Below are 72,089 nucleotides of genomic sequence, written 5' to 3' on the forward strand. Positions count from 1 at the left end.
GAGCGAAGTAGTGATGAAGAAGTAGTCAGATTTGCAAAAAAGGTTAGAAATAAAATTTCATCTTTATATCTTTATATTTCTCTCTGATGACGAAGATGCATATGAAAGTGAAGATCTTAAAGGAATGTTAGAAGAATTAGTTCTAGCGGAAGATAGAAGAAGAAGAGGAACAGACCAATACTGTTGGTTCATTGGACAATATTCAGTGGAACGAATTTACCAGCGAATAAAAATCATTTACATTCACCGGGAAAAGTGAACTTTTAATGGAATTACCTATCGATATTAAACCGGGTGAAGTTCTTTCATTATTTCTGAATGAAAAAATGATAAGCCTTCTAGCCACGGAAAAGAACAAAAATGCAGACTAAAAATTACTTCATCATTCAAATGTCGGACACGCGACAAACGAAGAGATGAAAACATTTATTGGATCGTTGATTTGGATGGATCTAATACTGACATCGCTAACTAAACGTTGATCAACGGAACCTATTTGTAATTATTCTTAGCAAATTTGCACTTGGAGAACAACGAAACCATAGAACGTAATGATAGATTTGGAAAAGTTTTATCACTTGTACATATACCGATACACAGTATCAAAAAATCATTCCACCATGCCCAAATATTGTAGTCGACGAAACAATGATTCTTTGGAGGGGAAGACCGCTATTCTGGCAGTACATACCGACTAAATCACATATGTGAGTATAAAAAGTATTCGAACATTGATCGACTTGAAATAAGACTTCGTGAGATTATAGTTTATTAACTAATTTTTTATAAACAAAAAATTCGTACATATTTTCACAAATCTTTAGAATGGATATAGTCCAAAAAAAATTAGTTGATTGTATAATTTACAAAATTAGCAAGGAAAAACAAAAAATCAGTAGAAATATGAAAGCAAGTAAGTATTCGTACAAATGCTGAATTTTTAAAAATTCGTCGAAAACTTAAACTAATCTGATGGTAAAATTTAAGGTAAGCGGGTAATTAATACTTCGTAGAATTTTCTTTTGATTTTAAAATTACAGTAATTCTTCTAGGCAACGAATTAACTAAATTAGATGTAACGCTTTTGGATTTTATTATTAATTCTTTTTACAAGAAATTTTGTATTTTCTAATTTTACGTTCTAAGTAATCTCTAAGTAATCTGAAAACTGAGGAGAAGTTTTTATATACGTTGATGTATTATGTAATATCCACATTCTCGTATTTTATCTGATATGCTTCGGATCATTGTTTTGCATAAAAATAAAATTATTCTTTATGCCCATTTTTTCTACACTAGAAATAAGAGTGCATTTTAAAATATCAATGTAAACTTTGTGATTTACTAGACCATGAATAGATTTTAATGAACCAACTCCAATAGCACTCATCCAACCCCAAACAAGTACAGAAGCTCCACCGTGTTTTACTATATAGGTCGTAATTTTCCTAGTTCTTCGTTTTTTCCCCTCGAATAGTACCATATCGATCAGACACGAAAATATTAAATTTACTTTCGTCTCTAAAAATCGCTCTATTCTACTATTGGTATACTAATATTATTACTTGCGAATTGCAATCTTTTCTTTCTATTCTATTTATTTACAAAATATTTTTTACGAGCCACTCGACTGCGATAATTGATTTGACCTTGACTTTCCATAAAGTTATGCACAGTGCTAAAAGATATATCAATATTTAAATTATTTTCAAGATGTTCAATTATTTTAGTCCAACTTTTATAGCACTTATTTTTGAATTTTGTTTTATCATTCTAATAACGACTCGTCCAGAATACTAATTGATTATTTACGGTCGTCCATTTCTCGAATTATTTTGCAGCGTCTTTCTCAATCCTAAGTACCTACCAATTATATCTTGTGTAGTAGATAGAAATCTTTTTATAATTTGTGTGGACAACAACCACACAAAATGATTCATCCAAATGAATTTTGGAATATTCTGAAAACATTTTGTAAAAATAAAACAAAAAAGGCAAGATCTAAAAATCTAGGTGTCAGAAGAATAAAACAAGAATAAACAAAAGACAAATAAACAAATTAATCAATAAAGCAAAGCAAAGCAAAGCAAGATATACAAGATACCTAGAATACCAGGATAAGCACAAGAACGCAGAAAAGATATTCTTTGAAAGATATCAGCTGAACGAAAACTCGTCAGCTCGTGGGCACGAAATACAAAAGACCAAGTAGAAATATTCACTGATCGCGTAGACAATATCTTCACAATGCATAACTTTATCCCGATAGCCAATGATATTTATAAATGTGAAGATACATCTTGCGAAGGCTCGAAAAAATAAATTCCAAAGACTTGCTAAAAAATTAAACAATACGAATATATTAGATCGATTGATCTTGCCACTAGAGACATCTCGATAAACACAATCCACATGATACTTTTCATCAATACTTAATACTTAATGTCTATTACTGACAAATTATAACGAATATGGAAGATACATAAAAAAAAGAAAAAGAAAATTCTACGCGTTGTTCTGAATTACAAAGAGACTGCCAGTGAAATCGCCAAAGATGTGGAAGTATAAACAAATTTAAGACAAATGCATTGCATTCTGCAAAAAAGCAGGCACATTAAACACAAGATATTAAAGTATTAACCTCCCTAACTGAGAAGCATAAAGTCGTACGTTTGAAGTTCGCCCGTGAGTTCATGCTCATTGCATGAAAAAGTGCCAACAAGACAACGAAATCGCACATCAAGAATCCTGAACTTTTTGATAATAATTCAACAGCGAGTTGAATTGTATGTGTAATGCCTCGCATCAACCGTGGTCATCACGATCGATTGTACGACTCCCTCCGCGCTGATAACAGTCATTCGTATCATTACATGAGAGTACAAGAGCTTATCCAGCTGATTATAAAAAACGATTGGTATTCTGTCATTGCACTATACATGCAACAAGATAATTTGTTTTCATCGAAAATATTGTGGACTGATGAATCGACGTTTACGAGAGGAGGAATTTTTAATGTGCGTAATAATCACATATGGGCAAGAAGAAATTCACATATGACACGAACAGTTGCTTTTCAATATCAATGCAAATGCAATGTATGGACAGACCTGTAAAACGATATGATAATAGGACCGTATTTTTGCCGGATCGGGTGATTTCAACTGAATTTTTGAATTTTCTAAAAAATTAATTATCATATTTTTTTGCAAGATCGATGCCATTGTATTATGTAAAAAAGATGTGGATGCAATTGGATGATTGTGTGATCGGTTTTTTCACAGATGGATAGGTCGAGGTAGAGCAATCTCTTAGTCACCAAGGTCATCCTATCTTACGACACTCGACTTCTATCCGTGGAGAATTTTGAAAGATAAAGTGTATCAAACGCGAATATTCACATAACGAATTAATACAAAAGATTAATAATGCATTCTATCGCTGTCAATTATGCATTGTCAAGAATGACAAACATTTTGAAATGGAGTATTAATTAATTAACTCAGGATATCGAGTAGTGAATACATCGACCTATTCGAGCCAATGCTCGTATTAACAGCTAGTCGATTACTTGTACTCTGTATTTTTGTTACAACTTTTTAATAAAGCTTTATGCGACTTATGTTTACATAACATTTTTTTCTTATTTAATACCATAGAATATACTGACAAAGTTCGAATATTAAAATCTGGAATACCCTATATATCTCTCACTTATTTTTTTTTCTTAACGCAACCTACCCGAAATTGCCGATATAAATATGTAAATTTGCTATGTACTTTTTACTGGCTTAATGGAAAGAAAACACGTTTTTATCTCCGCTATGAGTTATGATTTTCGTAAGTTTATGTGTTGCAAAATTTAAAAGTCTCTCTTGGTGATCAAATTTGGGTATCCTATTTGCGGGCTCTCGACGTAATATGTAAATCTTCATTCTTGTTAATTTCGCCATCTATAATAATAATAATGCTTCATGCAAGAATTTTTTATAGAAAATTTTCTTTCCAATCAATGCGGTACATACTTTATATACATTAAAAAGTGCGGAATTTCATTAGAAACCTTATAACTCGAATTGTCTACGTTTTGTCTTTCTAAAAATCGAATAATAAGACAAACACTGATTTATGCGATTTGTCCTTTTCATGTATTCATTATAATCTATTATCCATTCATGCTTTTGAACTGGCACTGCAGATTTTCTATTTATACTGCTCGGTTTTAGTAGTCGTGTTGAGTGTATTGTCATTATCGAAATCATATCGTTATTTCGTTTCTTATAATTCCATATCTGCAATATAATATCGTCTTTTCTATGAAATATGGTTTAACCAAAAGTTGTATTTTTTTGAGACCTTCTACTTGTTCATATAATTCCATACAGTCGCATTTTATTCTTCTGTATTTACACTATTATAATAGTTGTCTTGATAAATATGTAATGCCATATATTTTCGTAAGGCTCGATAAGGATAGTATCTTCTTTCTTTCTTGGATCCATACATTTCGAAATTACGGATGTATCTAGTGTGATCTTCACAAAACTGTCTTTCTATGCCATATTTTGTGATTTTTGCAGTTATTTTTGCAGTACATTTTAAATAAAAGTTTGCCTCGTTGAGAAATGATACTTTCACCTAATGATAGTTGTACACGTCATTATATCTCTTTTTCGGATAGTTAATAACTGAATTCTTACGAGTCTGTTTGTAGAGTAAGAAGGAATGTTCTTATTGCTGCAAAAGTACCAGCTTCGCATTATCTACGTAAATGTATTTCTGCTCGTTATTTTTGAAAAGAATGGAATTTCCATACTAGCCTCGGTCGACCAAGAATCGGAGAGAACGTCTTTTTTCACTTATCCCATCAAAAGGATTAGACTCAAAAATTTCTTTATTTCCGGGAGTATAATATTCTTCCATTTCTTTGCCTTCAATAACCCTTTATACTTATTTATTATTTGATAGTGATATCTATTTAATTCCTTCAACATATGCTCGAAGAAATCATTTCTGAAAAATAAATGTATATGATAATCCTTATGCTTTCCTTATATCAGGACATACAAATTAGGATAAAAAAATAAGCTAATAAAAATAGGTGTGCACAATATAAGAAAATAAAAAAGAACAAAAAAAGCAATTGGAAATGTACTACTTGTGAGTAAATTATAAAGTGGAATTACTAATGTTCATGGTCGTTAATAATTTATTGAAAAAATTATAATCAGTAATTTGTATCAATTCGAACTCTTCGTTGCTGGCATAATGTAGAATTAGAAACATGTTCATGTGTGTTTAAATGCCGAAAGAATGCTATATATAAGATAGGAACGTAATCCTAAGAGTAGTGAGCGATAAAAATGAATGTTTATTCACGTGTGAAAATTAGCACTAACCGTACCGGCGTTTCGCTATAACGATTCTTACCATAACCGATCGTGTGATCGGTGTACAAATTTTACCTAATAAATGTTGTTTTTTTAGCTGGAATTGTCAATTTATTATAGGAAGTAATGTTTACAACGTAAACTTTTAAATAATAATAAAATAACCATTCATACATAACACAAACAGTGGCATTTTTCGCAAATGATAGGATTCTCCTTCACATATTTACCGCAAACATATTTTTTACTTATTATACAAGATTCAGTTATTTTGTTTTCTTTGCGCAATCGTATCTGGCATATTTTTCGCGAAATATTCTCTTGGTCATTTGATATTCCTTGTAAGTTTTCTTTTTTTTCTCGAAGAAATTCGTGATATTCTTCGACTAGCTCTTCTGCTATTTGTAGTAGAAATTGTTGTCTGAATATATTTTGTCCACCTATTTCTTTATAAAGATTCCATGCATTGATACTATCGAATCAAGGATATTGAACAAAAATTGCACAAATTATTTATAGGATTTTGATTTCACGCTGTACGTTCTTGCCATTTGATCAGTGACATCGATGCCGAATTTGGTTTTATTATAATATGCAACTGTCTCAGGTTCACTTTCTGTCGTTATCGATTTCTACAATTTTATGATTCGAAGTTAGTATTGTAACGTTTTTGCTTGGTTTTGATTTATACATTGTTAGAGTACAATTATTTGATTTATAAAGTACTGTTGAGAAACGTTCCATTTTGTCTTTTGCTGATTTCGCCAACTTGAGCAATTCTCTTCTGTTACCCCGAATAGTCCCAAGTAATGTTATTCGTTTTGCTAATAATTTTGTTGCCAGTGATGCGCTGATGAAAAAGTTATCCTCCGTCGTAACATGTCTCCAACATCGAGTAAGTGGTTCAACTATTTTGAGAACGACAAATTCACCGAATGATATTGACAACGATCGGGATTCTTCTTTTCCCAAATATGGAAAATTCTTTATAATGTATTTATTGTCGGCATCCGATGCTAATAAAAACCTGATGCCAAATTTATCAGGCTTACTTATATATACTATGTAATGTGTAAATTTACATCTTACTTTTGTAGGGAATAATTGCTCATCAACAGTCAGATTCATATCGGGCTTGTAATTATTTTGATTATTCCCAATAAATCTGTTCATTACATGTAAAATTAGAGCAAAATCATGTTAAGATGTATGCAACTATCCATAGATGTGATACTTAAGTCCAGAGATAAGGTTTCAGGAAGAAAAATTTAGAAAATGATAAAAAATTTGTACACCGGTCAAATGACCGGCTATGGTAAGAAATGGGGGTAACAGAATGTTCTCAGAAGAAACAAGAGAAAGAAAAAAGGTAAGAAATTAAGTAATAAGAGAATCTAAAATTTTACAGATAGTTGATGATTGGAAAAATAACATATATGTATAAATTCAAGATGAAATCGTAAATCGGTCAAATGACTGGGCTTGATACGTTTAGTGTTAGGTGATCTCTAAGCATTTTGTCTGAACGAGCTTTATCAGAATGTAGTTCGTAAATGACCTAGTATGTATTTGTTCCGTTTGTCTTTTGTTTACACAGATAGCAGTTATAATAAATTTATTAAGTTATATTCCTAAGTTAGCCAGTCGGAAAGTAAGCTGACATAAGCAATTTTTCATATTATAAACAAAAATCTATAATTAAAAATATATTTAACAACTCAGCATGCTTTGTTGCTTATAAAACGTTTTCCAATCGTTTTTAAGAATTAATTATTTATAATATGCTGAAAACACAAAAGTTGAACACAACAGAGCGATTGTTAATTTATAGGGAGATAATCTAAGAGAGGATGAACGAGAAAGTTTTGCAATAACTTGCACACAATTTGGATTAACGAAGGAAGGAGTACGAAAAATTTGCCAAAAAATAGGGAATCCTGAAAATTCAAATAGAATAGGTAAAGAAAAGGAAAACGTCGTCGCGTCAAGATCGTGAAATTCATAAACTTGCAAAAAAAAACCATTTTTAAGTGCTAGAGAAATAAAAGGAGAATTATAAATCCCCATAGAGGGAGAACTCCCCATAGACAAATGAAATCGCAATTATACGAAGCTAGATTACATGGTAGAATATACTCAGGAAGAAACCATACATTTTGGATAAAAATACTCAAAAACGTTTAAATTTTGTAAAGCAATATTATAATAAACCAATTGAATCCGTAATTTGAAATAACGAGTCAAAATTTGAATTACAATCGAATAGACGAAGGAAGTACGTATGGAGAAAGGAAGGAGAAACTTTGAAAAAAATATTATTACTTCGACAGCAAAACATGGCGGAGGAATTATAATGGTATGGGTATGTTTTAATAATGAACAAATGGGAAAGTTAGCAATTATTGATGGAATCTTAATAGCTATAAAATATACAAATATATCGCAACAATATTTATTTCCATCAATTGGATAATTCAGAGAAAGCAGGACGTATACGTTTCAACACGACAACGGCCCAAAACATACCGTAAAGATAGTTAATAAATTTTTAACGAAAAATAACATATCGCTGCTCTTTTAGCCATCCCTGATTTAAATCCGATCGAGTATTTGTGGTACGAACTCGATCAAAAAATATTTGTAAAGGAGCGGTACTCTAAATTAAAATTGATAACGATTCTAAAAAAAACATGGAGTGAAATATCGTCGGACGTATTAAAAAAATACATATTAAGTATGCTGAATCACTTATCAGAAGTAACAAAAGCTATATGTTATCATACTTCTTATTAATTATTGTATTATTGTAATTAAAAAATAATAAATTTGATAACAGATTAAAAACTCAATTTAATTTCTGACAGACAGCAGTTAGAAAATGTTCAACAATTTTGTCATTAAGCCAACATACAATGTATAAAATATTTGCTATAATATTATTTTAAGAGATTATTAAATATATTCTGGTTACTATTTGGAACGTTTTTTTATTTTTATTATATCTTTTCATCGTTATAATATCATAATGATAGGTAACTTAAATACCAACGCGACTGTGCACGAATGAAGGAAAGCGATAATGAGAAAGCGAAAGAAAGAAACGTAACCGATATAAAGACAATATAAAGACTAAGCATCGGAGTATAACAGAACCTAGTAGAGCAGAAAGTATAAGATAGCAGAGCAGAGCAGAGCAGAGCAGAGCAGAGCAGAGCAGAGCAGAGCAGAGCAGAGCAGAGCAGAGCAGAGCAGAGCAGAGCAGAGCAGAGCAGAGCAGAGCAGAGCAGAGCAGAGCAGAGCAGAGCAGAGCGGAGTAGTTGAGTTTTATCGAGCATCGAGGTTCATCGAGCGAATGTACAGACGAGAGATTTGTGTATCTCAGGAGATAGTAGAGAATCTGTTTATATTTTTATTTTAATAAAAGGATTTGTTGTTTTCCAGATACTTGGAGCTAAAGCCACCTACAATAATGAATAATAAAATGGACTTGTATTTGTTCGCTTACCATTTAAGAAGTTCTACGGTGGTTCCAAAATACTCGTTTGTGCTGTAGATCAAAATCGACTTGAGAAGGTTGTGATTATCTGAAAAAGGATTAAACAAAAATTTATATTCGTTACACGAGGTAGATGTTTCGCGTTTAAATGGAGATGATCTGTATGGTTAGGTTGAGATAACGAGAAAATGTCGCGTGCTCTCACATATACGTTTACAATAAATGAATTGTTCTAATCTAGCAACTTGAGCAAAAACACAATTACTCATTTCAGTATTTTAGAATCGATATATCGGCTATGCGAGTTTTTTAATAATTTAAACATATATAATGATATTATATTTTATTTACGAAAATAAATTTTTTTCTCTTTTCCATGTAAAACTACATACATTTTACAATAAAATACAAAATACGTGAAAATGTGTTCATTTTTAAAAGAAATGCATTCATTTTAACAAATAACAGATGCGATAAAAATCACCTATGAACAGTATTCGGAAAATTTACAAGGGTCAATATTATAAGGGTTAAGCAATCAATAGCGCGATATCTCCGACTGAGGTACCGATTCGTAGTTTCCCGTTTTTTTGTATCTCAACATCCTTGTTAAAAGCATACATTTATCATCAGTGATAAATCTTTTTGTGTTATTTTACAACGCAGTGAAAAATTAATTATCTTTGTCAGTGTTAAATTTATTATAATTGAAAGAATTGTAAAATTACATTGGCTATAAAATTTCAACATTTACTTACCAATATTCTTCTATAAAAGAAGTGTATCAGGATCTTGATCATCTTCCGTGATGCACTGACTCTAATACGCGATAATTATTTATTAATTAAGAAGCGTACAATGAATTGAATTCGCCAATACCTAATTTTTATTTTATATATGTAAATACAGGTAACCGACGTAACAGTATCCGTTCCATAGAAATGACATGTTATATAAATTCTGATACGCGAGATTCAGATCTAGTAGAAAAGGCGAAGTAAATTTCCAAATCTTTTTTTAAATCGTCTTAATTTTTTTCTATATCATATAAACAACACCGACGTAACTAACGGGAATACATTTGCATCTAATTCATATAAGTTAATGTACAAAGAAGATTTATACTTCATATGCATAAATGTTTTGGAGCAAATAAAATAAGTGAGAAGATAAAAATCTAACGATTTCAGGATCGCATTATATCGTAACCGCGTTATATGGTGGTTACCTGTATAGTTTATGTGACTATAAAAAAGAAGTTAAATAAAACTTTTATACGAACGAACACCGACTCTAAGACTACTTTGCGCGCAATCTATTCAAATAAACATGCTCCTAATTGAAATTGCAAAACGCAAACAAATTTAAATTAACGTAAAAACACAATCTGCTTCGTGATTCCTCTTTTACTTTATTGGAACAAGAGTCGACTCATTCATGGCTACACGGACGACGACACAATAAAATCTGAAATAAAACAAACGATATTATTAGTATCATTATTATGAAAGAAACTTCTTGAAAGAAAGAAGAACTCCTTAAAAGTATATAAATACAAGTATATAAGAAAATAAAAAGAGGTTACTTAAATTTCTATTAAAAAGTAACAAATGAAACAAACAAAAACATTACGAAATAAAAGAATTAGTAAACTTAAATTAGATTTTATATAAGATTATATAAAATATGATTTTAATCGCGTTCATGGCGCTCATTATTTTATAATAAAAGTACACTAATTAATACAATTATGTGGTTTGTTTATATTTAATTGCGGTTTATTTAATAATTATGATAATTATGGATAATTATTCTAAAATAAAATGAAATTTTCGATGGAACAATTAACAAGAAAATAATATTATTTATATACCTACGTATATTTGTAGCAGAACACCGAAATATTATGGCAAGCAGAGATCATATTACTGAGATAGTGAGAGGGAAGTCACCTTCCCTAACACTGTCTATCATACGACGACAACAAAAAATTCCTAAAAAATACCAAGCAAAATGAAACAATAGAAAGTTCGTCCTTCTTAACGTATATTTTTTACTAGAGTTTACTTGAAACTTTTTAAACCATACATTTAACTTATCTTCGGCTACGCATGAAGGGCAATGAAAAATAAAACTCGACCTTGACTATACTGTGTATCTTCGTCGATTCGTAGATTATTATGTATTATAATCTGTAAAATGAAAGAATTTTATTAATATAAATCAAGAATATGTATATACATGTAGACTCAGAATTTAGAGAAAATGATCGAAATAATCTATCTTGCGAAATAATTTTTAAAAATAACAGATGTATAATAGCGCTACTAACGATCCGTTCGATAACACAAATTCTTACGGAATGTCCTCTTTTTGTCTTTCAAATTTTCTTTCAATCGTATATCAAGTATTCGGTCACTTTCTTATACCGTTTATACCACGCGCTTGGCAATAACAATCCGGATATACGTACGGATGTATAATTCTATTTATGAGCATATGGATACGTAAATGTGCATATTATATGTGTACGTGTACCCGTATACGTACGATTTAAACGAAAGTCGAATATAATATATAATTCAATCGATTATGATTAAATGACTTAAAAATAATTGCACTAATCCCTATAAAAATCCACACAAAGAATACACATTGCGAAAGTAAGAGCTGAAAATCCTATAAAAAGTATAATGAAATAAGTTCCTCGGTAGACACGTCCAGATGACAATTTTATTTTCACGAATATTTTTCAAACGCACCATTTTACCGACTTGCAAATGCTACACCATAGAAATCATACGTTTGACTATCGATTAGTGTATTGAAAAAATCTGTAATTTAGAAAAAAAAAAAATATATCAATTACCGGTAATCAGGAGAACAACAAAATTTCGTGGCAACCTACCACCAGCACTCGCAAATTCTAAATAGCCTTGACAATACACCAATAAGACGAACAAGTCCCACGTATAGAGCGCAACCTTGTGGACATTTTATACAATAGACCAGGGACGCAATTGATGATTTGCGAATCGAGTCCGAGAAAAAAATAGTACACTCTGTAAATTTTATAATACTTTTAGAAGATTACATGTAGCTTTTCATCCATATACGTTTTCAATGTGATTATATGCCAATTACATTGACTTAAACATGTCATTTATCCGACTTGCTTCGACTTCCCACTCGAAAATGTTATAATATCTAAAAGTGTGAATACGCTCCTGACTCATCACATCCTTATCACGTACATTTGTTTACGTCTCCTGACTCGTCTCATTATTGAACGAATCATCATGCTAATGGCGCGGAATCGATAGACTAATAATAAGACAATAATAGCGAGGAAAATGTTGGACAGCTCCGCAAGATGAATAAATAAGAGCGAACAATAAATCGAATAATAAATAAATTTTAACTATGTCATAAATTTCAATCTTTTTTATAAATACTCTGAAGAAACAATATTTATCTTTATCTATTCATTCTTATTTAAAAACGTCTAATATTATAGAATTTATATCTAAAATAAAATATTACGAGTAGATAGAAATCATACGAAATGTTACTAAGAAGAAAGTGAAGCGAAAAATTCGCGGCTTAGTAATCATTTTGAAGAAATTTTTGTCTGAAAAATAATCGGACAATGAAGACTTTTATACAGAACCTTCGTTACATATGTTATCTCTACGTTTAATTATATTATCCTTTTTAAACAAATTAGATCCTTTAAAACCCAGTTCTGTTTAAGTGTCTACTAACGAAATAATACATTGTATATAAGTTATATAACTTCTACTAATACAATTATACTAATTGCAAGTATTACTTATATTTACATTTTCATATTACATATAAAAACAAAACTAAACAGTAATAAAAAAAAAGAAAAAAGTAAAAACTGGTTGCGCGTCTATCACATAATAAAAGTGAAACTTCTTTAGTTAATTTAGTTTAATTTAATTTAGTTTCTCAATTTTAATTCTCCTTCTTATTCCAGTGTTCAGTCGCTCTATCGGCAAACTTTTAAAATAAAAAGAGAGAGAGAGAGAGATTTCGAATATTTATAAATTATATTAAAAATATCGAAAATAACTTATTTATATAAAAATATTGTTTTATTCTATTGCCGTATGATGTGACCGGCAGCGGGATTGGAGAAAGGATAAGGAGAATTCGAGAAACAAAGGATGAATTAAAATGACATTAAGAAGGAAAGAGAGATAGAGAGAGTGAGAAAGTTATAAGAGCGAGAGAGACGAATGAGTAAAAAAGTGGAAAAGGTATTGTGTAAGGTTTATTTTTTCTCTCCTATATATTCAAGAAAAACAATAACATGCAACTTATGCTTCATTTCACTTTCTATCTCTCCTTTTCTCCTCATATTTCCATATGCTTTTCTCTTGTTATACTCCATTTCATTCTTGATAGTAACTACTCGATATCTCGCATATATCAACAGTTCTTTGGTGTTGAAACACGAATAACCTCGACATTGTTACAACGTGTTTTAACACCTCTTTCTAATTATTGCTACGTGTTTTATTCATTAACATTCTTTTTCTATTCCACGCGTCGCAAAAAAAAAACTGTTAATCTTATAAAATATTTTTATTTAATTACTCGAGTCTATAATGTCTATAAGAATATTTTCTTTTTCATAAAAAAACCATTTTCAATGAAATAAACACTTTCTTGATGTTAAGAAACTTTTGAATCCTTTTCTGTCAAATAGAGTATTGTTTTTTAATTGAATATAATATGTACTCGTTTTAAGTTATCTTCTAGCGAAGATGATGAGAAACCTTTTTACATAAATTAGTTGATTTCTGAACACGCTTAATAAAATTTACGCCTAAGCTTGTTCATCTTTTGATTTGAAGGTATTCTGATTGTTTTATTCCATTTGTATACAGCCACAACTCGTCGCAAATGAGGAAACTTTTTATCTGCAGCTACCAGATTTATAATTTGTGTCTGGAGTCCATGGCTTTTTAATTTAATGCTTTGAAGCATAGCACAATGTTCTTTGAACTCTTTTTATTTCAGAATGTAAAATATATCGCGTTTTTATGCGTTTCTTCTCTTTATTTTAATTCGACCGTGCGTTTGAGTCCATAATTTATCAGGTTATGACATTTAATTCGTCATCGATTGTATGCGATAGAATAACATCTAAAAACTTATATTAATCCGAAAAAAAATATATAGCTTAACGATATATATAGCTAACTTAGATGACTTCGTTGCCAACAAACTAAAAGCTCAGGTAATCACTCGTGTGTGAACATTAGGACGTATATGATATATGTATACTAGAGAGTGCCTTGATCGATTCATCTTAAATTGATTTCCAATCGAGTTCGTACTAGTCGCGCCGCTGGAGTCTTGTCTGGTCACTCTGGCCGCGAATTATTTTTAGAGATTCTTGGCAGGAAGTATAAGCAATACTTAACAGTATAAAAACATGAAAAATATAGATATATTAAAAACCTACAGTTTTATATATATATATATATATATATATATATATATATATATATATACTTTTTAATAATATAGTTATATACATTTATGATTGTAATTATAGTTAATTTAAATATATTTACATAAGAATATAGTTCAAACTGTAAGATTGGAAACAACTCAATTATCTCCTTGTAATAGACTCTAAGCCTAAGGTACAAATAAATAAATGAATTAATTAATTAAATAAAATAAAATAAAACAAATATTATTCTTTTAATATGAATATTTAAATAAAAGAATTTAATAAATAATAGAATAATAATTAATTAATAAATAAAAGAATTTAATATTTTAGGTGATCTAAAATTACTCTATGACAAAGCAAATGGTGTAGAATAATGTAGGATATTCAATACCTAATATAACTGAACGTCCAATACTGTCACCTTAGAGTCAATTAATTTGTTTCTTTTTACTTTTCTGACTCCACCTGCATTTGGCATTGTTTTTTCTATTTCCTTAGATATGAAAAATTAATATTTAATCTTAACATAGCTTTATTATTGCTGTTTTTTATAGATTCTTCAAACATCTAAGGATTGGAAAAAATATTCACAGTTATTTGACGAGTATTGGAATTTTTCTTATTGTGTAAAAGAATTAAATGAAAAACATATATAAGCCAATAAGAGCACCTCCAAGTACTTCCAACTACCATTACAATTACAAAGTCAATAATATTCAATGATATTTCTTAATGTAACATATAAATTTCTATATGTGGACATTGGATCTAATGGGAGTTTCAGATGAAGATATATTTAAGAATTGTACTTTATTGAATACTTTGTTGAATGATTCACTAAATTTTCCTGCTGGATATATCGAAATTATCCAGATATATGGAATCTCTACTCTACATTATTGTTGATGATGATGTGTTTATCATGAAAATTTATGTATTAAAACCGTACCCTTTTTGTGGATAACCAGCACTGAATTATATATTTGATTATCATTTCTCAAGAACTGGATGAATTATAGAATCTTATTATTTATCATTTACTAATCTTATTACTAATCCTATTACTAATCTATTTTGCATATCAAGAAAACCACTAGAACTTTTTGCAAAAGTAACTGCTCTTAATATTAGTATCATACGTACTACATAATTTTTTTCTGATACAAGGAAATAAATTATATGCGTTACGAAGTGCTTTTGATACAGACAAGGAGCGTAAAGAATAAAGAATTCTTGTAATGTTGATATCAAACTTTTTAGAATTACAACGAGAACAAGCTTATAACTATTACAATTGTATAAAACAAATATAAAAACTACTATGTTTCCTCACAGGGGAAGGTATATTAATTAAATTAATAACAATATAAACATATTTGAAAATATTGAGTAAACTTTATAAATGTTGTATGTGTAAATAAAAATTCTCATATTATTATTCATATGTTTATGTATGCTTTATTTACCAAGTTAATAAAGTTCTTTCATCTAAATCTTTTTCATGAATAAACATCATGGTATGGAAATATTCCTAATTATTTTGATACGTATCTTTTATTGCATTACCATTGTGCTTCATTTATATTTTTCTTAGTTCCAAGTGGAATTGTGTAATTTCATTTTCACTGCTTTTAAATTCACTCGAAAGATTATTTAAGGCATTCAGTTTTTATATTTTATTCCGACAATTTTTGCTTTTTATATCCCAAAATTCGTAAAAATCTATCCATTAGGAAATCTATCTAAATATCTTTTCCTTCGCTCAATATTTGTTAGCGCAAAAACTCTTCTAAAATATTTCAGATGTCATTGGAAATAACTGTTTGAAAGAAAAAAAAAGAGTTTACACTACACATTGTTTTGCTATTTAAAAGCAATTACAGCAATCAGTTCAACTTGCTAATCATTACTTCAGACGTGTTTATATATGGCACAAAAATTACTCTCGCAAGAAATGTCACAAATTACTTGCTAATGTATCCATGACTTATCCGTTGCTGTAATAAGAGGAAAAAAGAAAAAAAACTGAAGGTAGTCTAGTAATCGAGGAAAGTACAATAGTAGTAGTAATTGTTGTTAAGACTAAGTTAGGTTAGAAATGCGACAACATATCATAATTCATAATTAATCTAACGTGACGCAAGTAACGGTTGTGGAGTGCAGTGAAAGATGCAGGAGATAATATGGTGTATGTATTTCATCGAGAAGGAATTCTCTCGATAATGATGATCCAAAACCTACAATTTCAACGATTGTTTTTCGAGTATCAATTTTGATAACTAGTTATACAATAACTAGTATCTAAATTTAGCTGATAAAAGAAGTATGTTAGACAGTTAAATTGAATAACTTTATTAAAATTGCCTCTAAGCTTGAAAATGTATTTACTAAAAGGTTTTTATTTTATATAACTATTCTCTTTTGCAATAACAAACATTCATTGCAAAGTAGTTTTATTAAATGTATAAGAATAACAAAACTTTATACATTATATGTGTATATGCACTTTTGTTGTATTTGAAGAATTTATAATTGATATTATTTTTATCTCTTGAAAAATTAATGCAGATTCGTTTTATCTGCTGTAAAACTTTATGAATATTTTAATATTTGTAAAGATATTAGAATATATTTTATTAACGTGTTCCAAACATATATAAATGCGATAGTACTGTATTACCAGTTCCGATAAATGAAAGGATTGCCAATGAAGTGGGACAAGAATTTATTTTGTCAGTTGTGTGCAAAATGTTATATGTAAGAGATTTAATATAAAATTGATATACAAGTATTGTAGACACACCTAAGAATAGAATAGAATAGAATATACAATATACATAAAATTATCAGCTGTACTTATTCATAAATGTTTTTATATAATTACATAAATTATTAAATATTAGAAAGTATATTGAATTAGTCTTAAAAATAATTTCTTAATAATTTCATAATAAAGGAGTAATAGTAAAGCAATTTAATAAAAATAGGTAAATAATATTCACAAAATATAAAATATAAAATTAAAAATAAGAATTGAGTTTATAAAATTATATTTTTTTATAAAAATATGTTATGCAGATATTAACTATAGATATAGCAATAATAAAAAATAACAATAATGAGATTACGAAATATAATTGATATTTTGTTTATTACTTCTTATGATGTAATTTAAGATAGTTTTTAGTAAGATCTTGAAGTATTTACAAGAGATCTTAAAGAACCTAAATTCGAATATGAGTGAATAGATTAGAAAACATAGATCAATAAAATAAAATAGGAGAAGATCTAGATAAATGGATTAGGAAAAGAATCAGGCGATAGATAGAGTATTAGAATGAAGATTCCAAGATGTTTACCTTTTCTATAAGTAGTATACAAAAGTAAGTTCTCATCTCAATGTTTGACTCAATGTTCTCTAACAATGTTCAATAAAAATTGTAAAAGAATACAGATCTGGTTGTAGTTATCGATTTTTTGATAAAATCTTATAAATTTATTAGTGTCTTTATCAAATGCAAAATACACACATGAATTGATTATCAGTCTTACAAAATGCAGAATAAGGACATATTACTTACTTAGCAATTTTACAGAATATAAAATATTGAATTATTACTTAATGATTGCTGATTATACTTACTAGTTGCTGATCTTACAGATTGCAACATACGAATTTATTGCCTAATTATCGACTTGCCTAATCACAGGATACAGAACATAGATTGAAGAACTAATCATCGACTTACTAGCTATTTAATGACGGGTTTTACAGAATCACAAATAATAGACTGACTATCCAAATTTATTCTAATTAATTCTTTCTAATTTCCACTCCTTCAGATACACCTACGAAACTTATCAAGAATAAAAAGTTTGCTTCCTATTGGATGATAATATTACCTTTATGATTCAGATTGGTCCATATTTTAACAAGAAGTCTATAATATAACAAAAGACAAAGCTGACTAATGCCAAGATTCAGCCAAGAATTTGTCAAAATGCACATTCACAAGGAAAGATTGGAGACCTAAACTGCTTTATATCTCAGAAGGTGATAGTTGGGTTTATGAATACATAAAGGTACAACAGTTATATAAGGGTATAACAGTTACAAGTGTTCACAACAGCATAATAGAGTAACGAGAATCGTTGAAAACATTATAAGACATTGATTTATTTCCTATTCTAAATAAATCTTTAAGTTATGCATTTTAAATTCTCAGCGAGGAGAATATCGTGGCTGAGTGAAAAAAAACTATATGCAGGCCATAAAATATTAATGAGATTAAATGTAATTGACACATTATTAATATATATGTATAATACATAATAGTACATAATATATAAGTATACATAAAAAGGAATATTATTAAAATCACCAATTAACTATGCTATTATTTGTCTCATCAATTCCGAAATCTGATAAATATTTTGATTATAATTGAAAAGATATAGATTAATTGTTATACAATATATATCTACAATGAAAAAAGATAAATTCCTATGAAAATTTTTGTTATAATCAGTAATTCGCAGTATTCGTACTATAAATTGGTATAACAGAGAACAAAGTTTACTAAGGAAACATAAACTTTCTTCAGTAATAACTTATTAGCCATAGTCATCTTATAAAAAATTTTCTCTTTAAATATTAAGCAATAATTCTGGTGATATAATGTAAGATGTGTTGATCATATTATTATAACTAATATTTAATAAGGAATTAAAAGATGTTCTGGATTCTGGCGAGTTTTTGATATTAAAACTAAAATAATGACAATTAAATTAAAATCATTTTAGATAATTTAAGACAAGTTTTCCTTATAAAATTTTATATTATTAATTAATAAAATGTGCCATTTAAATGTTTCAGAAAATTTTAATTCTCTAACTAAATTAATTGGATATATAATTACAGATGGCCTAATCAACAGATCAACAACTTATATTTACTGTTCATGCTTACGATATAATATCGAAACTAAAAGCTAACATCAAAATCAAAAGCTCAAAGAGATATATGTAAAGTTTGTAAATGACACAATGATAACCAGAAATTCTGCTAGAAAATTTGGAAAAAAAAAACAATAATAAAATAACATTATTTTTTTAATAAAAATTGATTATTCATTCTTTTACCTTCTTAAAAAGTCTCTGCTACCAAATAATTGAATCCATGAATACCTGCATTACTCACAAATTTGACAGAATACTTTCCCATAAATGATCTTAAATTCATTTTGGCTATACTAATGTGTTTTGTTGATTCTTTTAGAATAGATAAACATTTTTCATAATCAATTATTTATTTTTGAAAATTCAGAAGAATTGCGTGTAATTACTATATAATATTATTATTATTATTTTCTTTTTCGACATTTTCAAGTTTATTTGATAAGTCGATGAAGACTGATGTAAAAAAGAAAAAGATGTTTGATAAATAATTCAACTAATATCGTGTGTAATTATCAATGATTGACGTTGATTATATTGAACAGTTTTATAGTCATCAGTTATGCCTGTTATGTTTCACTCCACGTCAATCTCCCGTTTTTTACTAGTATCATCACTGGCATGATGATGATGGTGATTATTATTATTATTATTATTATTATTATTATTATTATTATTATCACCAACATACCATTATTATTATTAACATATTATTATCACTATCATATTATTATTATTATTATTATTATCATTATTATATTATTTTTATTTTATAATTGTTCGGATAAAGTCACCATCAAATAAACTGCAAAGCTCCATATAGATATGAAAAGCTAGATCATAAGAGAAAAGACTGTAAAACTAGCTTTATTTATACGAGGCAAAACCTTGCTTAAGACCAAACAAAACATGTTCCAGCAGTAAGAAGCTACCAAGTATATAGACAAAAAAGGGCCAAAAAGAACTCTAAACCATAAAATAGATGATTTATCTATGCAATTTGTATCGGACTTGGAAGTCAATTTGCTATGGATCCAATAACATTCGATAATATCGTCAGAAAGATACTAGCTAAACAAAAAATGCTAGGAAAATATCGCGGGATTCATTGAAAGTGTGCTGCAATAGAATTGACAGAATCTGATAAGCAATAATAAGCAGGCAAAGAAAAAGCAATAGCGAAGTAAAAGCGTGGTTCTTAAAAAAGTTTTTAATGGGTGAGAATTTTTAAATTCTGCTCCTCAAGAAAAAAACTTACTTTTTATTATCATCTTTATCATCGTTATCATTATCATCATTATCATGATTATGACCATTATCATCATGATGATACTATAATGATGGGACAATACTATTTTTCAAATATGATTGTCCTGTATATCTTCTTATAGTTGAATTATTAAATTCATGTTAATTTTACCAAGTAGTAAATTTTTTATAGTTTTCAAAAATATAGGTTTTTTTTATTTAATTAACATAATTATCTATACTAGTGTTGCAAAAATATTTAAACAAAATAATATTTTTATATGCTTTATTAACAAAAATAATATAGATTCTCTGTTTTTTAATAACACGTTACAATCGCTTTGACATGTTCAAAAGAATTTTCTTTAAATAATTTGCTGAAATACTTGCATTCTTTTGTTAAATGTATTTTTAATTCTTGTTTTGACAATGGCTTAATGATGGGATATCTAAAAATTTTGGACAATTATATAGCAAGCACTTTTGAACAATACTTGATTTATCTTTAGGATCATTGTTCTGATAAAATTTAAAATTAGTACGAACTTTCATTTGTACACTAATTTTAAACCTATATTTTAGCATATTCTTAACTTCTTTTGTCTTGTTTAAATTCTTTGATCTTATTAGTTACTTATTAATATTGTTATTACATTATAGAAACATTGTTGTTCATGTCTGAATTTACACTTAAATTAATCGCACTTTTCTTAAAATGTATAACTATAAAATGATTATCAAATATTTATTTAGTAAAAATCTAGGTACTATTCAATATCTATCTGTTTTAATCTAGTGATCTATTTAACTTACAGATTTTTTCTTCTTGAGAAATTTCTTCAAAGTTTTTTTTTCAGTCATGTATATATTGTTAAATAAATAATTTTGAACATATATTTGATACACGTATATTCGTTTCTCAATATAACATGTTGGGAAGTTCCTAAAGTTTTCGTATCTACCAACTTTTGTAAAAAGCTCCGATCGATTTCTTTTCTTTATTGATTTCCATATGCAACCAATCTTGTCCCAAATTATTCCAATGATCTGTCCTATTTTCTCCCATTTATTCATTAAACCTTTTTATCTCTTGGTTTAATCATCAGGATACATGTATTTATTTTTACAAAGTTGTCATATTCTACTCTTATCGTTTATAATTAGAATTTTTTGTTGTAATATCCATTGCTTTTTGCAAACCGGTTGATATAGTGCATCGTCTTGTATTTCCTCTGTTGTTTTGTATAACTTTTTTCGCCTGTATAGTTTTCAAGTTCTTTTAATTTTTAGTCGTTCAGAGCATTTTTCCACATTCTGGATTTCTTCATTTTCTTGTTGCATCAAATTATTCAAAGGTACTTCAAAAATTATATTTTCATATTCTTGGATGTTTTTGGATATGTTTTCTTATCTTTCAGGACTTCTACATCTCTTTATTTGACTATGAATTTAGTTTCTTCTTGTTTATATGCCATGAATTTTACCGAGTATCTAATTAGAACATTTTATATGAACATTTTATTCCCACTTGGTACAAACTTACCCTTTAAAGGTCTCTTATCAAGAGCAATAGCACTACATCCCAAAGTCCTTAGAAAGCCAATATAGAATTTATTGCCAATCAATACTTCATAGGGTGACATTATTTGGAACTTGTGTCAGATAGCGATTTCAAGTACACCTTGCTGTGTTTATTGTGTTTGTTCATAAGTTCATAAGTTGTATTTATTTTGTAAAAGCATACATTTTGCCACTTCTACTAGAATATGATTTCTCAGCAATACCATTTTGCTGTGATATATATATTTTATGGACAATTCCTTAGTAATACCTTCCTTTGCATTGTTAGTACATGATTTATTTATGGAACACCCGGTGGTATTTTATGCTCTAATTTTATGATTTTTTAATGCTTTAAAGACGTCATATTTTATTATTAGTATTGCTACATCTATATATTTATTTTTATTATCAATAAAAGTTGCAAAATATTTTGCTCCTTTCAAGGATATCCCTTGTTCGACAATAAAAATAAATTTTTTACCATTGCCCTCTTGCAGTCCTTCATTTTCCTTTTTTCTTGTGTCTTCCTCCATTATAAGCAAAATCTTCAAATATAGGCATCTTTTCTCTGGATTATATATAGCTATACAGAATGTTTCATATTTCCTATGCAAGGATTATTATTATTATATAGTATTACATAGTAACATTATAGTATTATTATAGTATTTTTATAGTATTGTTGATAATAATTTGGTAATGTTGTGCCTGACTTTTTGTAATTGTTTTAATTTATGAGTAAATTCGTTTATATATATTGTGCCAGATTTTGATCCTTTTAATTTGTATATGTTTTTAAGTGCTTCCCATGTTTGTAGAGATGTCTCAGTTTGTTTAACGTACTTATATCGAGTTTTACTTAAATTGAAAATAATTAGATCGAGAATTTTCTCATCTTTTATCATCCGTATGACCGCAGTCTATATTTTTCAAAAACATTACGTATCCTCATAATTCATTAAAACATAAAATGCTTCTCATTTGTAATTTCCATGACTCGTAACTTTTTCGCGTTTTTTAATTTTTCGATCTGTTGCATGCTTCCGGTACTAACGACTACTTTATTCGTTCAGTGCGCGACTTGTAATTAAAATTAACTTTACTTTCTTTTTGGTATTTTTCGAATATGCTATGTAAAAATGGAAAAAATCGAACCAAGAGGTTGTAGAACAAGACGTTGGTTTTGTTCTTTTGTTAGTTCTTTGCTTTCTTCAAGGAAAGACACACGATCAAACAGGCAGCCTCGTGTTCCGTCTATACGTCCTATACCGTCTCTATTGTCTAATGATCCTACATATATACACTTTTTTTTATTGCCATTTGATTGTACATAATTCGTTTGTATTTTGTGCTCGTTATAAATAATCTGATACATTAATTTGGATATTCAAGATTAACATAAATCGCAGTTTAATGATAAATATTAAAAAATAATGGAAGAGTTGTACGTGTTTTGTACAAGTTCTGCAATATATGCAAATTAATCTTTTTAATACAATTAATGAAAAAATTTCGACCGTTTGTAACTCTTTTAGATATTTATAATTTTTTTTTTTTTAATTGTATTAGCAACAAATGGATAAAAGAAAAATGTATTTTTAACATTAAGAATAATACCATCATTAAGAGGAGGAAAAAATATATTTTCTATATTTTTTATATTGTCAAAATAATTTTGTTCCATCGTGTCTTTTATTCATGAATATATTTTGCAATATACGAATTATCAATAAAACTGATACTGTTGTATTTTAGGAAATCCCTATTTTACAATCACTGTTTCAGATTATTAGAACGAAGTCTTTCTTGACAAATGGATAAGCAAAGGTTTGGAAAGAATGCGGTTAGCACGCTCACACGATTTTATCACTCATTTAAAGATTTATCAAATCCAAAGTTTATCGGATGAAAATTAATAATCTTTAAGATCTTAGAGATGAGTTTCGAACTGTCGTTGACAGCATTATACTAGTTATGTTATAGACAGTTTTTCAAACTTCAAGAGAACGTTGGAAATAGTGTTTCGAAATGCAAAATAGTCATGTCGAATTATATAAAAAATTTGTTAATAAAATATAACTTTTTCTAGCAATTTCATTTTATTTCATCAAAATGGATCGAAATATTATGCGCGCTTTATGCTAAGAAGCAAAATAAAAGTTGATTCAATATTTTTTAGGCAAATTTTAGTTTGCAACAAAATTTCTTGTCTAGTCACATTGAGTACCGTTAAGATGTATTTTATAGATTACCATGGTGTTAAATTATTTTATTTTCAAATATATATCCCCGAACATCATACACATACAAGTACCTGTATAATATATAAATATCTAGAAATAATATATATGGTTGGGATATTTCGAGAGTACATCAGCAAAGCAATCGCGTGATCGTGGGTTTTCCTTTGGAAAGGTTAATACATCATTTTTCGAGCTCAGCTTGACGATTCTCTTTCGTCCTCAGTAAGGTAATTGAATCGGGAATTGGAGTTGGAGAAGAAATCAGCATCACAGTTATAACGATACAGTCATTTCTTTATTTCTTAAATAAATGATTCTAAGAGCTGCGATATTTTTTCACTAATTTGAATTACAATTTATTTATCTAGTACAAGTGTAGATATAAATTATGTACACGTAAATTTTACGAATTTTATATCGCAAATCGCAATCCCTGCAAAAAATAACATATAATTCTAGCGAAAACAGAAAAAAAGAAAAATTAAAGCTAACTATAATGTATATTTAATTATATATTAAAACACGATATGTTTTATAATTGTCATCGCAGACTCTAGTCTAAAAAATTTAAGTAAAACGAATATATATCATAGGTGCGGATCGATCTTTTTAATCCATTCTTTTAAAAATTTCTTAGCAATAGTATTCGTTTTTTTAATTTCTTTCTATTATTATAGGAGCGATTGTTGTTCTTCTATCACCTTATATAAACTTGCGAATATCCCACCTCGGTTGTATTTCATTCCTGCATAGGCATCGGTGAGACCGCAAACCTCTGCAAGTGAAGAGACACCCAAAAAGCAATCTGTAAAGAATAACGATGTATCACGATATGTTAGTGAAGTGGGATGTGAGTTGTGTTTTGTACTTTTTCTTTCGTATTTCGTAAATATTATATATTTAATAACGGTGACATCATCATTAAGCTTTTTTCTACATTATCATGTAACAAGTAGAATATTTTTATTGTATGACAATTGTAAATTTAATGGTGATCTATTCTAATTATGTTATTTACTTTAATATTTCTCATAATATTTTGTTTTTCACTCTATTTCTATAATTTACATCCTTCTTATTTCATAATATTGAATTTATTTCACATGTTATTAGTAATTCAAAGATCTCATCTTTCCTTCATTCTTTTTTTACTCTTATTTCCATGTTACTACTTTCCAATAGCTATTTCCAAAATATAAAACTGATTTGTATTTCCGAGGGAGCTTTCCCATAATATAATAATATTTTCTTCCATTACAACGCGATCACACTCTAAAAGTAGGACTATGTTTTTAAATAGTGACTTTCAATAGTGTACTCTAAATAGTGTACTATCCACTAAAAAAAAATATTCTCGAGAGCAATTGGAAAGTAAATGTTTAAATTTTATATAGCTAATATAATTTAACACAGTAGTCACCAATCTTAATAATCGATTTCAGCCAATTGGTACATACTTTTAATTCTCCAGTTAGACGTTTTTATTAAACGTTTTTGAGCTATAGCGTCAGTGATGTTCCAGTATACATTAGTATAGGCTTTTGATGGCATGTCTTGAAATGAATGTTATGTTATTTTTTAAACATAGGGATAAGTAAACAGATGACATACTTCTCTGTACGAATCATATGTTTAATTCTAAATAAGCGGTAGGGCTAGATGTAACATAAGAGTAGAAATTCCAGTTTTCAGGTATTTGTAAAATATTAGAGTTTTTTAATATGTTTGTTTTTCCCATATTTTGCTGATACCATAAATTGTGATATACAATGCCTCATGAAAGTATTCGAATGCTCGCTATTGAAACTGTAAAAATATGCATGTTAGATCTAAGTTTTGAAAGTAATGTTGAAACTACTACAAGGCAGAACTATTGAGATTATGTATACGAAATTTAAAGTGAATCGAATAATACTTATAGATGTTATGAAACATTTATTACAAAGATATATTGAAACAGGGTTATAAAAGTATTCGAATGCCTAAAGATCTACCGGTCAAACAATGTTTATATAGAGAAACTGTAAACATTTAGTAGATTCGATTGATGTAGTAACATCGTGTAGTAAGTTTCGTGCTTCTTTGTAAGTAACATTAGTTTATATAGTTACAATGAATTAAAAAAAAAGCGCAGATATACGAGAGAGAATTAATATTAAAATTACATAAAATAGAGAAATCGTATAGGCAGATTGCAGAATTAATAGGGAGATATGTATCTATAATACATTATATCATTAGAAAATCAAAAATTGAAGAAACAGTTAAGAACAAGCATCGTACATATCGTTCAAAGAAACTAACTTGTAGAGAAAAGAAAATTATAATACGAAAAATAAAAAAAGATCCAAATATTTCGGATCTCGGATTTTATAAATCTCATTCGAATGGTTTCGTCAAAGTCTAAAAAAGATATTTATCCTGAATTATATCGTAAGATTTTACGCAACAATGATTTTCATGGTAGAATTCCAAGAAAGAAATCATTTATTAATAAGATAAATCGAACCAAGCGTTTGAAATTTGCATAAGAATACATAAATAAAGATGATACTTTCTGGGATAAAGTTATTTTTTATGATGAAAGCAAATTTAATATATTTGGATTGGATAGATCTCGATTTGTTTGGAGACAACCCAATTCAGAAATAAATGTAGAAAATTTACGTCCGTAAAATACGGTGGCGGATGTTGTGGGGATGTATGGCTGCAAACAATATTGGGAATATTTTCTTTATAGATGATATTTTTAGATAAATATAAATATTTAAATATTCTAAAAAATAATTTAAAAGAAAGTACTACGAAATAAGATTTATTGGAAAATTTTTATTTCCAGCAAGACAATGATTCCAAGCATATGGCCATAATTTGTAAAAGAATGGTTATTGTATAATACACCACATGTACTACACTAATACATCTCCACAAAGTTTGGATATTAATCCCATTGAAAATTTGTGAACGGAAATTAGCAAAAGATTAAAAAATTTTGAAATAACTTCGAAAGATGTATTAAAATAAAATATTATGAAACTATGGAATTCTATTGAATCTACAACAACGGAAAAGTTAGTGCACAGCATGCAACATTGTTTCAAAGCCATAATTGAAGTCAAAGGAAGTCCAACTAAATATTAAATAAAACAAAGTAAATATAATTCTAAAAAAATATAATTAATAGCGTTCGAATACTTTTGTGACCCTGTTCCAATACATCTTTGTAATAATTGTTTCATAACTTCTATAAATATTATTCGATTTGCTTTAAATTTCGAGTTCTTATTATTAGTTCGAGCCTTATTATTAGTAGTTGCAACATTACTTTCAGAACTTAAGTTTAACATGCATATTTTTATTATCTACAATTTGAATAGCCAGTGTTCGAATACTTTCGTAAAGCACTATATGTCCGTATCAATTAGTTTAAAAGTTTTTGGATTTGTTTTTATTTACTAAATCTATTTTTATTAAATCTAAAAGAATTTTTGATATATATATATATATCGGATACTTAGTATTAACTAACAAGTTGCACAATCACGTTTTTCTAAATATGTTATCATTTATATTATATCTAGTAATGCAAAAGTACTGAAGTAAAATATTGTAATCATGAAATAAATGTTCTAGTTTTGTTTGATGTTTTCTAATCATCGAAGTGCGAAGAGTTTGTTATAAATTCATCGATTAGATTGAAAATTTGCTAAAGTATTCGAGTAAATGTACATATTTAAATGCGATTGGTGGATTCTTTCGATTTATTGATGATCCACAGGTTATTAATATTTTAGAAGATATTTATAACAGCTTTTTATTTTTAGATTTTATTTTTATTAATATTAAAAAAGATAAAAAATTCCATGTTTGGATTTTAAAAATATGGATGTTTTCATTTTATGTTATAAGCCGAAGATACTATGCTAATCTTTTTCATTATACAGTTCGCGCGATATATATTTCTTTTGACACATCCCTATGTTGCATTTATTGTTAGAGAATAACCTATTCGGCAAGAAGTTGAAATTCTTCGTATACATTTACGCAAGTTTTAAGTCCGCGCATCGCGTAATCAATGCTCGCGTGAATATACGCCCTGATTTAATTTTTTTATTCATTTATATATTACAATATAAATATTTTACTTAGGACATACATATTCCTTAATAGTACTGGTTCGATTACAATCTGTCGGACTATAACATTCCTCCTTCGATGGAAAAAGAAACAAACAGGTACAATTATAAGTGTACAATTATAGGTATAATACAGTAGGTACAGAGAAAGTTTTTCTTCACAAAATTCTTCTTTATAATATTGTTTCTGATTTTCTAGATAATGTAGTGGTTGTTCTTTTATTCATGTTCTTTACAATTATATATATAGTTAATTATATGATAGTTATTCTAATAATGGTAAAATATTCTACTCATTGGCATAAGATACATGAATTGTTTCTTTATAAAAAAATTTTGGTCATTTTCTTATAAATTATTGCCCATTTTTTCTAATGTAGCTTTTATTTTTACTAATTTTGTTGTCATTTAACATATCGTTAGATGTAGCGTAAGTTGGTTGCGTGAGATATTTAACTCTGTTAAATAGGTTTCAATGTCAATTTCGTGATATGTTTCTGCTAATTGTATCCTCATGTCTGGGATCATTAATTAATTAAATGTAATAAATATAATTAATTAATTAATTATTAATATTTAGCATAATTTATGTAACAATAAATGTAATACATACACACACACACACACAAAATAATGTAATAAATAACATTTGCATTTTAACGTTAGTTTCCCCTTATTTCTAATTGCTATTTTGTTTTCGCATTGTATACGGCTATTGTAATACGATCTAGATTGTATTTTTTGAGATAACGCGTTTTATCTTACAATCACGGTGTTATATTTTATATCATTTTCTTTTATTTTTAAGCAGATTAATTTTTCCTGATCATCCGTATTAATGAATCATTAATTTCCAATAGTGTTCATTTCTTTCTCATCGCGATGATCTTTATGATATTATAATTTCATTCTGCATTAACGGGAAATACAAAATAATGAAAATAGAATCGTTATTGTAAATTACGTTTGTGCTTGTGTGTTTTTCTATAGTTAACTAATCATCGATTACGAGTTAATCATTATAGTAGTTGTTGCATTGCTTCTTTTAAGTGCTCAATAATGATATTTATTTGTATTAATCTAAAGTATATTATTCTCCTAACTTTATATGTTAAATAGTTTATTATATTCTCAAATTTGTCATAATTATCGTTACTATTAGAATATTTATTTCGCTATCTTCAATATATTACAAAATTCGTCCCTATAGCAGTTTCTCATTCCTTTCGATTGTATTTTCTAAATTATCTATGCTATCATTGTATTTATTACTTTTAATTTATTACATAATGCATACTGTACGACATTATGGTTATTCTCTAACCGAGTTAACTGTTCTTTAATATGTTCTTCATCGTTCGTATCCATGGTACTAAATAGTTATTTTGCTATCGAAACTATTCCATCTATCAGGTCACTAATTAATTAGCTATGGCTTTTATTACAATTTCGTTGCAGAATTTTTAAGTTATTTTGTCATACGGATAAAAATAGGAAACACCGAACTGTAAAATGTTAAATTACAATTCCTTCTTTATCTATTATTTATTAGCTAATTCGTAATCACAAGAAACTAAATGTTTGTGGAAAAAATCAATCCCTAAGATTCCCTCGTGGTCGATCGTAATATCGTCTTTCACAATATAAAATATGTTTTATTTTATATTCGTCTATTTCAATCATAATGTAAGTTTTTCCGATGACATGTACTTTGTGAACGCAATTTTTTTCTTCATATACCGAAGTATCGACTTCTTACTTTAGCTTTATTCTTGAAATGGTTAATCCAGAATCATATACAATTTTTATCTTTTGTTTTGGACATTTGTTTCAACAGCAATTCTTTTTTCGTTTGTTTGTGCTGCGTATTCTTGATGTTGATAACATGATATTAAAGTGTAGGACCCGAATGTTTTCTTTGCGCCTCTGGCTGGTCACCATTATTATTGCTATTAATAGAGTCGGCTTTATTTTCTTTTACTCGCGAGTTTTTCAATTACAAGTATTTTTTTCGTGCAGTCTTCTTCGGTTGTTATTAATTGAATTTGTTCTCGGCTTTCAGTTCAAACTCCAGCGTTCTTCACGCCTGTGTTCTAATTTTTTGCAATATTTGTTTATTGTGTTTACCCGAGATGTTCTCTCTGGTATAACAAGTGCAGCTACTCCTACTTTTACGTACGTTATGTCAAATTTTTCTATATTTATGGTATCGTGGGATCGCGGGTGATCGGCATTGCTTTTATATTTACTCGAGAAGCTATGCGTTTAAGTTAAGCAATTGTTCCCATGAGTTTCTCTTTCGCGCTCGCATCATTTATCACTTCTCGAAGCATCGTGCATTTTTAAGTACGTATTTTTTATTCATCTTCAATGCGTAATTCAAATTGGAAATTTATCAAAGCCTGCTTTTGGATTTTTTGTTGAATTGTTCGTTTAGCTTGGGGAGAGTATTTCCCTTCACCATAAAATCATCGAATCATATAATTTTATGGTTAGTAGGTCATTCGCACAGTCCAAAAGCAAGCGTAGTTTCGTTTGTTTCTACTTTTAACAAATCGATGTTGATTCTTGGACGTTGCTGTTCTTATTCTAGTTTCAGCTACTTGGCCGTGACTCTTGTATTGCTGGTATTATTGGTGCATGTTGACTCTCTCGTCGTTACCTCTACTTATATCTGTTAGCTTCAAATTATCGACTGACATATCTGTAGGATATTTTTTGTAATCCTACCTGGAAGATACAGACTAGTGTAACTCGAATCACTTATTCCTATGATTAACAAGAATTGTATTAGTTAATATATTGTATCGATACACCATTTCCTTTTTACTCTTTACTCTTTGCTTAATCTACTCAAGATCGTCTTCTCCTTTCTTATCTCCACTCATATCCGTGCACACGCATTCGTAAATCGCCCTTTGTCCTATTTGTTGCTTATCTCACTTACGCTGCACTTCCATCTAATTCTCACTTTCAATATTTCAGCTCCCTATCTTCCTTCCATAAATACATGCAAAAAATCATATTCTCCTTCGACTATTAATTGACTTATCTCTCTTTCTCTCTCACATACACGTACGCGGGCGCGCCTACTAACTAACGCTAGAACCTTTCATCTCACATATCTATTTTTTATTCTATTAGCATTACATATAGGTGCAAGTGAAAAAGATTTCGCGAAGAGATCAAAATTATTCATATATTATTTGCAAGTTCCGAGTTCGCGCGTTGTTGTGTCAGCGCTTCGCGTAGTCAACGGTTATGCGAATATGCATTGTGGTTTAACTTTATTCATTGAGATATACATTTTAATTAGGACTTATTTAACTTATTCAATAGTAGTAGTTCGATTATAACCTGTCGGGCTATAACAACGTATATCATTTACATAAACAGCCATGTAAGATGTCTAATGGAACGATTGTAAATCTTCGAAACTTTCGCTCTAATTTCGAAAATTCCCTCCAATTAGTTGCGTGAATCTTGTTTGGTAGTTTGTAAGATTTACATTATTCGATTTATTATTCGTACAATAAAATAAATAATACATACTCTGTTTGCATGTGTCGAAATCTCTTAATGTATCACCAATCCTAATGTTATTATTCTTGAACAGAATCTAAAAGTCGAATATCGTTCTTTCGGACAACAATGGTTATCTTGAAATTTGGGAATGATGGAATTGGATCCATTTCGATAATAAATGAATAATCCATCAGATTTAAAAATTGTTGAAACTTTGTGTCACATTCAATTTGTTTGATCAGTCTTTATTTAAAAAACGAAGTCGGATTTTCCTCTCCTGCTTCTTCTTAAGAAGTTCTGAATGGCTTTTTTGTCATACCTGCATCTGTTTAACGCATTTGCTACGTCTTTAAAAACAAATACCTTCGCTGAGTGCAGTTTATAAGATTCATTTGATATAGTTGATGATGCCAAACGGCGCCACACGTAACTTAGTAAAGTAAATAATTTCGCCAGTTGGTATTATCCTCAGCGAATGTCTTAAGATCATATATTTGATTGTAAAACTCGTCAAAAATATTCTTCATTATTACGAAATAAATAAAGCCTCTTCACTAGGATTGTCTGAGAATAGTTTTAATAGCAATTAATATAAATATGAATATTTTTAATAAGAACGGCAAATCCCGATTTTGTAATGATTTTTACAACGTAAATGAAATTAGAAGTAAAGGAAAGCGGATATTAGATTTATAAATAAATAATAAGTTAATGAGAGGAAAAATTCCTCTTATTAGCTTATTACTTTAAATCACCATATTATATAATCTGGACCATTCGAGTCGTTCAATGGCTCGATTAAAATAGGACAGGATATCCTAGCAGTGAACTTCTCGTTCGAGAGTATTAACATCTCTTCGAGGTGTAACTTCATCTTTGCACTTTATATTAAAAATATTAATTGTGTTAATAATGCAGTTTACGATTTTTACAACATCTAGTGCAGAGGTGCTTGACGTATTGTCTTCCTTTCGCGCTTTCGTTTGATGGCCCGTAGTGATTATTTCTATTATTTTCAAATGTACGATTGTTAAGATATTTCATATTATCTGCTGTTATATTTTGCAGTAAAATAAATAATTAAAAGAAATACAAAAGATGGTGAGAATGATGTTGCTAATTGATCATTAAATGTATTTGTAATAATCAAGAGAAAATGCATAGTATTATGAGTCTAAGAATCACAGACTATTACTAATTAGAAACTACTAATAAAATAGACTTCCATAAAGAAGTAACTTTCTAATTTAAAAATGAAATCATGTAAATGTTGTAGAAGCATTTACAATTAGTTTCTCATCCATATCCATGAATTTAATCATTGCTAACTTACCACGTATCATAGTAATAATATCTTCCATTTGTCATTTGAAAACATTTCCGGTTTAATTATCAGAGTAAAATTCAACGCACTGGATAAAACCAACTCTTGATTTCGATAAATATACAGTTTCTGTTCTTTTGAATCTATTGGTCAAAGAGACCACTTTCCATGCATTAGTCTTATACAGATATATTAATTTAAAGCATAAATCATAAAAGGCATGATTTCATCAAATAGATGCTACTTTTATATTATTCGTCCATATTTATATATCGTTACGCCTACACTAGCGCAACTACTCGTTACATAAACGCGACCATTTAACGAACAGTACTTTATTAACAAAATCATAACAATTATGTACAAATCTAAAGAGATTTCGATTCAATAATAATAGATGCCCCCGTTCTACACGTTTTCATAGATCGAGCTCCTTTCGAAGTATTTACGATACATCCCGTTGTATTTATCTGTTACGGCCTATTAGATCGACGTTTACATCGAACACCTTTAGGCTGACTCGTAACAATATATATCGAATACTTTTACCCCTAATCGTATGTACATAGGTCATATCTAAGGATTGCTTAAAATATCAACAAACTTAACATTTGAATATGTTTTCCAAAAGAATGACATAAATATGTTGTTAGGTTAGTACTGAATAATAAGGAAATATTTAATTGCATATACAGTTAAATAAAAATTCCCTTTTCTAGAAGACAATCCCAAGTTTATTTTTTTCTTAAATATCTTAATCAAATTTTTGACTTTTCAATACTTAATCACACGAACACAACGAGCATAAAAACATTCTTCTTAAAAAAAATAAAATTCATGTTGATCGATTGCTTCACAGTATTTTTTTATTTTAACGATACTGATAATGATGATTGAACCAGAAGAAAGATATGGTAGAATTTATATTGAGTATATACCAATATAAAATAAATTGAATCATATTTAAATTCAATCGTGTAAAAAAGATTGCATTCTTCGAAATATAAAATATTCCAAAAAAGTCATCCCGATTGTCTTATATTTTTACTTAGATCCAAAATTTAAATGAATTACTTAATTTAAAGAAAAAAATATCCAAAGACCTAATTAAATATTTTGTTTCGATATATGTATAAAACTAACGTGACTTTAATATATATTTCAAAATATGCGTATGTAGAAAGACAGTACGAAGTTTTTAAACAACCTCATATTATGTTACGTATTGATTTACATTGAAGTGTTTGTATATATTATATTATGTTTATCGGTCATATGAAATATGTATACGATTATAAGAAAGTAAGATTTATTAAAATAAACAGAATTTTGTACATTTCATAAATAAGTGTGTCAAAAAAGTTCTAAAGAAAAAGCTTCCGACATTAGAAAATTTTTCATTTCTTTCATTCATGTTTTTATATTTACTTTATATGCAATGCTTTTTTTCGTATTATATTATATTCATCGATCATATTTCGATAATATGAAAACAAAATCTATTTAAGAGAACTTAATTTTTGAAGTTTTATCAAAAAATCACAAAAGAAAAGAATTTTTCGCGCAGAATTTTTTCACCAAATTTTTTCGTTAGTTTTTTTTATTGTCTATTTCTTTTCTTTCTGAAAAATATGCATTCGATTTGAATCGTTTCTCTCTCTCTCTCTCTCTCTCTCTCTCTCTCTCTCTCTCTCTCTCTCTCTCTCTCTCTCTCTCTCTCTCTCTCTCTCTGTTTCTCTCCTCACTCCACCTTCTCTCTCTTCCTCGGTGGATATAAAATGTATCGTAGATTTTTTATATATCAATAAACACTTTTTACCAGTGCAACAGTATTGCGCAAATACTTCCTGTCTTTATAGATATACGAGATGTGAACTCAAACTTCGAACACTACATGCTCGAATGCCTATTGAATGATTCTTCTGGACGGATGAAAATAATTTTGTTTGTACAATATATGGACAATGTAGTGAACATAAGGGTGATGGACGTAATTGGAAATTATATTTTTCGTGTCTACATGTATGCTACATACTTATAAATATCGATAAACTGTATTTTTAGAAAGACGATTTGAATATTTTTAATTACTTTATTAGATAAGAAGAAGTTTATTTTCGAAGTATATAATATGTTATATATTCGTAATTTTCTAATTATATTATTTCGTGGAAGAGTTTTTGTTATTAAGTTTCTTAAAATTGTATACAAATCTTAGTTATTAGAAATTTTGAAAATTGTTTTACATTTGTATTATTGATGAATACTTAAAATTAATATTATAATATTATTAGTTACGCAAACAAACATGACATCTAGATTTTTCTCTATTTATAATACGCTTATATTGGGAAAAAAGAAGAAAATATATTCAATGAAAATGTAGTATAATTTCCCAGTTGTATTATCCTTAATTGTTGTACATTTTCTTTATCTTTCAAGATAAGAGTATATGAAATTAATATTATTAATTCAATATATACATATATTTTTCTTTAGCAAATGCATGTTTATCCACATATACAAGACAAAGAAAAAAAAAAGAAAAGAAAATATTTAAAATAACACTATTTGTCATTTTGTCAAATATTGTTTTACATTTCCTTATTAGCTTGTACGTAAAATTAATTTTATTGTTGATTTAATGCATATGTATTCTCTCTTACATTACTCTCTCTTTCCAGTTACTACCAGCGCTCTTTGTTAGTGCGGAGGTGTAGATAAAGAGGAAGATTCAAGCCCTTAATACATAATGAATGAATGACAGATCGGACGCGAAGGTAATGTAACTACGTCATCACTACACAGCTAAATACGCATGACTGCATCGATAGAGTCGGATTCTCGAAAGAGGCCTATTAACAGTCCGATAATGAATGAACGAACCATTCTGTTTTTCTGGAGAATTGGTTGCTAGCTATACTGATACTTTTTGCGGGAATACAGAATGGAGTTCGCATCCGCAAATCCGTGGTTCAAAAGATAAGGGAAGTTCGAAGAATATTCTTCATAACAATGTAGGCCTGTAAATCTCACAGGAGAGATTGTTTGAATGATTGTGGAAGTTTTGAAGGATAAGAATTCCAGACTAATCCGGCTCCTAATCGTAATTAGTTGGGATATTTGTCTGAAAATTTCATTCCACATGAAAGGACAAACATATTCCTATATATTCACATTTTGGTAAGAAAAGGAAACAAGAGGGCATTTTTAATAAAACTGTCTAGTATCATCTCTACAGCTTAACTTTTCCTTATCGGCAAATATATAATTAAAGTAATAATAATATCAATTTTAATATGTACATATATTTTTTCCATTAGTAAATACATTGTATCAATATTAATATTCGAGAAAAAAAGAAAATATTTTCAATGAATCTATCTAGTATCACTGCGAAAAATTTTTAATTTTTCTTATCGAGTAATATTTAATTAAACTAATAATATTAATTGTAAGCCGTATGGCTAAAGATAAATTTATGTGTGATAAATTTATTTTTAGTAAGTATATTTGTATCAATATTTAACAAAAGAGAAAGAATATTTTGAATAAAACTGCTTAGTATAATTTTGAAAATTGTTTTGCTTTTCTTATATAATAAAGTTAATTTATATTAAAAAATGGTAAATTTCGGAAAAACGATTACAAAAGTTAATCTCTTGACTATAAAAGAGAAAAAATGACCATAGCAGTAGATTGCTCGAATTCTATCTCTCTCTCTCTCTCTCTCCCCCTTCTCCCTCTCTCTCTCTCTGATACATGCATTACTCTCTTCAAATATAAAATTAAAAAGCATTTTTAAAAAAGCAATCTAGCATTTCTTTATAAAACTATATTCTTCCATGAAATTAAAGATTTTTATTAATTAATCGATTTAATGTGACTTGAAAAAGAAAAGTGGGAGATCGAATGAATGGTAAATTATCGTTTATGGATATATGTGGAAAAAAAAGGTAAAGATTATAAAAACATGTCAAGTAAACTGAAATGGATTGTAGAGTGAAGAGTGTTATTTGTTTTCTTCCTTTGTATTTGTTATTTTCATATCTATAGTTAGTAGTGATGTTAAACTTTAACATGGCAGAGAATCTCCATGTGAATACATTAAAAAATTTTGATATAATATTCCTAGTAGATATTAATCATCAACTGAATTAACGTACTCCAAATATGTATTTTCTCTATGAAATTCTAGCGTATTTTCATTAATTTTAATGTGATAAAATGAACATTTCTGCGTCTTTCTTTTTTTTTTAATGATTATAGCATGATTTTGAACACCATTTTGAACACAACTGGATCTTTTTGAAAAACGTGGAAAACTAAGAATTCCATTAGTTTATAGGAAAATTATCTTTGACTAGAATAAATATATTAAACGTCCTGTAGTCTAATCAAAAATGGTCAATTTTTGAAACCTTTACCAGAAATTGACTTTAAGGAACGTGAATTTGAAGACGAGTAATTGGTTAAGGAGACAGATCGATAGGATGAAATAAAAAATTTGATAAATATAGACTGGGAAAAAAATGAGGTAGTAAACAGAGTATTAAAATAAAAATTCCAAATTTTTTACCTTCTCCATAAGTTACATTAGATTTTACCTCCGCTATAATTACAAGACTGACTTTTCGTCTCAATGAGTTAGTTGGATAACATTTAAGAATTGTGAGAAAATACAGATCGTTTAATTGATTGTATATTCACAAATTTTTAGATAAAGTCTTATAAATTTATTAGCATCTTTACAAAATGCGGAACACAAATTTATTAACCAATTATCGGTTTTAACTGATAAACACAAAACATGAAACATACGAAATATAAATGAGGTTTGTCTTCAAACGTGTTAGAAAACGTTACAATTTTTCTAGTACTATTTCTTGCTATTATTCAAATGAATGAGTATATATTTGTATTGTAACCTGTAAATATAGTACGTGATAATATACATTGTAAATATAAACGTAGCAACGTATACCGCTTTATCGAAAACTAAATCTTTTGTTTCTAATAATCATGCTTAATCTTGTTTATTTACCAATCCAACATAAAAATTGGTTTTTCAATAATGTTTTTAAATAATTGTTAAAATTATAATAGATGGTACTTAATTTATGTGTACTTAATTATGTAGTACTAAATTTAGCCTCGAAATTTAATATAGATTTGCCTCCGATTTGTTTTCGTAGATGGAAAATTGTTAACAATGTAGGTGTGTAAAAATCATTTAATTTCGACGTAATGTCGCTAATTTGTGATCATGTCGAAAGCCGTAAGTCCGATAAAATGTACTAAATTAAGCGCTTTGTCTTCTATTATCTTGAAAATTGTCGCGTCTTCAAAACGTTATAACCATCTTTCCCAATTTGTAACAGCCGAATTAAATCTGTATTTCGATGCTGAACACTGACTCTGGCATTATTTATGCTGTACTTAGTATTTTTAGCTGCATTGTACGAAATCCTTTGTCTGTTTTACGACAAAGAACATTCTTTGTCTCATATTCACTATAAATGCACTCTGTATGTATATATAACAAATTTTGAACTTGAAATTTATTTTAGCATTTTTATCCCATCTTCATTGCCAATTTGATATATAAGGTCAAATAAAGATAAAAACAGGTCGTAAAAGGTTCGTTATTTTCTGCATTTTTTCTGCGATATCTTGTATTTTACTATACAGGACCAATAGAACCAATAGGTTCAGTAGCTAATGCGAAACTGCATGAATGACTAAAAGAAACAACGGATATCTTATCGCTCATACTGTTTATTTATTATTGGATGTATGCATTTTAGCATTGACCTGACTCTTAAGTCAACCCATAAAACAGTAAATATTGCTAATATTTCAGCATTGGCTGATCCAAAATTGATAAAATCATCTCCCACGTGTTTAATCATTGATTCAAATACCGCCTTGAGCATGTCTTCGTTCAGACAAGGCAATCCATTAATCAGTGTCAGTAATATCTTCAGGCCAGATTACTTAATAGGACTGGGCGTTCGCTGAGAACGTTATGTGTTCCATTAGCTCACGAATTTCTTTTTCTGTGTAGTTTCTGCTCGATGCTAACTGGCCTGGTTTAGATAGCACCAAATGGATTGAACCATTAGCTTCAGTTGCTATGGTTACACAGTTTCTGCTGGTTTTAGCAATAATTGTATTTACGAATGCTCGACGTAATAGAGAACAAGTATTACGCTATGCCTCTTTTTGTCGAATATACTGCTTATCCTTGAATTGGACATAAGAAAGAGCAATTCATTATTCTTGGCGAACGGAAGTTCATTGCTACACATTGTCGTTCTTCTCAATGTCAGATCTACCAAAATATACAATATTTGATTATATGAACGACTTCTCTGGCCGTATTCTTCTCATTCATGAGTATCAATATGAATTCCTCTTGATTGAGTGAGGTGACAATGCGTTTTTGAGTACCTGTTTTTTCAGTTGACAACGGCGCAATAGGATAGCAAGACTGGTTTGAAAATGCTAAAAGGCATCGGTTTACTTCCTATTCTAATTGGTTTTTTCTGGGCAAAGGTTAATAGTGCCATCTTTATTTATGTCAAAACTGTCATTGCCTGATTCGACTACCTGGTTTAATGAACTATTATCTTCTGATAATGGCAATCGTAATACTCGATAATGTGGACTTTTGGACGCTACAAGATATTTCACTATTATAAAAATAGTATCTTTATCTCTTTTCTTCTCAACATTTTTAGTTTTATAGGCAGCAAATATCGTTGAAAATAATTAATAAATTACTCAACTTTGTAAAACACAACTTTGTATAAGACTTCCACGAAACGAACGAAAATTCTCTATTCTGAAATGATGTATTCACTCTTGAATAGTTTTGACCAACTGATCGGTTCTTGGTGGTTGCCTTTTTACCTTTCCCAATCTCGCTATCTTTTATTTATATCCTCTTATAACTTATACATTCACTTGAACCCACTCTATGCTCCAGAAAATAAAATTAATACCGCGTCAAGCGCATTTCTTTAAAAAAATTTTTTTTTTCTATCGCATCTAACATTATTTTTTGGTTGTTGATATTGTTCCAGTGATACTTCAATTTATATAACTTATTAGCTAAAATATAGCTGGTATAATAGCGGTCTTTAAATATATAATGTCCCTCCTCATCAAAAAATTTATTCTATTGAAATTTTATTGTATAAATATAATAGAATTCTGGTTGATATCGAAAAGTCAGGTTCTATCAATTTTTGTGTTGTAAAATTATTATAATAAGACAGTATTCCACAAATATTACCCGGTTTGAAATCTACCAACGCGTAAATCTCAATACCCCATTTGATTGATTTTTTTTCGGATTATAATAACGGTAATAAACGAAACTTGATCTTTGAAATTTACAACATACTTATCTAAACAAATTTGCTCAGGCAATATAAAATAATTCAAAAATTATGAATTTACGTAATCAAGATTACCACTTATAAACTACGATTGTGTTGCTGGGTTATTACTTTTTATCAAAAATGTTGTTACACGTAACATCCAAAAAAATTGAGTAAATCTATCTCTTGTAAACGTGTTGGGATAAAATGAAATGTAATTTGTTTTATTTGTTGACCAATATTGTTGTATATTGATCAACGCCATTTTATGATAACTGTAAAAAATGTCCCAAATTCTTCCTTGGTCACATTATGCCATATTAAATTTGATGATCTTTTCCTCTAACTTTTTTGCAGCATAATCGTTTGTTTCAATTCTTATTTCATTTATTAAATCTTCGATAAAAAATATCTATAAAAATCCAATGATTCTTTAACATTTGAAGATACTTGTGGTCATGTAGATTTTTCGCTGAGCATGAATCTTACTCTCGCTGATATTTCTCCAGATTTTTTACAGAATTTTATCAGAATTTTGTGCGACATCATTGCCAATGATTCAGATTCACTGTTCATTATTCTAATTTTTCTATTTCTTACACCTAATATTATGTCACTATCTCCATTATTGCTTTCATTTCCTTTGTTATTAAATTTTTTAGGAATATAATTCGCTTTGTCTTGTAACAGGATAAAATTAAACCCATCTTCGTTTGAACTGATTACACTTCTAAAATCTATTTTTGTAAGGTCATAGGACTATTCAGTAATATTTCTACCACAATTATCGAATCGGAGACGTTGTTAGAACAATAGTCGTGGAGGAACTTGAAATAAAACATCTTATCTCCGTTTGAATCATATCATTTTATATTTCCTGAAAAGTACATAAAAAGCTAAGGAACCTATTCATGAACCGGTCTCGCTCTTAACTCTTAGAAGTTCAACAAAATTTAGCATAAAAATTGCCAATAAACTCATTATACTTTAAAAAAAAAAAAGTACAAACGGAGACTCCTATATTCAAATCAAAATGCAACTCTTGAAATACTATTGAAGCAATTGATACATACTTGATACTAGTTATGATCTACTCATTCGAAATAGAGAGTTATGTGTAGTAAATAACGCGTGGCCGGGAGCACTCGCTTTAACGTTGTTTACATTTTTTGCATAAAACCCCAACACTATCTTTGTTTCGCATAGATGTTCTGTTCAGTTCGTTGTAGTACTCAGTAGTATTTATACCTTTACATCATGTTCGCGAATAGTCATCGTAATCTTCATCCAAAATTGAAAAATTTTTCAATTTTTAATTTAAAAAAAAATTCCACAAATGAAGCCACGCAAAATTTTCACGAAGAACTGAAAGTAATTCCTTCTCGTACTTCAGTACCGTTCAATTGATGATTGAGCGTGACTTATCAATGAAGGTCGAAAAATTGAGTGGTTCAAAATTAGGCTGGATATGGCAGTGCTCAACAAAGACAACAAAAAAGAAAACTGCAAAATGTTGTTGTAAAAGCATAAATCCGGCAGAAAAAACGTTTTTTGAAGGAAGAACGTGTAGAATTAGTGTGCAAGATATCGTTGCGATTGTAATTTGTTTTATTTTACAAATGAAAGTTACCAAAGTGATTGGAAATCTACGTTCGTGGTGTCATCAACGTGGTGAGCGAGTGAATGAGTTGTGAGACTATAGTAGACTATTTTTCATGTTGTCATTAAATAGCTGAGATTATTAGTTCTCACCATCTATGAACGTTTGGTGGCGAGGGAAAAACTGTACAAATTGATGAGACATCTTTAACAAAGTGGAAATATCATCGAAGTCGGGCTACAGAACAAATGTCCATCGTTATTCCTTGTATATTATTGTAAGGAAGATAAGAAAGGGATTTTTTTTTTAAGTAGATGGAAAGAGCAAATGAGATTTATGGCCGTATATTAAAAAATTCGTTAATCCTACAACTTTTAGAATTTGTATTGATAACGCGAAACGATGTTACGGGGTTGAGAAAATTATTTCATTTAGCTGCACACATCATATTACGAATCATAGCATCGCCGAATTTGTGGCTGCAGATGATCGTATGAGCACAATTAACTAAATCTTGAAGTTCAAAATAAACTCCTAAAAAGAACAATCGTTTCTCGAAAAAAAGCAGCAACGTTGTATTAATATATGACATTATATTATCACCAAAAAAATAGATTTAAAAAATTATATCGATATGACCGTGGGTAACAAATTATGCAATTTTTTGAAGACATGGATAGAGTTTACCTTGGCTGGATCGATGGACAAAAAAGATATACTGAATTTGAAAAATCTTGAATTTTTTTACGGAAGATGTTAATAGTATTGAGGATTATTTGCTACCATTCAAACGTCAACGTGAAATGCCAATCGATGAGGAGTTTGATTTTAAGAGTTTTGAGGATGATGTCGATAATCCATTATTTGATTCATTATGATTGATGATACTATGCTACAGTTTTTTTTTTTTATACTTACTGCAACTCAATATTTGCTTTTTTTTTCCATTAAAATTGAGATGTTTTATTTCGTTTAAATAGTTTTCTAGCAAAAAAGATTATAATAAAGAATATTTATAATGTGTTCAATGAATCAAACCACGATCTCAATCGACGAGTCGCGCACGTCATTTTTAATTCCGCAACAACTGCCTACTGTGACATGTACAACACGTCGTTGGCAATTTTGAAACGAAAACATGTTGACGTGCGTGCCACGTCCTTCTAACACAAGTGCTAAAGATTGTTTATCATCCCTGATTTTATAATGGTTCTTTCCATCAAGAGAACAGGCGTAATTCTTAACCGATTTTGATAAACAAGGTCTCATTTTAAAAACGAAGGTTTAATTTAGAACATCGCTTTTTCGAATTTTTGAAAAAGCTTTATTTTCGTTAAAAAATATGCGTTAGAAATGGTATATTTTATTTATGTACAAATAAAATAAAAGCCTTTCGGAAAATTCGGAAAAGAGGGGTTCTAAATTGTTTTCGAGAAATAGCGACTGCTTGCTTGTTTACGTGCGTAAATAGCTGATGCTCAAATTTTGTGAACATTTCTAAACTTAAAGAAATGCGTTTCACCGAGAAGCTACAGTAACTTACTCGGTCATTTAATGAGCAAAAATAAAGAAATACATGTCCAACCGTTCATGCCAATGGATTTGAATTTCTAAAATATGGCTCAATTTTTATAAAATTTGTAGTTCCAGCAATGTGTCGCACATGGTAAGTATTTAGATTCATAATGTAAGAATCGTATGTTCGAGGCTAAAATGACTCCGGCGGTTCTTTTTTATTGTATCGATGTAAATGAAAATAATGAATTTATTCTTTTTTTCAACATGGTTAAATTTTTATTATTATATATAGGTGCACCCAACTTGATCGAAATCCCACTATTTTCATCGCAGCAACGAGATTTACAATCATTTCTCCACTTCTCTGCTTTTAATTTACCCGAACTTTCGAGTTACGAAACAGAATTCTCGAAAAAGATTTATGATTAAATAAGATTATGTTCTTATTGATGGTATGATTATGCACTTGTGACTTTACAATAAAAGGCATGAATAACTCGTTAATTAACTTTTCGTCGATTAACTCTTTCGATATGACAGTTTTCGGTATGAAAATTATATGAAATTACAGAAAATAGTAACAACGTACTGTAAGGACCGCGATAGTAAGTCTTACTTTCGTTTTCACTATTTTGATGCAATTCATTAGAAAATTTATTTTTTGTTAAATATTACGTTTCTTAGTTTTTAAATCTACCAAAGCGATTAAACTGATATTAGAAATAATAATTTACGTGTACGTATTATAAATATATTCATATAAATTTTCTTTATTCATAGTTCTATTATCCTATTTGTTAACGAAAACGAACATTATTAATAACAATTTTTAATTATTGCCTACGTTTCTTACTTTACACTATTATCTAGTCATTTTAGTTATTGACACGTTTTTATTTAATAAAATTCGACATATAATAATTAATTTATAAATTTGGTAACTTTTTGCCGTAATTGATTAATATGATTATAGAGAGAGAATAATTGATGGTTATTAGTAATCACATTGACTGTCAACATATTAAAGGCGAATTTATGATATACTAGATGTTCAATATATGTAAAGCGTTATAAATTTTTATCTCGATAATATGATATTTTGGAGAAAAGTTATTCCGATAAAAGTTATCTGATTTCAAGGAAGAAATATATTTCTATAGTTATAAATATTCCATAATAATGGGTTTTACGTACTACTCCGACTTACATTGTTGTTGTTGTTATTATTATTATTATTATCTCTGCTTTTAATTTTTCCGAACTTTCGAGTTACGAAACAGGATTCTCGAAGAAGATTTCAAAATCTACTCTCAACAGTTAAAGAAACCTTTTCAAACTTATAACATCTTTAAACTCACACACAGTGTAGATATTCTTTATATCTTCTTATAAAAAATTTCCTTTCTCTTGGGAAAATTAATCACAAACCAAAAGCGGTAACGTACCAAGCAAGATGCGATATCTTTAGGTAAAAAAAAAGACAACAATGCCCGTAGGTACACTGTGACATCGTAAATCGTATCGTCACTGAACACGGATAGTGGAAGTCAATCATAACAAAGCAAAGCTTGTCTTGATGTTGTTCAATTTTTTAGAAATGAAACAAGGAGAAAAGGATGAAGAAATGATATGTTACAAAATTTTAGAGTAACCGGACTGAATTAGATAAAGTTTTGAAATTTTAACAATTTCACCTCAATTTCGAATATATCCATGTGTTATGCTATATTTTTGAAAATTTAACTGTATTTTGGAAAATTAGTGAATATTTTTGTATAAAATACGAATATTTATATAAATACAAGTAAAAAGCCTATATGAGTGTGAGTTTCATAGATACCAAATAGTTAAATGGTCATACACACTTTAAAAAACATAGCATCAACATCACAAGACAAAAAAAGTCGCTTAAAATTCAACCGTTAATAAACATATCCAATATAGTACACAGATAATACATAACAGAATCTCTCCACCAACCGCTACCATTGAGTCAAACAATAAATACCAATACAATCAACTAATATTTCAAAAAAGATTTCTCGGATAGTTAGGTAGTTACTCAGTCCAAAAGAAAAAAAGAAACAACAATGTTATCGGACAAACCAACCTCGCTAAAAATGATCCTGAAGAAAAACAAATGTGTACAATCCCGGTCCCAATTCGTTACCGTTAGTCAATAATACAGGTAATTATAATAACAGCACCTTTATTTACAATAAATTGGAGATTTTAGAAAATGTAATACCTGACAAGTCAATGGAAATAGAACTGAAATCTAGAAAACCGATCATAATACACAACATTAGCAACATTCAAAAATTATATAAATACTAGCAAAAGTAGCAGTTAATTATATATACAAAATTGAAGGAAACAGCACAATTAGAATCCAGCCTGAATCCATAAGCGAAAAGTAAAAGGAGAATTAGAACATTTAGGTGTAGAGTACAACACATTCCAACTAAAAGAGGATAAACCATTCAGAGTATTAATCAGAAACCTATACCCAATGACAGATCCGAAGGAAATTGCAGAAGAATTAAAAACAATGGGACATGAAACATCAAAATTACCATATAATGCTAAACAGAGCCACAAAACAGCCTCTACCAATCTTCTTCGCCGAAACTTAATATCGAAACCCAACAATAAGGAAATTTACTCACTAGATAGACTTCTAAATATCAAAATGATAATATAATTCTCCATAAAAGCAGTAGTACAATGCAAAAAATGCCAAAGATACGGATACATTCAAAAATATTGCACCAGAACTCCTAGATGCATGAAATATACCAAAGATCATCTTTCAACCGAACGTATAAGGAAAATTATAGACGGAAACATTAAATGCGTAAATTGCGATGAAAAACAAAGCTGAGTAGCATATATCACTGTCTGGAAATATAAATCAAATAACATTTACCAACCTTATGACACGAGTGTTAAAACTCAACAATAAGGAAGTGAAGGTTCATCCTGTACAAGCGTCATCAAGCAACGAACAAGGGGTACAACAGAAGAAGAGAATGTCAACGAACAAATGGACAACTATATGCAACACAAGAACGAAGAGATTGCTATAATGATGAGAATGATGACAGAAATAAAAAATCTCATAAGCGAACAAACAAAACAAGTAAATCTACTGCCACATTCTACAGAAAATATAAATGAACTGTTGTAAAATAATAAACCCTGTAGAACATCAACGAGCTATCTCAACATATTCTGTAGGTCCAGGCTTATCTAAATTTTGCTAAAATAGAGATACCGTGTTAATCTCCGAAATAGACTTTAGAGACTGTAGTTACTGCAAAACACCGGATTACATAATATACATCACAAATCATGTCAGTGGAAATGTCCACGCAGGGAGTGCAATTATTATTAAAAATATCATCGACCGCTACAATCTTTAACCCTTTAAGGAGGAATATCTGCAAGCAACAAGTCTAATCATAGAGGACCGAAATGAACCACTAACTGTTTCAGCAGTTTAAAAACCATCAAATGCCATCAAATGTAAATTAGAGAGATACATTAATTTTATCAAAACGCTTGACAATAGATTTATTGTAGGCATTGACTACAACGCCAAACAAGGGAGCATGGGTAACAAACCCTTAAGGAATCAGCTTAATGGATATTATTCTCAGATTGAATTTTCAAATTTTCGCAACTGAGGAACCCGCTTATTGGTCTACACATGTTAATCGTAGGCCGAACTTATTAGATTTCTTCGTTAGAAAAGGAATAAATTGGGAAAGTTTCGCCATTCAGACATGCTTAGATTTCGAATTAGACCACACTGCAGTAGCAGGAATCGTCTCACATTAAAACATCGCCTATAAGGAAAGACCACCTACGCTTCACAATGCCGCTACGAATTGGAACAAATTTAGAGAAATCCTTGAAAATGCAATTCAAATAAAAAGAGCATTGAAAAGAGAAAAGGAAATAGATAAAGCAGTCGATCGCTTCACTTGCTGAATACAAACATCGGGATGGGAACCTACTCCTCCAACGAAAAACAATAAAATATCTTATAGATGCTATTTTAACGAAATAAAAGAAATAATAATGTAAAAGAACATTGCGAAGAAGATGGCAGCAGGCAAAATACCCTCATGATAAAACAAGAACCAAGTAACCAAGCAAACAAAAAACTGAAAGATCTATTGCAAAAAAGACGAAATGATACCTTCAAAGAATTTTTAGAAAATCTTTATTTAAATAAAGATACGGAATACTTGTTGTAGGAATTTACAAGAAATTTAAAATAACCAGTAAAACTTTTTTCATTTCTCTCACAAAAGGTGAAACGTTTGTCACACATCTATCCAAAGTATTCCAACCGATAGCAAATCAAATAAGCGACTAAGAAAACGTTAGACTAACGGAGCGTGCAGAAGCACCATCATATCTAATCAAATACTTTTCCCTAGGCGAAATTCAAAAACGAAATTCGCAAACACGTTAGCATAAAAAAACACCCGGCATCGTTCTAATAACGGATAAAATCCTAAAAGAACACTTTGAAAAAGCAATCCTACTACTGACTGCGATCTACAATGCGATAAGTATAGGCTACTTCCTAATCTACTAGAAAATAGCATAGACCATATTAATCCTCAAGCCAGAGAAACCACCAGAGGAAGTAATCTCTTATAGACTAATAAATCTACTACCAATTACTTCCAAGTTGTTTGAAAAATTGCTTTTTCGTAAATTGAAACCCGTAATTAACGATCATAAGTTGATACCAAAGCATTAATTCGGCTTTCAATAACGACACACCACAACTAAGCAAATCCATAGACTGACCAATAAAATTAGGAGGGATTTAAATGACAAAAAATAATGCTTCGCAACATTCCTGAACGTATTACATGCTTTCGAGAAAGGCTTACTAATCAAGATCAAAGAACTTTTACCAATGTCGCTCTATTCCATATTCGAGAACAGATTTTTTCAAGTTAAAACAGAACAGACCGTATCTGCTCTTTACCCGATTAAATGAGTCCCACAGGGTAGCATTCTAGGGGCACTATTACATACTCTCTATACAATCAGATTTTCCAACAACAAACATCTTCATTGCCATCTTTGCCGACGACACGGCAATACTAGCCTCTGATCAGGATCCATACGAAGCTTCAAATAGACTACAACATCTTAATGAAATAGAATATTGATTCAAAATATGGAGGATCAAATCAACTCTACAAAATCCACCCACGTTATCTATACTACCAGAAAGCAAACGTGTACCTTTGTAAAACTAAACAACGACTTACTGCCGTAACAAGAAACAATTAAATATCTTCGAGTATACTTAGACTGAAAACTCCTATGGAAAATGCACATCAATAAAACATAGAGTAATTAAACGAGAGACATAAACTTTCTTCGGCAAAAAAATCGCAACTAACAATTTATAACAAATTGCTAATATACAAAACTATCCTCAAATTAATATAGACGTACGCCTGTCAATTATGGGGCACAACTTCGAATTCAAACATAAAATCAATTAAGAGAATCAATTAAGGCAAAACAAAAAACTACGATCCATCTTGATATATCCCGAACAAGCAAATAAATAAAGAAACCTTACTTACGGTGAAAGAGGAAATCGCTAAATATAACAGATCATATCAACAACGACTGAAAATCATCCCAATAACTCGGCCACAAAACTTGGTCAAAAATTGGACATCACAGATAAACGAGAAAGACTGGAGAGACATCGCTTCCTACGTCTACCATAGATTTAATGACAAATTAAATTTAGCTGTAGTGATACACTACTGAGTGTATTCACATTTGTATCAATACAATTGTAATCCTCACAATCAGTATTGAATATCATTGCATGACAGATAGCACCCACGCAGAATACAAAAAAATGTTTTACGAGAGATATCACAGAAATTAAAAAAGAATAAAATATAATTGATTTTCGGGCGACTGCCATCTAATCATTTGTTGATTAGTTATTGAGGAATTTCCATCAAAGATTTTCTTACTATTACAAAGTTATCGATAATTGATCATATACAGCAGTCCAAAATGAAAGGATTTTTGTTTCAATTTCAACTCTCACCATTCTTCTCGGCAATGTATAATACATATTGACAAAATCGAAATTTCGTACATACGGCATAAAAGATGATTAAAAAAATATGGCTTTTCCCTATACCATATTTCTCGAAACGCAACCAGTTATTTTGCGTTTATGTCGTATTACATGTACATTCGTTCTGGATAGCGACTGATAACAATTGTATTTATAATTCGAGGCTAACCTCAACTGTTACACTTTTACTAAGTTTAAAATTAATTGTACAGTATATTTACATCACAGTTTGGAAGAAACTGTATTTACAATAGAGGAAGTATAGAAAGTGAGAGAACAAGAATAGGAATCGTAGCTGTTGACTTTCATTCAATAATAGATCCATAAAAAACTTTGAAAATTGATTGGGGAGACTCCAACCCGGGATCTTTTCGTTTTCCAAATGAATGATCTATTACATGAGCCACGAAGACTTAAATTTAAACCTATATGTAAATAGGTTTATATTAAATACAGAATTTTTTAATGCTTTTAATGTTATTATAGAAATGTATTCAGATAAAATACGTGTGATATATGTACATAGTTTTATCGTTGAAAGCATAGCAAACCTATACAGAAGTTTTACTCTGGATAAAATGTTCAAAAAAGTATGAGACTAAAAACAGAGGCAATTTTTTTTTTTTTTTAATAAAAAAAGTCGGGTCAACTTTCAAACAAGATGTTTGTAAAAAAGAATTGTTGTCAAGCAAAAGAAGGAAAAGGAAATTGTATTATTTTTCATTACCTTGATAGAACGTATAATGGCATTTGAAGCTCCAATATTTTATTAAATTTACAAGAATTTTAAATAATTAAGATCACTCTTACCATTAATTTTAAATATAAAACGATAGATTTTTAATATTATTTATTAAGAGAGAATACAATATTATAATTAGTTGAATGTATGAATCGTTTTCAGTAATTTTTAATTTTAAGATTGACTACCAGTACCATATATATACTGACCTATTAGGTTTGATACTATTCGTTTAGGTCCTGTTGACGCGTAATTTCCAGTACTTACTTTTAAGGGCCATATATTATTATCTTGAATATCTTCCCTTGGGAACTCGTTGGATACTCGCTAAGAAAACACATTGCCAACTTTGTCCAAGATTAGACGTTTTTAACCAAGCACGTAGTATTTAATAATGTGTCAAGCCGAGTAATAAATAAACAGCGAAAGTAAACTCCTAAACAAAACGAGCCATGGATGTTCGGTGCCTACTTTTGAGATATTGATGCAATACTCATGGGTGGTTTATACATGGGTTTATCGCCAGGATAGGAACGGAGACTTGGAATAAGCGCGATGGGGTTCCATCTTACAGTGTCCATAGCCCGATGATTGTCAATTACCAATGATTGACAGGCACCCGAGCCTCTACCAAGCCAGCCAACCGGGCATCATCTGCTCGTAGTGGCTTTACGCCTACAGAATTGTAGAAAGTAAAACCCGGTAGTTGATTCAGTCCTCCAGATCCATTGAACCTCGATACGGGAGCTGAGGGCGTATTCGTTTTTAACACTTAGTCAACCAAACGGGGAGATCTCCCCACTTCAAAATAGGTCACTGCATGTCCGATCGAAAAGATCTCTCATTTTGATCTTAGCAACGTCGTTTTTTTCTGTTTGTTTGTCATTATCAGTTATTTTTGATCTGGAGTTGTTCGCAACTAATTGCGAACTTTTTCTGCTTTTATAAAATACGATATATAATAAAATCTACCGATTTAGTGGTGTTAAAATTACTTAAAAAGTTACACCATCAATTGGGACTAAATAAAGTTATAATGGTATAAGGTATAAGATGTAAAAAATGAATATTCAAAAATAAAATATAAGATATAGAAAAATATCGGAAACAATGAAAATTTAAGTGAATTGTTCATGGACGTATCATCAGACTGTTCTAAAGACAGCGTACTAATGCAGGTACGTAATTATGAGTTTAGCAAAGATGATATTATTGTTCCCATATATCAAGATAATCGTCGAATACTTTCGAGCGATTCGGAGGATGATATAGTTAGTTCCGATTATGACACGAATGAAAACATTATTGTTAATGGTGTCGATGATCGGTCAGAAAATAATATGGAACTAATATATAAGCTAGAAGCATATGATCGAACTTCAAGCGTGAACGCGATATCTCATGATTAGAAAAACGTATTGGAATAATGCAGTTGTTCCTTGGCGATAATTTATTTGAATTATTGATAATAAAAACAAATAAATGTCGTTCTCAGCTTTTGAACAAATATAAAGAATATAAATCAGTGAGATTAGTTGACGTTACAGTGAGAGAAATGAAAAAGTTTCTGGGATTAATTATCTTTATGGGGTAAACACATAAAGATAATATAGATGAATACTGGTTAACTCTTTTATTATATATTCAATCTTTTCCAAAACAATGACTCGCGATAGATTTATGCAAATATGAAAAATATAGCAGTTTTGCGATAATGATTTAATGCATGATAAGTTGGACAAATTATTCCAAATTAGAAATGTTTTAAATTAGGTACAACACATATTTCACATTGTATATACGCCAAAGCAAGAATTGTCACTAGATAAAAGTATAATACCTTGGTGAGGCAGATTATCTTTCCGCACCTATAATTTTGCAAAACTAATAAAATACGGAATTCTAGTGCAGAAAATTACAAGATACAGTTTTATCGATTCTAGATCCTTTTGATTCTTGATCTCTTCCATCATCACATTTATATGGATAATTATTACAATAGTGTAAATATAGCGGAATTATTTCTACAAAGGAATACGAGAGTTTATGGAACAATTAGGGCAAATAGGGAATTTCCGCCGAATTTAAAGAACATGATATTAAAAGAACATGAAACAAAATTTGCGGGAAAGGGACAAGTTCTTTTACAACTTTGGCAAGCGAAGAGAGACCGACTAGTAAGAAACATTTCAATCATTCATTTCACAGAAATAGTAAAGGTTACACATTGATCAGGAGAGAAAATAAAATCCAAGTCTGTTGTAGAATACGAGAAATATATGTACGAAAGGTATTGATCGTGCAAATCAATATGTCTTATTACAGTATTCTTCGAAAAAGCGCCAAATGGACAAAAAAAGCAGTGCTTTGTTTTTGTAATGCTGCTCTTTTTAATTCATTTCTAGTCCAAAGAAAAATAAATAATAATAAAATGACGTATACAAAATTTTTGCTTGTAGTTGCAATAGCGCTGATAGAAGGACACGAAGTTCAATGTTTAGGCGCCAAAGAGACAGAATGCAATAGAAAGAACAAGACCAGCACTGAGATATGAGCCATCAGAAAGGCTATCTCAAGATTTAAAAAAGAAAACACCAATTAGTACCAATTGTAAAGTGTACCACTACGTAAACTGACTTGTTTCGAACGATACCACACTAAAAGAGATATTAAAATGTATCACGTTTGAGTCGTGTTATTTATCTTTAGTCATCTTTAATGTTTTTAATTTTCAAAATCTATTAGCTATATTTTTTGTATAAGCTACAAAAAATAATTGTTATATAATTTTAATTTCATGTTTTGTATAAATAATGTGAAATAAATATGTGAAATCGTTAAACAAAATTGTTACCGCAAAATTGACTACTTAAATAATTTTTAGACTTCTTTGTTTTTCAAGTAGTGAATATTAATCCGCGTTACTTGCGAAAAATGTACGGTTGACAGCGTACAATTTGGCTTGTTCAAGCGCGGTGGAAAACGTATAGTTCGCTATGGCACGTACTGTTGGCTAAGTGTTAATGTCCACGATTCTTGTGAGCCATGAATCATAAAAATAACATACATAGTTCGAAATTTTATAATTTATTTGAATATTTCGAAAGCTTGTGACTCAGTAACATAAGAGCTTAGGCATTACTCTTTCGAACATGAGTCACGAACGATATATTGGACCGTCGCTAGACGATGTACCTCCATGTGGTTCCCCGTGGGCACATGCCTTCACGGGACATGACGAGATCATCCTCCCGGACACCTTCAGACGTCTGACGTTTTTCCAGGCCCTGCACCGGAAGCAGTGGATTCTTCCCGAAGTGTAGAAGTGCGCTTCTCTAGGTATCGACTCGGTACCATCGAACGCATTACGAGACTAGAAGGAGGTACAATTGTAGCGTATGCCAGTTTTGGCGAGGAATCATAGGAGTCAGCACCCTACGGATGTCCTCTTTCACAATAGTTGTTATCAGGATAAAGGATCACACATGAGATTGTTTATGCATTTTGAACGAACCATTCTGACGCCCACGACTAATAAGGTACATAATTATTTTCCCTTTCCAAGTACTTCTTATTTAAACCCCCCTCTTTCTATTTTCCTTCCCTAGTTTATTATTGCCTTCGCGAATAATTCGAAAGAAATTAAAAGTCAGTCGCATCAAAGTATTAGCACTCGCCAGTAAGACCACCGAGTCTTACTAGCTTCAAAAGTTATATCTCAGAGGTATCCAGCACAATCTAAATCAAGACATCCGAGTTTTGATAAACATTATGCACCATCCTTTTTTCAGAGGCCGCCGATACAATTAACAATGTACAACGAAATACAAAACTTACAACAATTGTATCCCTTTAATTAGAAATATATTGTTATAATTTCAATTTGCGAAATATTCTTTAACGTACATTTACCTCACGAGCTCCATGAGATCCTTTAATGTAGTTGCATTCTCTCATTCATTTGCGGGAACGGAGCAATTGATATTTTGGCGAGAACCTCCGAGCCTTGTGCCATCGCCCTTATTTACCGCGATCAGTAGGTCTATCGCTCTGACTATTAAGAAGAGACAAGGGTCAAAGTCTCCGGAAGAATAAACAATATCGCTAGTTAGATGCGAAAAACACGTTTAAACGGACTCTCGTAGTTGCGCTCTCACGACGTAGCAGGTCCCTATCTTCATAGATAATTTAATAATTTCAACATTATTTTATTACATCTCTGAAGTTTTACTTATCATGTATCATATATATAAACAGATCTTTTGGAAAACTGCAAGTATTCTATATAGCTTTTTTTGACATTAGTCATACTTGGACTATTTACTAGTTTCAATTAGAACGACACCTAGCTCGTTGAATAGTGGTCTCGAATCTTAAAAATCTGAACAAAATTTAAAAAATGAAATTTTAACTTTAATGGATTGGATATACTGATAATTCTAGTATTAAGTAGTAGAGGGATAAAAAGACACTGCTTCCTGAGCTTATAATTTTCTGAGCAGAAGTGAACTTCATTCCAGTATCACTTAGCATGCGTAAGAAGAAGAAAAGAAGAATGTTCTCTTCTAATACATATAACTTTGTTCGATGTGAATCAATGTTAATTTTACGAGAATAGAACAAAATTAGTCCGGATTATTGTGAAAGATTAATATAAAATATGTCATAAAGGATAAATGCAGTACTAAAGACAAAAGACCTCTGATCAAAATATTAAGTCTTCAATAAATATTCAATACAAAACTGAGTACAATGTTATGTGTGATAATAGGAGATATAAAAAAACATAAAGAACCATTGAGTGATTTTTAAAAACTTTGAATACTTTCATATATTGTTCAACTGTTTAATTCTAGAGGTCGTTGAAAAAAAGATTGTCGAAAAATGCCGAACAACGCAATAGCGCTCGCCTTGACGCAAAAATGTCGATTGTCTTAATTTATGTATTTTATGCTAAGTAACGGGATTATTTTTCTTTTCACGTCGACAAACTTATTGCAGTTGGCAAAGTAATCGGACGTATTATTGCATGAGTGCTTATAATTGTTAAAAACTGTGTCTTACAAAATTATTAGACGAAGCAACTCAGAAAATATGTGTAAATATAGTATTAGATTTGTCAGGTGATGAATCTGTATTAACCATCAACTTCTCGTAGTCGTCCAGACAAGATAATAAGCGATGGTAATTTAATGATTTATTTAACACATTCACGCTGGCACTGCCATTTGCGTTTCTCTCCGTGTGGCGGTGTTCGTATTAATGTTTTACTTCATCTTACCTTTTTTCAATTAATATACGTTAAATTTCCATTATTGAAATTTTAACTATATGGCAATTTTTTTTTAATTACTAAACGAATTAAATGTTTGGCGATATGCTCACTTTGATGGAAAATACAAGTATATGTAAGATTCGAGCGCGACCCACTGATGGTACGCACCGGCATGAATGTGTTAAATAAATGTCAATCAGTGTTAATAGATCTGTAGCAGACTAATTAAACAAATGAGCACATGTTCAAAAGAACTTTGAACAAGTACTCATAAATATAATTGTTTATCTGATTTCTCCGAGAATATATCAGATCCATCTTCGTTCACAAGATTAGGTTTATTCATCAAATTTTATGATTAATTTATTGCATCCCCAAAAGGTATAATAAATATAAAAAGAAAAATTACAAACGTATGTAATAAAAAATTTAAGTTATCTAAATGACGACGATGACGACGATAACGTTTCTGTTAACAAGAGGACAAAGAGATTTCTCCGAGCATACGATCAGAGTAGTATTATCACATGGCGAAGTAGACTACGACCGAACAATTAGTTATGCCAGAAAAATTGTATTGTGAGTGGAACAAAATACAACAGAAAAAGAGTTACTAGCGAAAAAGAGTTATGAAAAACTTTAGACTGAAATTTAAAATCATTAACAGAGCACAAACCATAACCATGGCTTTTCAATCCAGGATTAAGACTGATCCGATGGAAATTAAAGCTACATAAGCAATAAACAATGTAGATGCCCTCAAATTCATAAAATCGAAATTAATAGACAAGTTCAGGAATTATTAAATGGAGGAATAGTAAAACTCTCCCGATCACCATATAATTGGATAATAACGATAAGAAGTAATTCATAAGACAACAAAAGATGACGAATGATGCTTGATTGTAACATGTTAAACGAGAAAACAATAAGCAACTCTTAGCCACTATCAAATATAATACTTCTCGATTTTTTATGATATCTGCTTCTTACCAAATTAAAATGAATACAAAAAATAGTCGTAAAACTGTATTCATTACTCCTTTCGGACATTACGAATTCGACAGAATGCCGTTTAGATTAACTGGTCCCATTATCTTTCAGTGCCTAATAGATACAAGTTTATCAAGGTTAGAAAGAAAAGAACTATTTATATATATATGGACGACATCGTACTTTACATTTCTACTTTGCTTTAGTATCAAAGAAAATTAAAAATACTCATGGGCAGACTCCGTAAGCATAATTTATAATTTCAAGTGCGAAATCTCGAAGGAAGAAGCAACATATCTGTGACACATTATAAGTAAAGAAAGTTGAAGAATATCTAGAGCATATAAAAATATTAAACAATTCTTTGCATTATTAAGCTATTATAGATGATTGATTCCACAATTTTCACGATTAACTAAACCTTTAACCGAACTGTTAAAAAACTTTCAACTAGATAATAGTCATCTTTTGAACTCTCAAAAATTATTTATACGAGGAACCTTACAACTACAGTACACCGATTTCAATAAGCTTTTTATATTAATGACAGACAGAACAAATAATAACTTATGTTCGCAAAACTTCAATAGATGAGAGTTGAAATACGACACTTATTAAAAGGAAACTCCCGTAATAGTATACTGTATCAAAGACTTTAGGTCGTATTTATATGGGAGAAAATTTATACTAGTAACCGATCATAAAGCTTTAATGCAATTTAATAACGTCAAAGATGCAAATATGCGAATACTACGTTGACGATTAAAATTAGTGGAGGAATATGAAGTTGTATGTAAAGTAAACAAAACTGTTAATGCGAACAAGCTATCTAGGAATCCAATCGGTTATTACATAGCAATTTGTAATGTCATCAGTACGAAAAATAATTTAGTTAATAACATGGATAAAGTTTTGGAACTATTAGACGAAACAGCCCATGTTGATAACCGATACATCAGGACTTACCTTTGATAATACCATGAATATAAGGGGACCATTTCCAAAAACAAAAAGAGAAAACAAGTATATTCTAAGCATACAAGATCAGATAACAAAAATCTGTCTAGCTGAACAGATTTAATCGAATAAACTACGATAACAATAGCTGATAATTTCGTTAGAAAGTTTATGTATATATATTCAGTACTTCTAAAGCATTACTTACCGATTAAGGAAAAGATTTCATTGGCTACTAGTACCCACTAACATTGATATCGTGCTACACGCACCGAAGGCTACGATAAGGGGGGAGGTGCTGTGAGGGAAAAAGAGAATAAGACAAGGAGTTGACTTGTTCTTGAAACGAACACTCGCTCTCACCGAAGACTGAAGACAGGCAACATGGAATCAGCCCAAAAAAATCGAATTAAAAAGACTAACGTTCTTCAGATAGCGTGCTACAAGTTAATATCTTGCACAAGGTTCTATAGTAAATTCAATCTGAAGTGAATAGTCGCGAAACAAACCAGGAAAAACCCGTGGCTAAGTTAAAAGGTCAGACGTGCCTCCGTTTACTGTAGGAATATCGCTCTTTTTGTAAATATACAGCAGAAAAGTCCGTCGGGCGAGAAGCTGGAATAAGTTTGTCACGTTAATTCGAGGCACTAGGACTTCATTTATAAGCATCAACCTACTAAGTTTCGAGTTGGAAAGGATGTTAGCCCTCTCAACCGTAATCACAAGAAGCATGAAAGAAACCACCAACTTCTTTCTGGACGTGTACACGCGTCTAAGACGACTGCGAATAGGAAGACACACCGAAACAACGGATAATTAGAAATGGCTCGTCGATACTTTGTTTGCGTCTGACAAAATTTCAGATAGGCAGTTCGGTTTCGCCCTGAAGTATTCAACGGAGAATGCAGTCATAGAGATGCCTCGAATTGTTTCTATGTCAGGAATAGAAAGATACTTTTTTGCGTTATTGTTCGTTATTCCAAGCGTCTTCTACAACGCATGGTAACCCCTACTTTTTCAGGCCCTTAGGGAAAGAAACTGCCATCCGCTTGAAAAATAAACCATCGTAATTATCATGTAGTTTAATCTATCATGTATCTTAATGTAGTTTAATATATTTGATGAGGTGTCTATTATGCTTTCGACTGCTGTGATCCAATTGGCTATGAGTTTTAAATAGATATGGAGACGTGTCAAATACACCTGAAACACATTATTGATTCCAATTGAAGGAAGCGATTATTAGATGTATTAAAGCTTTGCACACCATGTTGTACAATTTTACGAGAAGTACTGTGTCACACCACTCCATACCTTGATTCGTCCTAATCACGATCTCGCACATAAAAGAGAAGAATTGTGTCAATCTTGAATCAGGATGCAATGAAAGCGATCGCTTGTTAAGTTGTCGACATAAAAGTCAGGCTTGATTGTCACGTAGTGATAAGATAGCTCGATTTTTGTCATTGGCAAGCTTATGCAGGGACATGATGTAGAAAATATTTCATAGGTTACCGTATTGAAGTGATATGTTCTTAAGAATTCGTTACGATTAGACTCTTAATGTAACTTGTCGTAGCAAATGGGATAGCCGTCATATTCCTAAAGTCTTGCTATCCCTGCATAAATGTTGAATATTGCACCTTTTAGTTCAAATTTTCATTGAAAGTTCGTTTCTCTAAAAGTTTCTGAAAAACCTTCGAATGGATAAGAATCTTCCATGTATGTTTTATAGCCTGTTTCATAGAACGTCTTATAGAGTACATTTTATAGAATGGCAATTGGACAATTTCATATTTGTTCATTTCTATATCACGAGTCATATGCTCCTTGTTTCTCGCGTGCATTTTTTTCCAACATTTTAGAAACGATAGAAGATTCGTTTAAAAAGAATAAAATATTTAAAGTCGGGCGAACTTCACACGATTGCTTTCGGGATGATGATTGCGAATCGCGTGCCGTCTGCTCTCTGGTTGTGTCACAAGTCGTCGTCTTGTCATCCCATAGAGCATATCATCGGGTCTATTATCAAACGTAATCGAGCATACACACACACACACACAAACACACACGCGCGCGTTCTTGGTTAATAAACTTCTCGGATTTGATTGATCTTCATTATTAAAAAACATTTGGTGCAACTATTTCAAACCGCTTTCGTACGATTTTACAATGAAAGTTATAATAAGCAGTTTTAATCACTACGTGAGTCTAATTCCGTTGTCTCATTGCTCTAGTAAAATTCGTTTACGTGAAAACGATCCACAAATCCAAATAAATGAACTGTCGGTCATTTGTTATCTATTAATTAAAGCAATTTATAATATACGTTTATGACTCATGCATTACTACGATAAGTTTAACATAAAGATGACGTCTGATCTAAAAATTGGACCATATTGAATTATAGAGACGCAAACCAATTACACGAGAAGCAGATATCACATATTCCCACCAACCAATTCAGAAGTAAGAATCAGAGGCTGCAAATTGCTTTCGCTGAGATACACAAACCCTGAACAGTACGAGATTGGGGAAATGTGTGGAATTTTCTGATAAATCGAAGTTTAATAGGGTCCAAATTTTCCAATCCGGAAAATTAATGACATTATGAACAAATTTCAGTATTTGGAGATTATTAAAGAAAGCATGATATTTCATGTATAATATATGAATATATAGAAGAAAATTTCATCTTCCAAGAGGATAATGACGCAAAACACATTGCTAAAATTGTGAAGCAATATTTTATGAGGAATATATTTTACCAAGGCCATCACAATCACCGATTATCATCACTTAATCCGATTGAGAATTTATGGTTAAAAGAGATGTAAAGAAGTGTAAAACAAAAAATTTTAATGACCTTGTATACTGCAATTGAAGTAGAATGGTGCACCATTTCAATAGAACAAGAGTTAATCGATTCAATACCATAAATATGTGTTGTAATCATTAACTTTGCGGTCGAACACCTCGGGATATTCCCGGTACGAGCATGCAATGGTTATTTAGGCAGTGAAACTTAACACTGCTTATCTTACGGCACTCTACACTTGTTTATAAACACTTTGTTTTTTCTAAAGACACTGTGTTTGTTCAATCAGCTGAGATCGATTTTTCGCACAAACAGTATTACTGACATTTACTGTTTTTTATCTTTTTAGTATTTATTATTATCTATTTGATTTTTTATCTTTGTAAAAATTATACCCTGAAATTAATTATATCCTTAAATTAAATTATATCCTAAAGCCGATGCAAGTCTAGTGATTATGAAAATGTGCAAAGTAATGGTGATGAATTTTACATAGATTATCATGGCAAGCCAGATGATTATATGACGATTATATGATATAATGATGATGATTTTAGTGACAACTCAGATAGTAGTAGCAATATTATAGTGCCTAAAAAAAACCATGTATTGCAATTACATTCAAACGACAGTGGTACTGGAATTGACATCAGGAAGTAATCTTCTAAATGATAATACTATATGACAAGATGTTACACACGAAGGTATCAATTTACTAAAAATAGATTTTTCAAGGAGATCAAGAAATCCGAATGCACATTCAAAAACTATTTTATTCCTAATAAAGAGATCTCAATTGATGAATCTGTCATCAAATTCAAAGGAAGAATCATTTTTGTTCTTTACAATCGGAAAGAACTAACAAAAAGAGGCATTAGCATCTACGTATCGGCAGATTCTAACTCTATATACATTCGTTTTTACCATATTATGGCAGTTCTACTACAGAATCATTGATATAACTCGATTTCCCAGTAATTGCAAGAATCGTATTACATCTCTATAAAAAATTATTAGACTCCAATCCTGATACTCGAAATTATCCTATTTATATCGATAGATTTTGTGCAATTATAATATTGGTCCACAAATTATTGAAACTGAAGCGTTATAATACTACGATATAACGATAAACCAAAACTAAAAATATGTGACCCACACGATACGGAAACCTATATTTGGAAAGATGAATGTTTTTGGTTGTTGATTTGGAAAACATTGCTACTATCATGGAAAGACAAAAGAATTACCACTGTACTAAGTATATATTATACAACAAAAATGGTAATAATAAATCACGAAGAGGTAACATAGTTACAAAACAAACAAAAACCAAAAATGATCATCAAATATAATAAATATATGAACAGTATCAACAGAGCGATTAATATTATACATCTTATCTGTTTTTATGGAAATCATTAAAATAGTAGAAAGTAACTATTTTTGGGAAGTTAACAAATTTGTTCTGTCAATAGTTAAATATTGTACAAACAGACATTACAAGAAGAAGGCAAAATACCCATACGATATCTACCATTTGTCCAAAAATTGCTGGATCAATCGGTTGGTAATTTTTGTGGCGGATCCCAGGCTTCGCATGGTAGACCATCAACCAACCTCAAATAAAGAAGAGCGATTAAACTGAAAATTAGATATTCTGGGAAAAAATCAAGGACGTCGGAGCAAGGAGTGTTTTGTCTGTTCTGATAAGGAAAAAAAAAAAAAAAAGAAAAAAAAATCAAAAACGAGAATCCGAATACCACTGTGAAACGTACAAGAAAAACGAAACTGCACATCGGGGATTGTTCTGAAATATTGTTACGTAAAATATTGTTACGTATCAAACGAAAGAGAACTTTAATTATGAAACAATAACAATATACAAGAACTTATATACAATCAATAGCTTTACAGACTCTTTTAAGAAAATAAAAAGATAATTCGAAACGTTCGCGAGTCACATCCTCTCAGGCAGAATTCTCTTTGAAGACAACAACAACCAGTTGTCATCTGTCAAAATTCTCTGGATTCCTAGAAACGGCCTTTTAATTCCGTATTCACTCTGAACTCCTCTAGGCCGACATGTAACAATATATCATACCAAAGAAAACTTTAACTAAATCTGTATAAAATATCGAATATCGAAATAATATACATACAGCTTAAACATATTCGTTCGGATAAGATTTATACATTTCGTAGGTAATAATTGACTAAACGTTTATTATCTAAAAATAATTCTAACCGGTATGACTAGCATGCTTATAGAAAATATGATCGCAGAGGTGAAAATAACAGTTATTGCACAAAATATTAGATTTTCAAAGAATTATTCTTATTTTTATTAATATATAATATATAAATATGTTAAGAAAACATGCATAAATAGTTTTTCATGTATTGTCTTAAACTAATATATGCAGCATCAAAGGTTTCATGTTCATCTCAAAGACTGTTTATGTTTTGAATGACTAAGTTATTCGTAGACAGAATATGAGTGTACGTTTAAATTATAAGAACAACTATAAGAACTGTTCGTTATTTATAATACAATTATCTATCAAAACGGGAATCGTCTTAAACTTTTGTTCGTCACTGTATGTATTTTAGAATGGATCATTTTCCGAAATAATCTTTCTGAAATTTGGAGAAAAGAGAAACTTTTATCAAAAAGGAAGGGAAATGTTTTAAAATGCTTTTTGTGTTTATACGTTAAATGTTTTGACCCAAACTATTGTAATTCTGAACAGAGTGACAAATTTAATGAAGAAGAAGACTGGAACTTCAAGATCTTAATTAGCCAGTAGGTGAAAAGTAAATGAATGAACACATCAGTCATTTCTAAAGAATGGAGGAGAATGATATGCAAAACTATTTACTTTTAAGACATAATTGTAACTGGAATTAATACACCAAGTAATTGAGTCAGTAATAGCACCTATAACACCTATCGGTTTTCCTAGAAGAAGTTTTCAAAAATAGTGAAAAAAGTAAATCAAATGAAAATATAGTCTATTTTAAATAGGGTACCTAAGAAACGGCCTTATTTCTTAGTTAACTGAAGACCCTTTCAAGTTCTTCTTCTTTAAATATTTTAAGTTACTACAGTTGTCTCTTGTCTCTCATTACAATTTTGAAACAAAAACATCTTGAAAATTCAGTTTACTATAAATGCTTCGCGCGATATCTTAATATTGAATGTATTTGTTCAAATTGATAATTAGCGACATAAATTCCTCCCTTTTAGTGAAAGGAAATATGTGATTTCGATATCATTTTTATGTGTATGTTTTATAATGCTTTTTTAGAACATACATGTTTACACAGTGCCGGTTCACGGTAATTCGCGTAAATGCAACTATAACTCTGTATTTCACAGCTGGTAGCTGCATTTTGAAATTGCATAAGCAAGATCGTTGACCTGTGACGTAGATTACGAACATCAATATCGTATGTATTTGTAGACACGGAATATTATTATTATGTATTATTAGTTGTAATAAAACGTACAAGGAACAGTTTCCTATAATATATTTGTACGTTAATCCTAAGTCATTAGTATCGTTCAATTTTATTTTCAAACCGTTAATATGATCTCCTAATTCGTTTATTTCAAACGGGTCGACTATTGTGTGGTACGCTGTAATGAACTCAGTATTGTATCTTCACTTCCTCCAACAAAAATAATAATTTATATAGAATATCACGTAGGAATATTACGAATTCTATTTGATTAATCTCTTTTTAACGTTTCTATTCCAAAGTCGGTAGAGATAAGACAAGATTCCGACGCCAGTTTCTTTAAGGGCAAATGATCTTGATAATTAATATATAATCTCTCTGTTAATTATTATAATTTTCCTTGTCTATAAAATGAGAATTACTTTCTTACTCTTATAAGAAAGGATAAACTTTGTTAACATTATATTTTATAAGCATCCTACATGTGTGTACGAATAATCACGAATAATCACTAATGTATCTCAGCTAGACTACAAGGCAAACTTAATCATTTAAAATGACAGAATTGAAACAACAAAACACGTTAAAACTAAAAATCGCTAAGTCTGGTGATAAATATCTATTGAAAAACAACTTCAATGATGTAAATAATGCCGATAGCAATTGCAAAATGTATTCCGTTTTGTTAATAAAACAAACGTAAAATCGGCATAGTCTATTCACAATGATCTGCAACAGCGAAACAAATGGTTTTCGGATAATATACTACAAATTCATTTAATATGTTATCTCAAATCACCGATAAACCTCCGGAATCAGTTATGAAAAACAATTCTCAACCGAAACCGCATCAAACTTGTACCGAAGCATAAATGATTGAATCATTATTTTATTTCCAAAGGAAACAATTGATAATAATTATACATTAAACAACTATAAAACGACCAAATTAAAATTCAAGTGAATACAAGAAACATTTACAGTAAAACAGTATTATCTTTAAAAGAAAAGGTCGCTAACTTTCACATTTACCAGCTAAAAAGGACAAAAGCTGTAAGATTGTATCAAGTGGAATGCATTCCAAAAAATGTTGAGCATCATCGAAAAATTAAAACAGCTAAATCATAATATAAGACGAAATAATAATATGGTCAAACACGATATAAAACAACAATTACCACTTTTTTTATGGAGTTAGAATCCTAACAACAAGGATATGTATAAAATTGAGCAGCTACTAAATACCATAACCTCTTTCGAGCCGCCCAGAAAAAAGATATCCACAATGGCAAGCCTATTAGACCACATTAGGAATTATTGTAACAGAACTCCTATGTGCGTAAAATGTGCAGCTAAGTACTTAACTTTGAAAAATAAACTAGAAAACGTGAAGTACTTTAATTGGTAATCAGCCAATGTCAGCTAAAAAGAAATAAGAATAAAGAAAGAAATAAGTTCAGTAGAAATTGTATCCAGCACTTAGGTAAAGAACTATAGTTAACGATCGAAAAATCTCTCAACGAAATCACACGTGTGATCCTAACAATAACGATACAATCGAATAAAAGACAACAAAAGCTACGCTCAAGTATCGTCATTACAAACACAAATTCGATTTTACTTCCCAAAGCAAAACAATGACACATACAATAAAATCTTAGAAATTAAAAAACTAATTATGCAATTGGAACTTATAACAAACACACTCTTTGAATAAAGTGAACTATTACAACAACAGACCCAACAAATTAATATTGTGATACTATTAATCAAGATATCTAACCCTTTGCTATCTAACTCGGCAGTCCTCCGTCATAGAAAAGTATACCTACGACTCGCGTCATATTATATAGTATAACTTTAAACCATAACACTTTGTAACAAGTAATGTATTATAATGACATTCGATTTATATAAATTTGCAGACATTCAGAAACATATTTTTTACAAAAAAATCAAAACTCTATTCTTTGTAATTTTCCAAAAAATGATAAATTTTGAAGTAATGCCCAATATGCATTGCTGGGTAACAACCGAACAGTATAAATACGTATAATGTTCCACAATAGTATGTTGTTTAACGTCTTCCCCATGTTATTTTTCTATCAGAACAAACAATATAGCCCCTTTTTCTTTCCCCCACATTGGGAATATATAGTTTGTTATTTAGTCTGTTGTCCGACAAAGATGTGGATGGACGAATTCTTAATTCCAGAAAATCAATTTTTAACTCATTTGTAAGATTTCTAACAAACTTATAAGATGTCATTGGTTTTTTATATTTTCTTTCTTTCGATGTTCAGGTAAATTACATAAAATAATAAAGTTGATAACGCACATTTTCAGTCCCTAAATAAATAATTTCCTCCCCCATTTCGATGATTTCTGCATAAAGCAATACGTCGAAGCGTATTGATTCACACAATCCACACTGCTCATATTTTTTGTGTAATCTAAAATCATTTCAGACTTAATGACTGATATAACATTTCCACTGCGCAATGTTCTGAGGATAGATTGCATTCCTGTTTGATTATAAATGTTGAACATTGTGACAATTTTGTTATCTCTTCACGCAAGAAACGTAATGTTATTTTTTTCTGTATGCAAGTATTCTTTTTATCAAAAAACTTTTTTGTCAAAAATTTCCGTATTTGTATCGGTATTCCTTTTCGGTTACTTTTTATTATGCCAGAAAAATGACATTTCATTTTTAGCAATTCTTCCGCTAAAATAATGCTGCCGTAATATTTGTCGGTGTGACATTCTTCTGCATCAGAAACTTTTTCTAACAACTTTTTATATAGATGTAATGGAATTTTGGTGCTTACTGGAAAATCAGGCCGAGAATGTTTTCTGACGTTGCGCTGCCAAAATACAGAAGTATTGAAAATAAATATCTGGTTTTTGAATGAGCTAGTGCATATATGCGTATACACCGTTTGGTTAGCTTATCGGGATTATACGTAATAAATGATATTCTGCCTTTTAATTTAACCACAGATTCGTCAACACAAATTGCCTTATCTGATATGAGATAATATCTAAATTTAGAGTCTATGTATACCAAATAATTGCTAGCTTTTTGAATACGAGTTCTAATCGTGCTATCGCTTCGCGCAGGTTTCTTCAAATGAAGCGTCCAAACGATTCGAAAAAATCTGTCTCTACTGAATATTTCAGAAAAGGAAGGGATTCTACTATTTGAAACAGTAGACCAATATTCTTGCATATTTGGCACTTGATCATATTTAAAATAACGGCGATGAAAGCTAAAAATTCTTGTTTACTAACCTCGTGCCACTTGTGCCAAGTTGATTTGCGTAAGAGTTCTTTGTTTCTTATTTTTTCGTTGGCACAATAGTTCGTTCCTCTTATTATATCGTCTACTAATTCATTTGTAAAATATCAACTAAAATAGTCTATGGGTTTTTTTTACCTTACTCGGTATTTGTGGTCCGGTTATTTGATGACTTATATCAAAATTTATTGTTATTGGAGGAACGTTTGAGTCGTACATTTTTCACTTGACGATATGTTGTCTTCTACTGGTATATTTTCTTTTACATCACTATCTATGAGATTTCTTCGTTCTCTTGTTGGTTCAATAATATCACTATCACTACTATCATCTTCTTCTGAATTAATATTTATTTTTTCTAATATGTCTATATAAATCGTCTTCACCACTGCATATCATATCATGAAATTAACTCGTGTTTGGTCGTTCTGCCATTGTTGTAATAAAAAAATAGGTAAATAAATAGGTTGGAAATCTCTAATTGTAAATTACGAAATCACAAAATAATATATAGAAAGAAGAGAAAAAGAATATTATTTTTATCATTTTCTGACTTAGTATTAATCCTGTCTGCTTCGTATTGCTCGACGCTTCGATACGAATTAAGTTCAATTATGAAAATCTCTTTCTCCAGTTTTACGATTGCTTGTTTATCATATCAAATTTCACTATATCGCACAAGAAATATTCGCGTACTATTATTATATAAATTCTCCTTATCGCTTTCTTTAAGTGGATTACGGAAACGCTCAGACCGTCGTGAACGTACTACTTCTGACGAAAAACCGACTGACATTTTTCTTATATATCTTAGTAATTTTACCATATTTTAATTTGCTTTCATGTGATTTTTTAATAGAAAACTTCAAGGAAACATGCATTTCTCAAAAAGTTGCGATAGAGTTAGTTCATCTACCATAATCGCTAATGAAATCTGACGTCCTCTCGGAGGAAACATCCGAGTGATATGCTAGACTTATGATGTCGCCTCAGAGGGAACATCTGCGTGCAAAGGGTTAATAATGAATGGCTAATGAATTAAAAATAGTAATTGGAAATGCTAACGGTTTGCAGCAACGGACTCAGGAATTCAAAATCTTCCTTTAAACTAATAACACTTATTTCTGAAACACACTTCATAAACATTCCGTATTATACGATTTACGATACTAAACATCCGGCATCATTAGTCAAAAATTATGTTAGATTCGCACTAATTATTAAGGATAATATCAAGTATCATCTTCACAATAGCTACGGAAATCTACAAGCAACTACGGTAAATATTGGAACTAGTAACGGCTCGATGAAACTACTTATTGTCTTTTTTCCTCCCAAGCACAACATAATTATGAAAGACTATATATTAAATTTTTTAAGCCGTTAGGAAACAATCTCTCGTTGGTGAAGATTACAATGCCAAACACGGACTATTGGGTTCCAAAAGAATCTCATGAAGAGAAAAAATCCTCAAGCAAGACAACGTTCTTTCTTCAGACGAACTGACATATTGGCCAGCAGCACTTGACAAATCTCCCAACTTAAGGCTATTCATCATCCCTCGCTCGAAACTCGTCGCATGATTTCAGTGATAGATATGGACGAAGTATGAACTACGAATACGAGCGAGGATGCTGTCTCCGCCATACGTCTACAGTATTGGTGTATAAACTTTTGTTGATTATTCACCTCTCGCGCATAAATAACAATTGGTTTTATGTAGGTTAGAGTAAGCAGATTAGTAGATTGTGAATTCACATTTTTCAGTCTCTCATATGTATATCTTTTTTTGATAGTAGTCTTGCGTCTCACAGTAATCCGTGCTACATACGACGTTGGTACGCGTTTGTTTCACGATAAATGCATTGAAAATAACAAATATAATTGATACGTACAAGAATTAATGTATAAATTTGGGACAAAAATAAGATTTCATCGAATGTTTTCTTAAAAATAATTACTGAATACTTATATATTATATTATTTTAATACAAATTAAAACAGGAATTCATTTCCTCACTACCTATGAGATAGAACTTTCAGCGATTTTCTTTTACGTGGTTTCCCCTATATGACTAGTCCACTCTATGCTACTACAACTACTACTGCTGATAACAATAATAATATAATATAATATAATATAATATAATATAATATAATATAATATAATATAATATAATATAATATAATATAATATAATATAATAATAAGAATAGTAAAAATGTACTTAAGTATAATTTATATGTATTTAAAAAATATGAAAACAAATGCATTACGATCCTAAAGTAGTAACACAAAGAGAAACGATACTGACGAAAACGAAAGAAATTTTTCGTACTTATCATCGTCGGTCGTTTGTATAGGATGTATCTATCTATTACTACTAATAATAAAAAAGTGTTAGTACGTATTGTTAATAATTTGAAATACGTTGGAGTTATTTGAATAATAATTGGAAAAGTGCAAAGAAGCAATGTTAGAAGAGCAACAAATTATCATAAATTTATTCAAGGAGAAGGATATTTATTTATTCATCGCATGAAGGAAATCATTCATCAATAAAGTTAATAAAAAAAGAGACTAAAATTTGTAAAAGAATATATAAATGTTAACGACGATTTTCGGCACAATGTTATATTCTCAGACAAATCTAAATTTAACATTTTTGAATCAGACAGTTTTGGAAAGATATGGCGGAAAGTAAGTAGTAAATTGGACACAAAAAATATTGAAAATATAAAATATCGAACAAAGAAACTACAGACCACAATAATTAAAATAATACTAGAATGACAACTAATAATAGGAAGAATCTATTGTCCCCAAAACATTTGTTAACAATGGACAAATGGACTTGAATTTTGTGATATCTTTGAAAATGACTTTCTAATATCAAGAGACTTTAACACGAAACACCAATACTGGAGATCAAGATTAACCAAGACTAAAGAAGCTAAATTATGTTAACAAATAAACCATAGTCAACTAGCAGTTTTTTCATCAGAACAATCCACATATTGACCGACAAACCCCCACAACAAAGTACTTGACATTTTAGATCTTGGCATCACCAATATCAACTATGCGCAAATATCAACATTCAAACGACCGAAAGACACGAATTTACCTCATATCATACCCCAATACTACTTATAATAAACTCAAAAGCTATTGAATTTTATAATAGATCGAAATTAAAAAAGTACAAACTGGGAAAAGTTTAATAAAATAATAGAAGATAAACTAATATCCAATTTAAACCAAATACAATAATATTCAATTAAAGTAATATCCGATTAAAATCAAAATACAACATAGAAGAATCGACAGAGTAACTAACTATTGTATTGCAAATGACAGCTACCAAATCTACACAGCACCAAATTAAAAAGACCGAAAAGCAATATCCACTGCATGTCCACGAACTAATTAAACAAAGGAAAAAAGTAAGAAGGAAGTAAACATCTACCACATCTTAAAATATGATTAAATAGATTAACCAGGATCCTAAGAACAGAAATTCAGAATTACAACAATGAAGAATTTACCGTGTATATCTCGAATCTTCAGCTACTGAAATAACAAATTAGGAAGGCAAAAATGGAAGGCAACCAGAAAAATCGGAAGACTTATGTAAGCCATAGCACCGATCAAAACACCAGTAGAATTCTGGACAAAATTGTTGAAGAAACAATTACATGCTATAACAGACTACTTCCAAGAGGTGTTCCAACGAGTCTTCAAATTCCAACAATAATTATCCTGTTAGCAATGTTGCTCAATGTAAGCAAATTAAAAAAGAAAAGATACACGCCATAATAAGAAATCTAAAAAAAATCATAAAATACTTGGGTGCAATTTAATTACAGCAAAAATGTTTAAAGAATTACCAGCAAAAAGATTAAGATACATCACGATTCTAACCAATGCAATATTTTGCATTAGATACTTTTTGCAAATTTGCAAATGTGCAGAAATGATTCTGCTGCTAAAATCTGGGAAAGGCCTACCCCAATCATATAGGCTTGTCTCATTACTAGTGATACTGTCCAAAGTAATCGAGAAGATAATATATAGAAAAATGATTAGTATTGCCAAAGACAAAAATCTGATACCAAATCATCAATTTGGATTTCGGAAAAAACAATATTCGAACAAACTCATCGTATGGTACAGCAAATTATACAATCATTAGAAGAAAAAAATATTATCCTGCAGTCTTCCTCGATACTGAAAAAACGTTCGATAACTTGCAAAGATAGATAAATTATAAAGATCGTTGTACATACTAATTTCATTCTATATTGAAAATATATATTTCTACATAAAAATCAAGGATATTACCTCGGGCATTTATCTTATCCAAACCATAGGGAAGTGTACTTGGTCCACTACTCTACAAAACTATTCACACAGTTGATATCCTCATTGATCCAAACACCCAAATCTGTATGTTTACAGACAACATTACAATAATATTTATATACAACGATATTAAACATTACCTGC

The 72,089-nt window shown here is 29.9% G+C and overlaps 2 long non-coding RNA genes across 4 annotated transcripts; one reads left to right on the forward strand and one right to left on the reverse strand.

The window, feature by feature from the left end:
• Positions 1-3,274: 3,274 nt before the first annotated feature.
• Positions 3,275-11,826, reverse strand: LOC122635924. 3 transcript variants are annotated; one of them, XR_006328798.1, is made up of 7 exons: positions 11,756-11,826; positions 10,975-11,078; positions 10,760-10,880; positions 9,645-10,353; positions 8,896-8,974; positions 4,817-5,013; positions 3,275-4,737 (listed from the first exon to the last, which is right to left on the reverse strand). It is a non-coding gene; the product is annotated as an uncharacterized LOC122635924 (long non-coding RNA). The 3 variants fall into 3 exon arrangements; XR_006328797.1 differs by having other exon boundaries at positions 3,275-5,013; positions 10,764-10,880; XR_006328796.1 differs by having other exon boundaries at positions 3,275-5,013.
• Positions 11,827-16,434: 4,608 nt separating this feature from the next.
• LOC122635926 lies at positions 16,435-19,420 on the forward strand. Its single transcript, XR_006328800.1, has 3 exons — positions 16,435-16,571; positions 18,300-18,466; positions 19,305-19,420. It is a non-coding gene; the product is annotated as an uncharacterized LOC122635926 (long non-coding RNA).
• Positions 19,421-72,089: the final 52,669 nt, after the last annotated feature.

This window comes from Vespula pensylvanica, chromosome 20, assembly GCF_014466175.1.
Source record: "Vespula pensylvanica isolate Volc-1 chromosome 20, ASM1446617v1, whole genome shotgun sequence".
Lineage (NCBI taxonomy): Eukaryota > Metazoa > Arthropoda > Insecta > Hymenoptera > Vespidae > Vespula > Vespula pensylvanica.